The 72,089-nt window shown below is 29.3% G+C and overlaps 1 protein-coding gene across 4 annotated transcripts; it reads left to right on the top strand.

Moving 5' to 3' along the window:
- The first annotated feature begins 17,453 nt into the window (after window positions 1-17,453).
- On the top strand, window positions 17,454-62,643 carry LOC142330159 (uncharacterized). 4 transcript variants are annotated; one of them, XM_075375266.1, is made up of 5 exons: window positions 17,454-17,547; window positions 35,270-35,550; window positions 35,630-35,789; window positions 48,640-48,773; window positions 62,094-62,642. In XM_075375266.1, the coding sequence occupies exons 2-5, from the start codon at window positions 35,548-35,550 to the stop codon at window positions 62,097-62,099; spliced, it is 303 nt and encodes a 100-aa protein (XP_075231381.1). In that variant the 5' UTR covers window positions 17,454-17,547; window positions 35,270-35,547; the 3' UTR covers window positions 62,100-62,642. The 4 variants fall into 4 exon arrangements, 1 of the variants encoding a protein (XP_075231381.1); XR_012757709.1 differs by lacking the exons at window positions 35,270-35,550; window positions 35,630-35,789 and adding an exon at window positions 26,997-27,128 and having other exon boundaries at window positions 62,094-62,641; XR_012757710.1 differs by lacking the exons at window positions 35,270-35,550; window positions 35,630-35,789 and having other exon boundaries at window positions 62,094-62,643.
- The last annotated feature ends 9,446 nt before the right edge of the window (window positions 62,644-72,089 follow it).

Genomic DNA, 72,089 nt, shown 5'->3' with positions numbered 1-72,089 from the left:
TTTTTTTCTCTTATATGCATTATAAAATTTCTAAAATTACAAATAATTAAGAAATACGAAAACTCGTTTAAATTTTATAGATTTACACTCAAATAAACACGCAATATAGAAATTATGTTTTGACCGCCATTTTGGCTAACTTCCTAGTGAGGTTCAAAAAATTATATACTACTTCTCTCCGATGGTTCAATCGAATTTGAGATCAAAAAAATTTCAAAAATAAATGCATGGATAAAAATAACAATAATTCTAGTAACGAACTGAAAAACTCTGAATATAATCAATTGTAAGTTCTAATAAAATCAGATAATCCATCTTTACACAAAAAAAAACCTAACATTTTTGGGAATTTTTACTAATCATTATTACTTCCTTGTACGAAATAAAGGAAGTACTGTGTTCACGAAAAATTTCGGTTTTCAGATTTCAACGGAAATATTCATTTTCACCATCCCTGACTAGTTTTTCATTTTGACTAGTTTTGGCGTGACTTCTGTACGTATATATCTCGCATAACTCAAAAACAATTAGTACAAAATCCAAAGAATTTGGATTTTCTACTTTTTCTTTACTGCAGTAATAAGCCCTCATTGAGAGCTTTTCAACAATTTACCATAAGTGGTGCTTATTTTCATTGGTTCCAGAGTTACAGCCATTTGAAATATTTTGATCTTACGAGGGGAAGATCTTACGGTTCGAATCCAACTTTACATACATACTTTTTTTTTTAACTTACTTTTTTTTAATTTAAATATATTGGTTTATTAATAATTTATTAATCTCCGATTGTAAAAAAATTTCACAATAAATAATTCAATAATAATAAAAAAAAAATATGAAAAATTTAATAGTGAAATAAACATTCATAATACTTTTCATTTTAATTCAAAAGTTTTTTTACAAAAATTTATAATTACTAATAAATCAATATATTTAAATTAAAAAATATATATGTATATATGAAGTCGGATTCGAACCGATGTGTCCATGGTTACGGATCGAACAAGTTCTCATATACACCACATAACTACTTGGACGGCATGAAATAATATTAATATACAAACTAATATAAAATGCTGATACGGACACCACAAAAAAAATGTGATGCAATGTGGTGTCCACCACAATGCAATTGTGTAACTGTCCACTTCATTAAAGAATTGGAGGATTGTATCTCACTTTCAAATGAAAAATGTATATATGTAATTTAACAGGCGTACAAGGGAGTTATGTGGTGTCCACATCAATTTTTTTATTTACAGATGGAATTAATTTTCAAATCTTTTTCCGCTCAGAAGAATACGAGTTTACGTTATTGGTGAATTTTCTTCGAGTTCTGTTCACTGAAAAATTTATTTCGCCTGAACAGAGAAAGTCTATAAGAGTTATTATGTAATATAAGTCTATTAGCGTACACTATAATTATGTAATATCGATGTAAATATCATTTATAATCACGTAAACTATTTAGACTCGAAAAATGTACAAATATGTACGTAGAATTTATTATCTATATTTTATTGTATACCGTAATTTGTGCTCTTTGTACGTTGTGTAGATAACAGCACACAAAGTAGGACAGGATCTAATTATTCTTAGACACAAACGGGTCCACAGATCGAAAACTTAGTAGTGTGCTCTAAGTATTATGCAACTTAATATACTTTTAATCCGGATATGAGATCGATACTTCTGAGCTACTTATATTATGGATTGCGAATTAATATCTTTAAAAACCAAAAGCGTACTCACGTGATTTACATCACATATAGTATATTCGAAAGCAAGTTATCTTATTTACATTATAAAATTATTTATTTCTTAATGAAAAATTTTATAAATTTTATTCTGGTCACAGATAAAGAACATGATAAAATTTGAAAATTTGGAATATTTATACAGAAATGTTCTTTGTTTTCTTTATTATATATATATGTATATATATATATATACATACATAATTTAAAAACTTCGTGTAGTAAAAAGAGAAATTGTTCAAATAGATCGAATAAATATGTAGTACAAGTAACTTCACAAGTAAAATAATATAAGGAAAAAGAGTGTGAAACGAATAAAAATATTTCTGAAACTTCCATGAAACGTGAGATGAAAGAGAAAAAGTCTTCGATCAAAGTGATAGAACACCGTCGATAATGTATTCCACTTAATTTTATCAAAACAAAACCCATTTTTTTCTATCACGTTTTTATTTTATTTTTTAGAACACTTTATAAAGATAAATAAAAATATACACTTTTAAGGAATTACCGAACCGTTAATGGAATCGAACTATTGTATAAACGTTAAAATACCATTTGCAAAAGTAAATATACAAAATAAATAATAATCAAAACGCGTATTTCGATTGCTAATGATTCCAGATTCTCGGAGGAAATAACTACAAAGCATAGTAGGTAAAGTTAGAGTGATAATTCAAAATGGATTGGTCTCTCTTGGTTAATTTTAGATTCTATTTTGAGACTAAACACCCCGAATAGAGGGGTACCAAGACTTAATAGTATATTTATTAGCTACTTCAGACTCCTTTTACGACGACATTCGTGCCTCTGTACGCCTGACGACATGAACGAAATTTTTAACTTTCAACCGTTATGTGCAAATGTTACCAGGAAAATTTACTGCCCTATTCTGAAAAAGTGATGTCATGTTTTAGAAAATATCGGATGCCTGACGTCTTGTATGTACATTACACTATACGAAAAACGTATCATACCGTTTATGCAGACATAGCGGTTTGTGTCACCAGTTAAAAAAAAATAGTATTCAGTCTGCCAATCACCGACCGTTCAGGTTCTCCATTGCTCACTCCAACATCTCAGATGGGATGCCACGAATTTCGTCTTGAATTGCTTGTTTCAATTCAGCCAGTGTCTTTGACAGACTCGTACAGCTAATTGTATATCAATTTATATTCTCCATTCGTAATTATTCGTGTAAAATCATAGTATTCTTTTTAGTTGAATGTTAGTGCACATGTAAATGTAGATCATTCTTATGGATTTTAAATGATAAATTTACATATTTTTTATTTGTCAAGTTTCTCTCGTGTGTGTGTATTGAACGTTATTTTTGTTGGTTCCTTTATTGTTTAATGTTTTTCTACTACTATTTATTCAATTGATCATTGAGAACATAAAAGGGAAAATATGTATGTAAAAATATTTTATATATATATTTATTTATTATTATTATTATTATTCCTAATGTATACGTTGCAATCTATTTAACTAGTGAATAATAAACAATCCCTCCCATGGCCTATTGAGATGAGAATGATATGTAAATGACATGTAAATGAGTTATGTTGACAGACTCAGGCGTTGTTTTGTCATTCATACCCCACCGGGCTGATCTAGTGGTTAACTCGTCATCGAAAATCAGTTGATTTCGAAGTCGAGAATTTTATGGTTCATATCCTAGTTACTTTTGTACGAGTTTGATTACTAGATCGGTGGATACTGGTGTTCTTTGTTGTTTGGGTTCAAATTAATCGCACATCTTAGGAATGGTCGACCTGAGACTTGTACAAAACTACACTTCATTTAGTATATCATCATCATTCATCCTCTGAACTGATGCCTTACGGTGGTTCCAGAAACTAAACAGAAAAAAAAGAGAGAGGCCGACCATTCCTGAGACGTGTAGTTAATTGAATTCCAATCACCATAATACACCGGTGTCCACTGTCTAGTATTCAAATCAGTATAAAAAGCAAATAACCTTTACTAAGATTTAAATCTCAGAACCTTTGACTTCGAAAATCAACTGTTAAATAACTGATCTGCGATGATCAGTCACAATAACAGCCGGGCTGATATTGTGATATATATATATATATATATATATATATATATATATATATAAATCTAAAAAAAACATCTTCTGTTGGATATCTTTAAATTTAATTTCTTTTTTTTTAATAAAATAATCATTTTTAATTATGGAGAGAATGATTGATACTCATTGTATCGTCGCTGCTTTTTTGATTGATTAACCCTTCAGTGGGCCCGGTTGATTCTCTTTTTTTTATTAAAATAATTAACAATAGTTTTATTCCAAAATATTTTAATATAAGAGCGTTAACAGCCAATTCATCACACTAATGAAGGATAGTCATGCAACCCAGTTATAAAATTTAAAAGTAGAAAAACAACTGATAATATAATATATTAAATTTTTCTATTTGTCTATTGAATCGCATAATAAAATCTTTAGATTAAAAGTTTCATTTGTGTGCGAGTACTTCTTAAATGAAAAAGTAAGATTAATTTAAATTTATGAAGAAATGATAATATTGAAATTAAAATAAAGGAAAGTTAAAAAAATAATACAGTATAAATCATTTGTGGCTGGCTCTATACACGAGACAGAATTCCGTTACAAAACACAGCGACATAAAATAACGGGAACCAGTTAAAAGTTATATATAAAAATATAAAATTATTAAAATACCTAACATCAGTTTTTGAAAATTATCTCAGGTAGATGGCATCCTCTTTTATTACGTATTCAATCTGCCGTTGAGGTTCTCCATTGCTCACTGCAACATCTCGGATGGGATACCACGAATTTCGTCTTGAATTGTTTGTTTCAGTTCATTCAGTTTCACTCAGTTCATTCAGGTTTCGAAGGTTTCACCGACTCTTACAGACTACACTCTTAAGGTATCTCCACAAGAAAACATCACAAAAATGACAAATCCGGGGATCTTGGTGCGACAGAAAATGTCAGTGAATCTTGAGATGGCACGATTACCGAATAATTCTTGATTGCCTTGCAATGTGTGACGTCGCACCAACCTGTTGAAATCAGGCTTTGTGCTGGTGTGTGAAATTGTTCAACGCATGTGTAAAAAAAGATTGCAGCAGCATTTTAACATACCGATCCAAAGTGACAGTCGTCCTGATCCGCTTTCATTTTCGAAAAATTTTGGTCCGACGATCCCATGTGACGAGACTGCACGCCATACCGTACCTTGCTGCTGTGTAAAGGGCGTTCGTGAACTTCATTGGGATTACTGTCTGCCCAATAACGATAGTTCTGTTTGTAACCTGTGAGATGGAAATGTGCCCAATCTGTCATATACAGCTTGCCCAGAAATCCGTTGTCCTCGTTAATGTTTGCTACAATGTTTTGACAAATCAAAGCGAAAACTGGTGATCGTTCTCCTTCAGTTCTTGCGCGATCTGAAAATTGTAAAGATGAAATTTTAAGTCGAAATGAAGAATTCGGCAAATACTCTCTCGGAACTACCCGACCACAACGCAATTTACGAATTGAACGCCGTGGGATTTGCACGACTGAAACGCCTACAGCCTCAGTACTATATGGCGTACGAGCACTTCTTCGTCGTCCTGTCGGTTTCTTTTTCAGAGCCGATTCAGTCTCTTCAGAGTTTTTAGTCCCCGTTTTTAACGGGTTTTTTGTTGGAACAAGCCCTAAAGTACTGTCGGAACTTCCTCTCTGCATCTTCCAAACTATCATTGGTTTTGTAAAACACTTTTATGGCGAAAGCACGCTGCTGACCGTTCCACTGCCCCATGATGACTGAGTGGCAGGGTTGCCTTTATATAAAGCAGTGTTGCCAACTGTATATGGCTGCATTACACATTTCAAAAGTTCCCGTTTTTTTTTTGTGTCACTTGTATATATATATATATATATATATATATATATATAAAAACACAGATAATGCATGGATCCATCATAAATGAGAGAATGCTTTCAACTGGCAACAATAGACCTCTCAAACAAACGTAGCAACAGTCTTCAGAACGTCCCAATGGTTTTTTTTTATTACGTGGCGTTGTTTTCATGTTATTGCGTATAGTGACACGAATTCTGTCTATAAAAGGAGTCTTAACTTTGGTTAGGGTTGGTCGATGGGACGAGGAATAAAGTCATCGTGTTTTCCGTATGTAAAAATTTTACTCTGAAGGTAAAATTATTATTTTTTTTTTTTACATAAGAATTATGTAAAAATATACGTAGTTTAATTTTCATCCTAAATAGTATTTTTCAAGGGCAAAGCACTCTGAAACCAGAATTTTCAGCTTTTTTTATAAATATAATTCGTTGGAAACCATATAACTTACTTTACAGAAAGTAATTTAATCAGCGAGATAAAATATTGCTACACGTAAATAACGTTGAAAATTACGAAACATTTCAGGTTTACTGCTCATCAAATTATAAAGTTAAGTGGATAAATTTACGCTTAAAATCATCCTTTTAGTTCAGTCTGTAGTAAAAATATCATTTAAATCGGCCAAACCATTTTTAAATTTTAAGCGAGTATCAGTGCGTAAATAAATCCTGATTTACATTTATATAAATTAGAAAATATAATTTCACTGATTTACGACATTAAAATCTATTTTATTGATATAAAATAAACAAATTTACAATTTACTTTTACTTTGTTGAAAAATATAAACAGTGCTTTTTGTTTGTCTTTTTTTTTTCTTAGTACTCACTGTATTAAATTTATTTAGTTAGGTTATATCTGAAATAATATAACAAAACAAAATACAGTGCAGTAGTAGATGGGATTACTATTTCACACCACACCAAAAACAATATATTTAATTAACTTAGTACATGTACACATTTATAGAGCTCAAAGTGACAGATCGCCCCTTCCGGCAATATAATCAGTCACTGGCATTGTTAGAACAAGAACAACAAAACGGAATTTTCGTTATAAACAACATACCTGTATATTAAAGTACAGCAATTTGTCAAGTACTGTACTAACTACCCTACAGTTATTATGTGGTTATTACATAATTTTTAACAACCGTAAACTAATTTTTTTCTCGAATCAAAAAACTGTTAAAAACGTTTTCCTCTTTACTCATGTATATAAATCTTAGAAAATTAGTTAAAAGAATTAACAAGATAAAAAAAAGAAAACTTACGCAATTCAGCGCAAGAAGACCGACTTTCCGTTTCTGACGTCCTTCAGTCAAAAACGCACTGATTTTCATAGTACATCGCACTACGTATTAACGAATAGACCTTATATACGAGCATCACTTCTCAACTCACTCACCACTGTGACTCACTGCAAAAGAGCGTATGAAAGATGTAACAATACACAGTCAACAGTTGTCTGTTGTCGACATTAAATTGAACGTATCTTAAGAATGACTCAACCAATCTTCATAAAATTTTCACATGCACAATTTTACATAAACTACTTCAGAATATCTAAATTTCAATGAAATTGATTCAGTTTCTAATTTTTGGAACAATTGATCGTAACTCAAGAACAGTTCAGACTACTTTTATTAAATTCTCGAATACACAACTTCAGATAAATTACTACAGCATATCTAAATTTCAATTGATCTCTAGTATTTTTAGAGACTTTCGAGCCACAAACGATTATACATGAATTGTATTTTCATAATCTTCATACCTCAAAACGTAAAGAAAACTCATTCTCAATCTCACGATGTGACCAAAAAGAATACCTCAATTGAGGTTTTATCTGTTGTCGACCATAAAATGAGCGTAGCTCAGAAATGACTCAACCAATCTTCATCAAATTTTCATGCACAACTTCAGATATACTCGTAAAAATACCTAAATTGATCGAGTAGTTGTGGAGATTTTTGAGCCACAAATTTTATAATATTTTATAATAACCTATATATATATATATATATATATATATATATACATATATAAGGAAATTATATCTTGTTTGAATAGTATTTTCGTACTCCTTATGCGTCAAAAAGTAAAGAAAATTCAATTTGACTCCCCAGCCCCACCATGCAACCAAAAGTAATATCGAACGATCTATTACGAAATAGGTATATGAGAAATTGCGATATGAGAAATAAGTTCGTTAACTGGAATACATGGACATATATTTCACTATCAAAACTTAATAATTTTTTTTCAATTTTTAAAGCTTAAAAGAAATAATATTTTATATGTTCGTTTTCTACGTTCTGAACTGTTCAGCCTAGTTTATCTTTATCATTTACAGAAGATGAAAAGTAAAGAATAATTTTCAGATTCCACTTCGTAAACATTATTTCTATATACAACATTTTGTAAAGGCCATCCCATGATTAAGCTATAACTTGGGTGGGTGTGTGGGTGTGTGTGTGTGGATGTGTGTGTGTGTGTGTGTGTGTGTGTGTGTGTGTGGATGTGTGTGTGTGTGTGTGTGTGTGTGTGTGTGTGTGTGTGTGTGTGTGTGTGTGTGTGTGTGTGTGTGTGTGTGTGTGTGTGTGTGTGTGTGTGAAAGCCTATGTACCAGCATTTTGCAAGCACTAGCCTCTGTTACAAGCAAACTAAAAACATTGTCATATTCTGTCTTTTATGGTATGATAATATATAAAAAAACAAGTATCATAAACTTGCTGTAACGTATGTAATTGTTGAGTTTTATTTTAAATTATGTACAGATTTAGACCTACTTCCTGTTGTATAGCAACTAATAATAGTAGTATCATACATGACAATGTGCTATTTATAAATTGTAAACACATACGGAATTCTAAAAATTTCAGTTTCTTATTCTTAATCTATTCTAATCATTGCACTGTGAAGAATCATATGCATACTGTACATCGCTTGTAATTATGTTCCAGAAGTGGTATTATAGTAACATTTATTTCGGTGTATATTTTACATAATGAAGTGAATAGCTGTTAGTGATTTATTTATGCTATCTATTGTGTTGTTTCTATTAATGGTTTGTCGTAAATTCAGTCATTAAAAGTTTTAATATTTCAATACAGTTATTTTATTTTAAAATTCCCAAGTTAGGAGGAAAACGTACTGTAGTTCAGAGTCAGGCAAGGAAAATTGTATTCAATGTTTACAATTTCTTTTTACAAAACAATGCCGGAACCGGAATAGTGAGGTAAACTGAAGTGCTGAATACGGTTATTCAAGCGACAAAAGTATCAAAACGAACGGTCCAAAAACTTATAAGAGAAGGGAAATGAAATGAAACTAAGAAGCCATCCGTGTTCGTTTCGCCGAGAAAACGTGTAAATCGACCCGGTACTGTGTGCAATTTGGATTCGTTTGACACGGATGCTTTGAGGAGTTTAATAAATAAATTTTATGTAACCGAAATATGCGTTCCTACTATAAAGAGAATTACGCAAAAAGCCCGCGAAGATCTTTAAGGAGACTATTACGTATAAGGGATTTAGATGGGAAAAAACAGAAGACAACCAGAAAGTACTGATAGAACGGCATGACATTAAAACGCAAAGAATGAAATTTCTACGACAAATTTCCCTGTTTCGCGAAGAAGACTGTATACACAGATACAATATTCACATTAGTCATGCGACACCAAAATCGTGGGTAGACACAACAAACCTTCATTTAAGGACTGAAAACACCAGTATCCAAGGTCTGTCTATTAATAATTGTTTATGCCGGCTGTAACAAAGGATTCATAAACAATGTTGTACTTATGTATGAGTCAAATACGAAAGGAGGTTATCATAAATCAATGGATTATAAAAAGTACACGAAATGGAATGGAATGCAAAGTTGGCAGGAGTTTATTACTCCCTACTTTATCGCAGAACCTGGACAGAGTCCCTTGCTGCTGGATCATTCTAATCGGGCTTGTTTTTTTTTTTAAAGGGTTAACTTTTAATAGCGGGTCTAATTTTTTCAAGTTTTGTTTATTATTATTTAGTATTTTAAGGACGGATTTAATTGCATTCCAATCCGTTGTTAAACCAGCGTTATCGAACCCATTTTATGGGCCGACCGCGGAAGGCTAGGCTTATAAAGCCTGTCCTCCCGACGTAATTCCCCTTCAGACCGTCCACTGAAGTCCTTCCGGTGCTAACTCTTTAATAGGCTAGCGAGAATACGCCACAACGGGGCATTACCTGTAAGGAGGGAGCAATGCGTCCCCTTTTCCGGAGGAGTCGCAATTGCTGGGTTATTTTATCTTACTGTAAGTTTTGAAAAGGAGAGGTTGTGTAGAAGCTCTTCATCCGCTTCTGGTATGGCTGCCCTTCAGGACGCATCTCTGCTGGGCTCTGTTCCGGACTCCAGTCCGTGATGTTGAGGCGAGTGGTTGGTCTTCCTTCTTCTTCTCCCTCTTCTTCTTCCGAAGACCTCTTCGTTCTTCTTTGGCCTGCACTTTCCAAGAATTGGTAGTAACCGAAGTTACATACCATTAACCTTGGAATTCCCGAAGCCCCGAAGGGCTGAACGGGGGAAAGTGCAGGTTTCTTCGTTCTTCTGTGCTGTCAGTGGCTGCTGGGCAGGTGACTGCTGGGCTGATGGCTGCTGGGCTCGTTCCCTCTTTCTTCTTTCTTGAAAGGAAAGGAAGGTAATAGGGAACTTACAAATGGTGATACCTATTCGCGATCGCGGTTTTGGGGCGGCGATTTTCTTAGAAGAAGTAAGCAGAAATTATTCACTCCACGTAATTATTAATCTTCAGACACACGTGTGTCTGAGAAGGGGTTGGGGGGACCGCGTGGCCGCAGTGAAGAAACCATTTGTTTTTGTGGTGGCTGTTGGTATCTGCAACAAAAGAAGCAGAACACACACACGAAGAAGAAAAAAAAAATTTTTGACCGCGTTTTTGTTTTATGCGCGACTTAACACGAAATGGTTACGGGAGAAATGTATTCTCAACTTGCCACCTCGGTCGGTCATTGTACTAGATAACGCATCGTATCACAACGTTCTACTACAAAGCAGCCAAATTTTAATTTTTAAAAAGTGATACGATAAAATGGTTGGACGAAAAACGAATTAACTGTTTTCCTGCTATGACGAAAACTGAATTATATGATATTACAAAATTATACAAAGAAAATCAGAAGAAATTTCTAATACATGAAATTTTCTAAAATCATGAGCACACTGGTCTACGGTTGCCACCTATCACCCTGACTTAAACGCCGTTGAAATGATTTGGAGTCAAGTGAAAGGGCAAAGAGCTTAAAGAAATAACCTTTAACATATCGGACGTTATTAAGTTAGGTGAAGAGGAATTTCAGCCGAGTAGAGCAATGTCTGCGAGCATGTTGTCAATGTTAAAAAAAAATACATTGAAGATGAACATTTATATGATGTGTACATTGATAATTTTGTGATAAATGTGAATTCAGAATCGGACACGAGCTCTTTAGAATCAACCGACGACAGCAACTTCGGAATTTACGAGCTACAGCAATGAATTGAGTAGAAAAAATAATAATTTAAAGTACTCTAAAATAATAATATTAATTAGGATACTAAACTAGTTTTAATTAAATAGCATCCTATGTATTTTTAGTTATAAATAGAATGTACATTAAACTGACAATGTTTTCATTCGGCCTAGTACCGTGCCAAATTTTTGCTGATGCTAGTAGTTTTTTGTTTCAACCTACTTACGTGCCGATAGTTCTATCAGTTATCATAAAATCATAAATATTTTGTTATTACAGAAAATAAAATCTGCAAATTGCAAGTTCATTTATCGTTGAGGTCGTGTAGCGATAAATATCCATTTAGTGTAAACGGCATAATTTAAAATCCATACGCCGAATAAACAGGAAAATTTTATTTCCTTAATTCGTATAGTGTAATCCGCGTTTCCTGAAAATTAATTTACAAATACTCTCCGAGGTTTAAATAGAAGAAATAGAAATACCAAACAAAGGCGACATAATTAAATCTGCATTCCTTTTACTTTTCCAACTAGAAGACTATAAATAAAAATCAAACTTCTTTTACGTTAACGTCCATCAGCTACAATAAATTACATTTTTGTTATTACATCAACCTAGCTCAATTTTATAAAATTATGAATTACACAATTTTTTTTAAACAAAAAACCTGATTCTTCTTTTTGAGTTTCATAATAAAAAAAATAGTAATTATAGAATATTAGCTGAATTTAGATTTTTTGCTAACTCATTTGTTAAGAAGAATTATTCCATTGGTGAGAAATTAAAAAAAAAAAATTTTGTATCCCAATTAAACCTGAAATGCCTAATTTGTACAGGAGTTAAATAACACTTTTTTTTACTTTTAACATTTAAAAAAGATACATACCTGGTTAAATAAAGAGATCAAGAGTTTTTATTTCTTTGTACGAAGTAAAGTAAGTTATTGTGATCGCGAAAAATTTCGGTTTCCAGATTTCAACAGAAATATCCATTTTGACCATTCCTGAAACCATTTTGATCAGTTTCTATGTAACGTCTATACGTACTTATGTACGTATGTATCTCGAATAACTACAAAATTATTAGCTGTAAGATTTTGAAATTTAGGAACATCTAATTGTGCACCTCCCCTTTTGATTGCAATCGACTGGATCAAAAGTGTCCAAAAAAGCCTAAAATTAAAAAAAAAAAATTTTGAACTGTTTCTTAACTGCAGTAATAAGCCCTCATTGACATCTTTTCAACGATATATCATAAGTGGTACTTATTTTCATTGGTTCCAGAGTTATAGCCAAATAGAATTTTAATTAATGAAATGTTTGTTCTAACAAGGGGAAGGCACATCGGTTCGAATTCGACTTCATCTCCTATTTTTACTTTTTTTTTTTGTATTTAAATATATTGATTTATTAATAATTATTAACCTCTGATAGTAAAAAAAAAGTGTATATGTAATTTAATAGGTGAACAAGGAAGTCATGTATGTGATGTCCATATCAGATTTTTACCTTTATTATGAAGCGAATTATTAAGCATCAGAAACATAAGTAAAGATATAATATGATTATCTACAGTCATTATTCAGTAAAAATGTATAACCCTATAGCAGAAATAATAAAAATACGTACAAATATAAAGATAAACAAAGGATCAGTTAAAAACTCTGAATAAACTTTTCTTTAAATGTATCGTTTATCAATCAAGATAAACCAAACATTAAAGAATTTGATTACAAGGAAAATTATAATTAAATTTTCAATTAAAATTAAGAAAGCAGCGAAATAATTTGTTGCACGGAAAAGATTCCGTTCCATCCAGGATACATTAAAGCTGATTTAGTTCGAAGTCTAAAAAAATAAACAATAGAAAAAAAGTTTGATTTTGTTAGTAAACAGCTGAAAAATTAAGAATATGGTTTTTGGAATCCGAATCGCTAATTGATTGATACGGCTGTGACATTACTGCACTAAATAGTGATTTTTTTTTTATTTTAGAAGAAAGGAATTCAGTTTGAAAAATAATGTACAATTTAAGGGAAAATCACCACTTAATTTTATCGATCTGTGAGCACAAAAATACCTGTAATACAAGCAATTTTCCAAGGATGTTCCAACTATTCATTTAAAAAAAATTCATTTAAATATTAATGAAATTCTGAATAATGTTAGATATGAAAAAAAGTAAAACAATTTCACGAGATTTATACAGTTCACACAACAAATTCTAGATATATTATTTTTAATAAAAAGCAAGTAACTCTGACGAGCTACTGAGTGTTATTGGCGAATAGAATGATATGCAAATTATTACATGAATATTGTATGTTATTCAAAGTCACTCAATCTCTAACATGCTCTTGTCCCGTATTCACTCACTCTTTCATTCCGCCTTTGTCACTCCTCTGAGAATTTTCAATAACAGCGGCAACATGATCTTCAAAGAAACTCCTTCAAGATGTATCATCTGTACTCGATTTCAATAATCCTGATTTATTTGTAATTCAATATGATACGAAATAAAATAAAATAAAATATAAAAATATAGAGAATATGAAGAGAAACATCTTTTTAAAAAAAATATTCCTCCTAACTATCAAAGAAAATAAATTACTTCTTTTGAATTTGATAAAAAATTAATTCCCAATTTATTGTGAACTAATTGACACAATGAATAAGCACACAATTAATTGTGTCCCTATACCGCTTGTTTCCATGAATTGTCAAAAAAAGAAAATTATTCATATTTGTGAATACTATACACTATAAGATTTGTATAATTATACACTATATAGATCACATAATAAATCCGCGGATCAAGAAAACGAGATTCCTTCAAAATTCACCTGAAGAAATTAAAAGAAAAAAAATGATTAAACTTTGAACAGTATCACAAAATATCATAATTTTTTAATTTCCCGACTGTATAGGGAAAATACGGTAATCGGGTAGATGTTTCATGACGCCCCTCTAAATATATATATATATATATTATTATTATTATTTATATATATATATATATATATAAATTCAATATGATACGAAATAAAATAAAATAAAATATAAAAATATAGAGAATATGAAGAGAAACATCTTTTTAAAAAAAATATTCCTCCTAACTATCAAAGAAAATAAATTACTTCTTTTGAATTTGATAAAAAATTAATTCCCAATTTATTGTGAACTAATTGACACAATGAATAAGCACACAATTAATTGTGTCTTATTTTTATATATATATATATATATATATATATATATATATATATATATATATATATATAAATAATATTTTAGCGTTGAAAAATTCCTAAGAATACGTACGTATATGTGTCAACCTGTTTTTTCACATGATAGCTACAAACTGGATGAACCGATTTGAATGAATTTTGACCCTAAATGATTTCTGTATATGGACATTGTCTTTTAATCTTGGTCCCAATTTGTCTAGGAGAGAAGAAAATACGGACGAATGGACTTACGATATAAAAATTTTACTTAAAGAGAAAGTAAATTTCATAAAAATTAATGCCTTTTCAAAATTTTAATGCCATTAAAATTAATAGCTTTATTTTCTAATGATGTTTGGTCTTATTATTACGCCCTTTTTACTTTCTTATACGAACTATTGTGATCGCGAAAAAATTCGGTTTTCAGATTTTAACGGAAATATCCATTTTGACCACCCCTGAATTTATTTTGATTGGTTTCGACGTGATAAATATTATCTCGCATAACTCAGAAACGATTAGCCGTAGAATGTTGAAATTTTGGATATAGAACTGTTCTAAGATCTAGTTGTGCACCTCCCATTTTGATTACAATCAACTGGACTAAAAGTGTCCAAAAAAGCCCAAAATTCAGAAACAAATTTGGATTTTGGAATTTTTCTTAACTGCAGTAATCATCTCTGATTGAGGGCTTTTCAACAATATATCATAAGTGCTACTTATTTTCATTGGTTCCAGAGTTATAGCCAAATAAAATTATGAATTATTTGGATCTTATAAAAGAAAGGCACATAGGTTCGAATGTGACTTCATTTCCTTTTTTTTAATTTAAATATATTGATTTATTAATAATAAATCAACATATTAACCTCTGACTACAAAAAAATCTTTACAAAAATTATAATTCAATAACAACAATAAAAAAAAAATATGAAAAAAATCAGAAGTTATTAATGAAATAAAAATGTTTGTACTTTAAAAATGTGTATATGAAATTTAATAGGTGTACATGGAAGTCATGTGGTGTCCACATTAGATTTGGTAAAACATCTTATTATTTGTTAATCTAGTAGGACGACTGCGTAACCGTCTTCATGAAATCGTTATCCAGAAAAAAAATGAAAATTTTATTTGGTAATGCTGACTGTATTTAGGTATTTACATACGTTAAACTTTTCGTGAATTTAATTAATGAAATAATTAATAAATTGACCGATTCTGTGCAAGAGAAGTAATTAAATAAACAAACCTAAGTAGGTAAGTACCTAGGAATTATTGTTGATAATCAACTAACCTGTAAAAATTACATTATCAAAAAAAATTAGATAAAAATGAATAGCTTTATTCGGAAATAATACTTTTTACGTATTACTTCAGAGGATGAGATGAATGACAATTTTGTAGCGCGTGAAAATACCATACCTGACCGGGATTCGAACCCGGGACCTCCGGATGAAAGGCAGAAACGCTACCACGCGTGTTACTGAGGCCGACAAGTTATATGATATTTACGTTTTTTAAAAATATTAGATTTACTTATATTTATAAACAGAGAATTTTTATTCATAATTCTAAGTTATAGATGTACCAGGAAGAAGTTTTAAAAGAAAATTGTTTTCCTCTCGAAAAGGCAATTTTTAAATAACATGTAAATGCTAAGTTATTCAAAAAACATTTTATGTACTGGAAGTAAAAGACCAATCTTACAAGTATTCTAGGAAAGACAGAGCTACGTGTCAAATTATTTTCAAAAAATGAACCAGTAAGTGTTGTTTTTTCTTTCAGTTTTATAATAGTTTTATTTTTGTTGTAACCAGTTGTTACTAACTAGTTGTTATAACTAACGGTTATAACAAAAATTCAACTCTGATTCTACTTCATTTTTAAAAAGGATTTATATTTGAAAGAAATACACAATTTATTTTGCTGTATTTAGGAGAAAAAATTACAAGTTCTATATTATTGTATCATTATAATTATTGTATACATTATTGTATTTTATTGTATCATTAAGTTCAAAATAAATTTTATTAAATTAATAGTGTTTATTAAAGTTTTTATTTCCTTGTACGAAGTAAAGGAAGTAGCATTGTGATCGCGAAAAAATTCGGTTTTCAGATTTTATCGGAAATATCCATTTTGACCACCCCTGAATTCATATATATATATATACACGGTAGGTAAATTATATATTGTGAAATTTATTTTCTTACATGTGAAATACATTACAATAATTTATTCTCTCTTTCTGTAAGAGAAATCAAATGTTTAAAAATAACTATGAGAATGTTGACAGTTTTCTCGAGGGTAGCGATTGATGACGGAAGTAGGCTAAGAAAAATTCGTTCTGTCGTTTGCTTCTAATCTAATATCTCTAGGCAGTATTCCTTTGCTTGATCAGTGATCGTAAGAGAACTGAAATTGTCCACAATTAGAATACGTTGATCGAAGTTAAGTTGTAATATAACACGATCTTAATATAATTGTTTATTTTGTGTTTTTTGACGATATTATGCATCAACAAATTACATGAAAATATAGTAAAAGTTTGAAAGTATACATAAGCAAATAATAAACCTAATTAAAAAATAATATCCTTTCTTAATTTAATTATAACAATATTATTATCATTATTATTATTTTTAATTACAAACTAAACAAGGCTATTTCATCAACTATATTAATATATTACATTACCTAATACATATTAACCTAAGATAAAGGACGTACGTTTACGCCCATTTAATCCCTTACAGTTTACAATATAGTACGGTTTCAACTGTATATCATTTATAACACGAAAATTAATTTTAAAAATTACATAAAATACCTTAATCAAGCGAAGTAGTTGATTAACTTATAATGTTGGATACATTAGCTTACTTCAGTAAATTTTCACAAAAATTTTTTGTAATTGCTTAACTGTGTGTACATTACGATAAAAAGTTAATAGGTTACAAAAATAAATCATAGATGGCAGAGGCGTATTTTTTTTCCTGTCGCTGCATGCATTGTCGTATGATTGCGTTGTAAATAGATCTACGTGATCGCGTGGTTCCTACTAATTGCAACAGTAGTAATTTGTTTGGTTATGAAGATTAGGCTGTCGTCAGATAAATTCAATTAATAGCGGTATGTTTTAAATAGTTCTTATATATTATTTATTTCTAACTTAGTTACTTTTGTGAATTATTTAATTAGGTGATAAACCTATTTATCTAATTTTATTTGTAGATGGAAATCATTGTGTGTGAATACAGTTACTTTAATTATCAAAAACGTTTTCCATGTAACATTTACTTAACTTATATTAATATTTACGTTTGCTCTGTGCCTGTTTATTATTTTTTGTTAGCAATTTAAATACAAAAGTTACATTGAAATATATTATTAGTTACAGTTGCATTAAATCTGGGCACTTTTGAGTTGGTTATGTTCTGACGTCGTGACCAGTGAACTTTTTTCTTTTGCTCGATGTTCAAATTAATTGTGGGGCATATTTAGAGGATGATAATTCTAAAAATTGAAAATTTATGTGAGGTTGAGTGGTTTAAGGTATTGTAGATGAAAGTGTCCGTATTTGATTTCCTGTAATTTTTGTTGGTTCTAGATACTAAAATTCCTTATCTAAATTCTTAGTTAATTAGGTCAAGAAGACTTATTTATTGTGTCCATATTTGCCCTTTAATGTTCACATTGTCTTCTGTATGTCAATTATATATTATATTAACTGCATTCTTAATTTGATAATCCTGCCGAATTCTAATCAATAAAATTTCTTTATGTTTATAGAATAAATTGTAATAAAGTTTTAACTGATAACTTTTGATGTAAAGAACAGAACATTTTTGAATATATTAGTTAGAAATAGTCTTCTGTTCTTCTTTAATATAGTTTTGTAATGGATCATTATCGCAAGAGATTTCAGCAAAAATAATCAGACATGTTATATTTTAAGATGAATTATTGTGTTAGTTGATGCATGCAAAATATATTGCCTTTAATAGAAGGTTATCTTGTAAATATATGAAACATGACCAAAAATAAAAAAATTGTCAAGCTTTCCTACTAAATATTTTGTACTGTAAAATATGCATATAGCAGTGTATTGACTCGGGTGAAGAATTCATAGAAGAGGAGTAAATGTTAAAAGATCAGATTATTTTACATTAATATATTTGATAGGCCCACTCTTGAAATTTTATATCCTGAATTTATGTAAAAATAAATTGACTTTTTGCTGTAATTTTAAAAGAACACTTTTTGTTTTTATACTTCTGGGTTATGCTTCAGCTATATTGTGCTAATCATGTTCAGTTTATATCATTTACTAGATGTTTGAACAACACAATTATAATTTTTGCATTAATAATAAATAGCCTAGTAAAATAAAAAAAGAAAACAGATTTAATTTTAAGCAATTAAAAGAAAACTACTTTTATTAAACGAAAAACAACATATATAAAAGATTTGAATACTCAGAATGTGATTGAATTTATATGAAAAGAACATGATAAAAAAAGAATGAATCTTTCACTTCCATCTAATATATCTGAAATAAAAAAAGCCCGTATGTAAAAAAATGTTACAGACCTATATCCCACTCAACAGGCAAATTTTTAATAGTCTCTTATTAAGCTGAAATGTTTATTTAGTCTCAATTTGGTTCCCCTTACTATAGGATTGGAATTCATTAAATTTTACAGCTATGTATTGTAATTTTAAACAAATTTATTGTATTTCAGTTAGTTAAAGTAATTAAATCCCCAGCTATGTTGCCATGTACTATAATACTATGTATATATATATATATATATAATTAGTATCCCATATACTAATATGGGATGCTTCCTATTTTTAGAGATGGCTATATTATGTTTGGGTGTGACTTTTGACTTTGACTCTGTAACCATTATGGTTGCGGCAGTTAACACACAAAAGACATTTGTGAATCGCCCAATGGCCGTTACATGTATGGAATTTTTCCTGATGTTAGAAAATATGGAGGTTGTTAATGGATTTTCCCCAATTGGTGTATTAGTTTCTTTGCGGACATGGTGCTTTTCAAGATATGTTGGCCAGATTTGGTTTGATTAATTCAGAATTGTGTCTGGAATGTAGGGCCACTGATGATGTTCACCATGTCTTAATGTCTGCTCCAGGTATTAAGCTGAATGTACCAAAGTAACTGGAGAGCTTGGAGGATCAATTGTGGTTTTCATCTGAAAGTTAATTGGAAAACCAAAAGGGAATGGAACATAGTTGCTGGCTTCTGTAGATTAATAGTCCTGCAGGGGATGGCTGAGGGGGAGTGATGCTGATATAAATGTGTAGATAGAATAGCAACTTGGGCAGGTAGGGGCCTGGGTACTTACTTCACCAGAAAGGTGTTTTTAAATTGGATTATAGAAAAAGTTTTCATTGTTGGATCAACAATTGTTTTGTTGGTATGAGGATAGTACTTTTTGGTATTTAAATACTCAATCAAATAATGATCTGAGTGTATAGTCTAATTGAAGTTAGATACAGGAAGAGTTTTGTGTCAAATCTTTAGTGTTAGAGGAAGGCGTGGGGATTGCGTTTATGCGAATCAATAAATTTGATAGTTGAGAGTTGTAAGTTATGGTAGCTCGTGGTTGGAAGAGGCTATATCAAGGCGATAATAGGTTGTATAAATACACTGATGGAAATATCTGTCTAGGCGTATTGAAGGCTTCCTGACAGAGGCCAGACTTAGGTTTGGAGGGTTTAAAAGATGATGTCCGTTAAAACTCATTAGGGGTAGGAGTGGAGGGTGAGCACAAGGCGGGTTCTTCTTCTATGGGGATCATGATGTTAATTTTACTTTTAAGTATCATTAAAGAAAAATTAGCGTCAGTATTTGTCATCACTTTGTCATGACAAAGTCCTGATTGAAATTCTTATCTTTATTTTAATAAAAGTATACATTTATTCCATGTGGTAAGATCAAGATTATTTTGTAGCAAATAAAAATTATAGTAATTTATATACATGCTTGCAGCCCTGACACAGCTTCACACCCGCTCTATATCGTTACTTGAATTTCTCGTCATGTCCTAGTCAAGTAACTGCAGGCTGGTGCAGCTAGTTGCAGCGCACATACAGATACAGTAACAGTGGCAACGGCTATGTTGGTTGAGCTGCTGCACTGTACACCATCATGCTCTTGAAAAAATTGAAATGGTTTTCAAATGATTTTTTGAAAAAATTTAAAAAACAAAAATGGTTTTTAGTTAAGTTACCTGAAGATTATTTGGAAGCCTGAATTTACTGAAAGTCTCATTCAGTGTAGTCAGAATGTAATCATTTTAAAAATGTTTTAATCTTTCTTCACCTCTTTCAAGTTTCAAGCAGCCTCTAAAATTAAACTTACAGGGATTTTTTTTCAATTAAAACTTATTGTGACAAATATATTCTACATCTCTAAGTTTTCAAGTTATGTTGTTGAAAGTGATTAAGGTTTTAAATCTATAATTACCTTAAAGTAATACTCTATTATAATAATACTAAAACCATTAGAAATGTGTGTTATTTTCAAACTAACTTCATAAAAGAAGAAGGCTCTCGATTTTAATCTTATGTATTATGCAAAAGACAATGCAGTTGTACTTTCATTGTAAATTTTTCTATGATTTAAATTGACATTCTTTTTAAACTAAAATTTCTTTCATTAGTTAATGTAGATCAGTGGGTGCCAACCATATTTTTTTTGCCTTACCCAACCTAAACATTTCTAAAATTCTTATCTCCCTGACAGAATTCATATTCAAAAAGTGAACTCCTATTCATGTGGAGAATCCCTAAAAAGCCTTTAATTTGGTTATAACAAGCTTTCAAAGAACATTTCATCCATGAAAGAGAAAAATGAAAGAACAAAAGACAGTTGAAGTACTGAGGAAGAAATCACTAAGAAATTGTTAAAAAAAAAAGTAATAATATGAAGTGATATGAAAAAAACAGCAACAAAGTTTAAGGCAGTGAAAAAATATAATAGAAACTTGAATACTTAAGTGTAAGATTATTTTTATTGAAGCTTTTTTTATATTTTCATCATTTCTGTACAAAAAAATAAAGGATATAATAAGTTCCAAAATATAATTTAAACTCACCACAAAAGTATATTACAGTTAGTGAGATCCTTATGCTTCATACCTACTTCAGAGAAATTTTATATTATGTACCAATTTAGTCAGCTTCAATCACAAATTTTGTTTAATGATATCCAGTCAATTTACTTACATCAGATGAAAATCATTTACTGCACTAAAAGCATATTTAGCCAAGGGAACATTTCCCTCCAAAGCTGGTTAAATTTGGGTATTGAGTTTGTCTCATCACAAAGCCATGCCATTACTTCTTTTATATAATACAGTTTTAACCTGACTCATCATTTACATTTCTGAGAGTTCTTCTTGGTACTGCACTGTAACATATTGGATCAGACAGATCCACAGCACTGACTGCATCCTCCATGTTGGAAAATCAATTTGTTTTAAATGAGAAAGGTTTTCTTTCAAATCAGTGACCAATAATTTCAGATGATCCAAAGTGACATGTTCAGTATCAATCATCTCGTTTTATATTAGCTGATGAAACAGGTCAAAGTTTTTGTCAGAAATATGTTTTTGATGTAACTATGAATGTAATGAAGCCAAATAAAGTCACCTTTTCATCAATAAAAGTTTTATTTGTTTCTTGAAGTTGTTTATTCAACATATCTAGTTTTTCAAAGACATTTGCTAAATAACTCACAAATGCTTTACCATTAGTGGTTGTGTTTCATTTTAAGCTTGTCACTTAAAAAGTTACAAAGGACATCAGATAGCTTCGTGAATGTTTTCACAATTACTCTTTGAGAGCCACCTTACCTCAGTCTGAAGTAAAAAATTTTAACTCAGCCTCTCATATGGTCTACACTTTTATCTTCACATAATTGGTTGAAAAGACATTCAGATTTGGTATTTCTATGAATACACAGTCCACAACATTGTTTCTGGATTCTCATCTTCCATCAATTTTTTAAGAAACTATTTTTCTTGCCATCATAACAGAAGCACCATTTGCAGCACTTTTAGCGTATTAGATCTATTTACCAATGATGGTAATTACGCTCTTCTAATGATTTTCAGAATAACATTGCTTCACCAAATTCACGTTTATCAATATATTTTACACAGGTTAACAATATGGCCTCACAGACTCTCAGAGTTGATTCATTTATTTGTGCTGATAATTTTCTTAATTTTAGCCTTTTCTTTTGCTAAAAGTATTGTTACATGACTTTAACATCTTTGTTATCTTTTTCCAAAACTGTCTTAATTACATGGTTTAATTAAATCCTCCTCTACAGTATGATTTTTTACAGATTTAACAGTGAGTAAAGAAATTTCATAACTAGCCTCAAGGGTACAACTGACAGTAAATTTTGTACAGTGAACAGAGATTTTATCGTTGATTTTTTTTTAACTTCTTTAAAAATTTGACATAATGTGAATTTATGTATGCACTATGTTTTGCCTTTAAATATACCTCAAGACAGCCTCATTTCATTGATTTGTTGGTCAAGAAATGTGGGCAAAATAGGCAGAAAGGTGACCAGAAGCTATGAAACCACTTTTTAAATATTCCTCTGAATCAGAGGAATACAGCAGAGAGGTAAGGAGTAAAGGAGTAAAACCTTCACCTCCCTTTCACCAACAATGGCTTAATGGGCTTCCCCTCAACATGAGTGTGATTTTAAAAAATTTGTCATGTTTTTATATGCTATATATGAGACTTGGATTAATAAGGAATGTGAAATATTCACTCATTTTAAAATAAATATTTATATAAAATGGTAATTTCATTTTCATTTAAATAAAAATTAATGAAAAATTTTGAAAATTCATTTTCATATAAATCAATATTCAAATAAAATGCAAAATATTCAATCATAAGGAACGCAAAATATAACTCATTTCTGAATTGCCCTCTGTGGTCTTGTGCCCCTGGTTTGGAACACAGATATTGTTGATCTGAATATAGTGTAAAAAGACTGGTATAGCAGACCTGAGTAATGGATTAAGTAGAAAGTAACAGAAAATATAATGGGTGGAATCTAGAAAAGGACTAAAGGGAACCCCTTTAATTACGGTAACAGGTCCGTTTAACAATGGTCCTGAGAAATACTGCCTACTGACGCACTAAACATATGTCATTCTGTGAGAAGAGTTACCAGACCAAGGTTTGGAATTTCATGAGAAAATGAAAGGGCAGTCAATCATTCACTTCAAGTTTGGTCCAGTTCACACTTCAAGTTTGGTCCAGTTCGGCAGGAAAAAAAGATAGGAATATAAATATTCCGGGGAAGACCAGTTAAAAGTCACTTTCGTGAGAGGAGTACTGCGAATTGAGTCTACACAAGACATTGTGATATCATCCGCAAGGAGAGTCTGCGATGTTAGTCTGTGAGATGTGTATTCTGCGAGGAGGTCAATGAAGAAGCTAATTTCGACTGCAGGTTCGATGCAACTAAGGTGACATCACAAGTAATTTCGGTACATTAAAACAAGAAATTGTTCGGTGAGTTAGTGTAAGACTATAAGTGAAAACGATAATGTACTAAATTTCATTCATAAACTGTTAGGGTAGTTTTATTTGTGAAAAGCAAAGGTATTTGCAGTAAAAGAATTTTATACTTGTCTCATCTATTGTTGTTAATACATGACTAGTGGTTAAAAGAGTTAAGACTAGCGGTCATGCTAATGTCTTTTGTCAATGGGACTGAATTCTGCTTTTCCATTCTATTTATCTACATGTGAATAAATTCAGATCGGTACTTAAAATTCTGTTTTGTATGTAATCTTTGCAATTATATAAACACTTTCAGTTGTCAATCTCTCAATATTCTGATCAAGCCACAAACACGCGACAATATCTTCAAATTCAAGAAATTCTGGACAGCCTAAAATTCAAGAAAATTATTTGAAAAACCTGGATAAAAAATAATTCCATAGAGCTTTAATTCACACTTGGTTGCAGTCTCTTGATGTCATTTTTTATACATTCATTTTTATATTATTTTGAAGATGCAGATTTCTTTTGTTTACATTTTTATTGATTGTTTTCTGATGGGAGATTTTTAAGCACATTCACAACAGTTTTATTTATTTTAAATGGAAATAAAACTAGTAAATATAAAATAATTAAAAAAAAAAAATCCTTATATTTCTTTTTATTTGTAAGCATTTTTTTTTTTTTTGCTATTTAGTTGTTTGTTTCATTTGTTTTTAGTTTTGAAGAAAATTGTTTATTTATTTCTATTGTTTTTTAGATGAGAAGGCAATTTTTTTAAGCAAACATTTTTGTTACCATACTTTATTTTTTTTTTGTTAACCCATCTTTTCAAAAATATTAATTTAAAGAAGTCAAGATGTTAAAGTAAAAAAAATAAAATAAATTTTATTATTTACATCTAATTCATTCATCTAATTTTGAAACATTAAATGGCTGTGAGAATGCTGAAACCAATTAATACAAGAGAAAATCAAACTTTGTATTCATTCGAGCTCTGATCCTCTACACCACTGCAAATGAAGAATGCATTTCCTAAACAAATGTTGCAGACTTGCTTTGTTTTTAAGTATCTGGCATGTTGCAAAACTGTCCACTTATAATTGACCTAATGTTTCCTAGAACAGATACATCTATCTCTATAACAAGTCAATATAAAATCGTTCTCTTTCGTCCAAAGTCAGAGCACTGAATATTTTACAGCGAATAATCATACATACTGTTTCAAGATTTATTTTCATTCAAATTTGATCAGGAATTTTAATGATATAAAGGTTGTAAAGACGACAGTTAGAATTCCAGTCCATATAGACTAGCCATTTCTAAAAGATCACAAATTAGATCTAAACCTAAACCTTTACCTGAATATACATCTGTGATCTAGCTAGTTAACACAGCTATGGGTAGTAGAAGCTACAGTTAAAATTTCAGTTGTATTGGTAAAACCATTTCTGAGATATTGCTGTGACATACATATAAACATCCAGCAAAAATTATAGAAAATTTTTAATAAAAAAAATAATTTCAGATGGAAATACTAATTTTGGTACAAATATGAACAGGACACTGAAGCTGCAATTAGTCCTGAATTAAGGAAGTTGTACATGATATTGTAAGAGGTTTCTGAAAATATATTAATCATTTTATTAGACTATGAATAATAATTCTGTAATTATATTTAATGAACATCAATATTTATTTATTTCGTGTAATATGAATTAAATTATGTACTACCTACCCGGTTTTATGTATTAAGTAAAAACAATTAAAACTATACACATTACATTCTTTAAGAGAATTCAAAAGTAAAAAATTTGATGGATGTATGATTTCTTTTTTTATAATATACACACTGTTTTATTTTTCATCAAATTTGAATAATTAATTTTTACTTCACTGGCATCATGCCTCTAAAGTTATACTGCAAGAAGCAAAGTATGGTAATTAGTCAAAAAATGGGTTATTGGGTAATGTTTGTGCATATATGTACCTGTATTAGCATGTTTGAAGCTTAATAAATTTTGATTGGATAAATTGATTTTGATGAAATTTTGTACAGAGAGTGTATGTGGGGCAACTTGTTGGTAAAATTTGGGGGTCAGTATCCTCAGAGATGGTGGGGTAGATAGTGTTTTGGGGTCAATTTTTTCAAAATTTTGCCAACTTAGCTACACTACTATTTATATTAAGTTAAGTACATGTGCGCATGTTTAACTTACCATTTTTAAACAAATTTTGCCCCAAAATTATACTCCCCTTCCCCATAACAGCTATCTTTTTTTATATTTTTCAACTGATTTTTTTTTTGTCTTCCTAGGCATAGTAGTAATAATACAAGTGATCCTAGAAAAATACTTTGGGGTTAGAGGAGTCGATAATAGTTTAAAAATAACATTTTTTTTCAATCTATTAAAACTTTTTTTTCATTTATTCTCATCATTATTTTTCCACTATAAAAAAATAAATATCTGTAAAGTACTACAACTTGGTTGTTAACTTTTTATTTCTATTGGAGGTTATTCTGTGGTTCCACAATATTTCATTGCAAGTTTTTTCTAAATAATATAAGTAGATGATTTTCTAAATAAAAAGTATGTTTATCTATATGGATAATTTAAAGATTTTATAATCATTGTTTGTTATAATGTATTATATAGTTTGTCTAAACTCTGACTTCATTGGTCATCTCAAATATGCATATTAAATATATACTATTGTGATATGATATTTATGCGTAAGCTACACCCCTACAAACTTGCATTTCACTGTGAATGATGAATAAATAAAACATTTAACTACATGCACTACATCACCCACAATAGAAAACAAGCACAGCTTTAAAAGGAGGCCGATTGGAATTATTTATGTCTATATATATATATATATATATATATATATATATATAGTGTGTAGTGTGTATAGTATATGTAGTGTTATATATGTATATATATATATACACACTACAACAATCCTAATTTTTACTATATATAATGGAGGATTTGTTTCAGAATTTTCAAAAAAAAAACAACGCTGGAACAAGGATTACAACTTGGTCTACCTTAGTGAAATGTGGCCATAACTCTCTGCCACTTGATGCATAGTAGAAAAAGTACTTTTTTAATAGATAAAGAGTGTGTAAGGTATTATTACAGAATATATATACATTTTCCGTTTTTTTTTCTACACTCTAACCAGGAATTAACTTTTGGTATAGCAGGAGATAAGACAGATTTTGGTATAGGAGGAGTAAGATTAAAATCTATAATCTATTTTTATAAAAATCATTTTTAAAGTCAAAATATGTTTTACCAAAGTACGTTTATTATTAAAAAGAAATTATATATACCTTAGTTAAACAACTAAGATATATTATTTTGATTGTAATTAAATCCAAATATATTCAGAAAAATTTCATTTAAATTATTTTCTAAAATAATTGATCAGTTGATTAAAAAATTCATATTTCGTGAATGATATTAAATAACATATTTATACAACAGATTATATGTTTAAAAAATCAAACGTTAGAAATTATTTATTATCCTTACCTTTGTAAGTTATATATTTTCTTTTTTTATGCCAATGAAAATTATTTTTTGTACATAAATTTTAAACAGAGTGTATTTTTTACATAATACTTCAGTTTAAACGTTCATAATGTAAAGTTCACTTATTAGGAATGGTAGTGTGTGTTAAGAAAAAAATTCAATTTCTTGAGCGCATTAAATTAAGTTTAAATGACATATAATCTTTAAGCATCATCTCTCTCCTCATGAAGATGTTGTGGGGCAGCATTTACCATTAAGAGTCTCTTGATTTAGTGTGTTAATCACACAAAATATTCTTACTGGCTAAAGATAATGGTATTTCTTAAGAAGAAGAATTTTTGTATTTAAATATAAATAATCTTTTTATCACAAATCTCACTGGTTTAATTTTGATAAGTGTGTTGAATACATAATATCACTGCAATTTAATTACATTATATTGTTATTTTCTCGTCATTTTTTTTTTTTTTTTTTTAGATTCTTACTAATATTAGCTCTCTTCATAATATATAATTTCACTGATATTCTGCAGTTTCAAATATGGAAGTGCAGATTCATTATAACGCAGTGCATCTTCCATGTCTTCGTTTAAAAGCTCTTTTATGTATGGGAGATCTATTTTAGCAAGTTTTTTGCACACCATTTTTTTAATAAGTAACTTATCTACAGTTTTAAGCTTTTTGACACTTTTAAAAGTTATGTCAGTTATAGAAAAGTCTCTATAATATTTAATCGGGTACAAAATTGGCTTGTATGAAGTAGCTGATAAGAATTCGCTTACAAATGTAATATTTAAATAAAATCCTGGTATGTTAATAAAAACTATTCCAACATATTCTAACTTGTTATTGAGAGGTTCTTTAAATAAAATATCTGAGCTAATTCGCATATTGTAAATATAATTACGAAAATTTAAATGTTGTTTAGTTACTCTTCCGTGATCTGTTCTAATTCTACCCCAGTAGTAATTAAAATTTGCTCTATAAAAGCCATTAAAATTTAAATCAGATATATTGTAAGCTACTGAATTGTTAAATATAGTCATCTTTTGGAAATAATTAGGTAAAGATACATCATTGTGACCTTTATTTCTTATGTAAGAAGACCAAATTTCAGTTAAATTTGTAATAATTGAATTAAAATGAGCTACATTTTCATTAGTTGCTCCATCCTTTGGATTGATATGTATATATGAAGTCGTGGAACAAGTAATAATTTTTATCACTGAACTTAAGGTCACAAAATTTAATATTAAAAACGTCACATTTTCACTAAGTTTTAAAAACATTTTTTTTAATGAAAAGAATATAAAAAAAAACAATGGTTCACTTAACTAACAATTAACTGGTATTCATATTTATTATTTCAATATATTATGTTTGTTATATAAATTGATATTCAAATGAAATAGGATTAATTAAACCATTGAAAAGATGTCTAAATAAGATAACTTATCAGATAATGATAACATTTTTTTTTTTAATCATGGAAGAATGTAAATAAAACATTTTCTGAAATCTGTTCTATTAAAAAGTATTTAATAAGTACTTTTATATTTATTATTTTGTATTAAAAATAATTAAAAACAATGAATTAAAAAAAAAATACTATATTTTTACTTATTACAAGAGGTTATCTCTAATGTAAATAAAGACCGTTTCATGGTAAAAAACTTATTTTGAAAATATTTTTTATTTCTCTTAAACCACATACCTTATTACTACTTCTCTGTAATCGGCACATGAATTAACATATTTATCGCAAGGGTACACCAACTTCAATATACCCTCGTCGTATTCTTCTGCCGCCACTCCATTTAGCCACTGATTTACAGCTTAAGTTCATCGTCACTTGCGAGAATTGCTCACCGCTCAAAACTTCTTTCAATTTCCCAAACAAATGGTAATCAGAAAGAACTCAGTCCAGGCTGTATGGTGGGTGATCGTAAATTTCCTATCCAAATGTTCTCAGTAAATAACGTGTCGGACCCGCAACATGTGGACGTGCATTATCGCGCAGCAGGACGATGCCGTCGGTCAGCTGTCCACGTCCCCGATTTTGATGGCGCTCTGTAACCTACTTAGAGTTTCGCAGTAGGCTTCTGTATTTATAGTCATTCCACGTGGCATGAAATCAATCAGCAGTATGCCAAACCTATTCCAAAAGAATGTGGCCATCAGTTTGCGTCTAAATGGCTGTCTGTGGATTGGCTTTTGTTAGCCTGGTTGGTGACTGAGGATGACGCCATTCACTCGACTGCTTTCTCTCTGGCGTGTAGTAGAAATCCATGTTTCATCGCCGGTAACAAATGAATTAAAGAACTAACTCATCGCCATTTTCTGTGTAGCGCATCAAAAATTCCAAAGCAGATCCCCATTCGGATTTTTTGTGAAGTTCCATTAAGACGTGTGGCACCCAACGTGCACAACATTTTCTGAATCCTAAACGGTCATGAACAGTGCGACCGATAACAGCTCTCGAAACATCAGGAAAAAGAAGAGCTAGATTGGAAATGGTGAGCGACGATCGTTTTTGATTTCATAATCGACTCGTTTCAACAAGTTCTCGGTGATTATCGACGGCCTCCCCGAACGTTCTTCATCACGCATATTAATTCTGTTATTTTTAATCTTTCACACCATTTTTCGGACGTTTATTTTATTCATTACATTATCATCGTACACAGCAACCAACTATTTATGAATTTTAGTCGACTTAACGTTTTGATGGTTTAAAAAACGTATGACTCCACGTACTCACAGTCGGCGGCAAAATTGATTTTCCTGTTCATTTTATAACGTAATAACTCACACGTAATCAAAGATACTACAACGCGACAACTTACAGACAGCAAACAGTGTGTACACTACAAGCGTGGCCATGAACGACACGGGTTCGGCAACTTTAAGGAGAGAAATTTCCCAGCGATCTTTACCTTAGAAGATATCCCTCCCATATTTTAATTAACTAAAATGAAATTTTGCTTTATAATAAAAAAATACTTATTATTGAGATTGCTTAAGATTTTATATTAAAACAAATTGGTAATCTAATTTTTTTTGTAATGTATGGAAAGACTAGTGGTTTTTTGTTAGTATTTTAAAAAAATGTTTCTGAGAGATTTCTTCTTTCATTTTTTAAAAAATTGATCTGTCACTCAAATTTAAGCCACTGGTAGTTGTGTTGTAAATAAGATGGATGAGATACATAAATGTATGTTTTGTACGTAAATTTCACATGTTTCACGAATGTTTTAAATAAAAATTAACAAGGGAATCTTATTTTAACAACTTGTAAACTCTGGATTTCTGAGAGTTAATCCTGGTTTTAAAATGTGGAAGTGTTATTAAAGTTCATGAAAATTTTACTATTTTCTTAAAGAAAATGTTGAAAAGTGCAATTTATATTCTGCAGTTAAGTCCTTGTTTTAAGAGATTCCAAGAAAGAGACAGACAGACAAAAAGAGATTATTACTAGACAGCCAAAATCTATAATATATCACCACCACAATGCTAAAATAACGAATGTGAAAAATCATATTTTTCAGATTCGTCACTTTACGACTAATCTGAACATCCTGCATTTTGTGGTAAATTATCCAATGCGTATCTTTCACTCATTTAGCGAGACCAGTTTAAACCTGTTCACTTTTATGAATATGTCTATTTGGTGCCATTAATAATGTATGACTAATGAATAAACAAAAATCCCATCGACGCAATCACCCTGCATTTTAACAAATAACTTACATTCATGAATTTACACTACTTATTTTATATTTATCTTGTACATTATTATTTGTAGAGTCACAAACGTATCACATTCATTTTTTTCACAGGTATGTGTTGTGGTTTGTTTTAAATGTACAACTATAATATTTCAATAGTTCAAACAAAATATAACAATATTAATAAATATTTCTCTTTTCACAAGTCTCCATCTGATCCTATTCCAGAAGAATTGAGGCAAGAAATATACAGTTCCACTCATTAGAGACAGTACAGACCCAGCGTTAATTTTTCATTAGTTATATTGAAATAGAAAAGCCAAGAAAAAATAATTGAAAAAATACTCCTTTCTATATTAAAATAAAAAACAAACCGAATTCTTGTTGAACACATGAGGATCAGTGAAGCAGTAATAAGAGGGGCATTTTAAACAGTAGTCTCATACAGGAGTTGTAGAACCGGAGAAAAAGGCACACAAACCTTCCTTGTGTAGTGATATACGTTTTATTAAAGATTATATAAATTGTATTAAAGAGTACATTCTTTCTTTTAGAGCCCCAGAATCTCTAATGTTGACTAAAAAGTGAATTTATATATTTAGATGCATAGCTTAATATAAGATTGATGTATAATATGTATACAGATAAATGTAAGGAAAAAGAGAGAAAGAGTTTGTCGTTTGAAACTTACCGTAAATGTTTCAGTATTTACAAAGTTAAATTAAATCAGCCTAAAAAAGGCTTATGCAAAACATGCTTAAAATTCAATGAGAGCAGTTCATTGAACACTAAAACCTAAGAGAAGCATATAAACAGAAAAGAAGCTGCCAGGAAGTGAAGTGATGAAGACAAGGCAGTGGTAGGAGAAAAAAACAGTAACGTTCTGGCATTCAATTTTGACCTTCAGGCTGTCTTGTACAAACCAAAAGGTGCTGCTGGGCCATTCTTTTATGTTCAAAAGCTGGCAGTTTACAGTTTACAATTTAGGAAACGCGAACTTCCACTGTTAACACTTGGGATGCAACCAAAGGGAATCGAGGCAGTAATGAAATTTTTTCTTTTGTTTTCTAATATATAATGTCGAAATTTGTTATTGTCCATGTTAGAATGATGCCTGACAGTTGTGGTAGTCAACATAAGAATTACAATTTTACATGCAATGTGTTTACATGCTGTAAACACCCATAAAAAACTACAAATTATAGATCATGTTTATTTTGAACCTGGACACATTCAAATGGAGTATGACTCAGCCCACCCTAAAACAGAATTAATATCAAAGCATATACCCATTTATATTCCCGAACATTGGATACAGAAAATGAGATTAGCTCGAGCCATGCCTCGTCTGTTTGCTGTTACCAGATTATTACGTGATGATTTCTTAAATTTGAATGCTACAAATTTTTGAATAACCAATGAACAAAAAAGGTGAAGACAGGTAAAAAAAAATTTACAAGAAATCAGAGAATGAAGCAACCTCTGAATTTGAAGCTTGATTTACTTTTAATAATTGTTTGGTTTCAGTATTGAAAATCAGTTCAGAATAAAATTTTGGTAAAATCAAGTTATGATGAGTCTAATTTGAAATCTGAATTCTAATTTTGAAACCTAAAAGATGACAAAATCAAACCTGTTGTTGCATATAAAAAAGGCTTGCTATTTCTGTTGAAAAAAAAAGATTTTTTGCACCTATGCGAACAATATTCAATTTCCAGGTCATACCATGAGTTTTATGAAAACCTGCCATCGTTGCTTCTGACAATAAAAAAGACAGGTTACCTGAACCAGATGATTATGAGAAAGAAGAAAAAAACAGAAGAAAAACAATGGTTTTTATAAACAAATGTTTTAACTGCCATTTTTAATTATGTTATCTTTTACTTTTTATTATTTTTTTATATATATTTTTTATTATTTTTTTTCTTTTTTACTTAACCCTATTTTTTAATAAATTTATCAATACTTACATAAACTATATTAAAAAAGGAAAAATGGAAAATATATTCAAACTTCATTGTCACAAATGGAAAAGTAGTTACCCTATACGGTATCAGTTTTTTTTAAATGAAATTGTGTAACTAATTTTTTACAATTTTATTTTTTCTGACATATTTTTATAACCTTTTGGATATTTTAGTATGTCAGTTTACTTATAATTATTATGCTGCTGTAATGTTTTGTACCTTTATTTAAGTTTTCATATATTTTCAAATATTGTAATAAACTTAAACTTAACTTCAAATTATGATTCCTGCAATCATTTGCCAGTACTCCTAGCTAAACAGAATAAACTTAGCTGCAAAAATGCAGTTGTTTACGAAGTAAATTGACGGATATGGTATATTTGATAATTTAGATTTTCCGTTCTTTATAAAATAAAGATGATACCAGAAGGTATATAATGAGACAAAGAAAAGAGAGGCTGCTCACAATGTTTAAAATTCACTTATAATGATAAAATGTTATCTTTTATTCAGTAATTATAGAGAAAACAAAGTAAATTGTATTAAAAAGTCATAAAAATAACTTTTTCCACTGATTTAATAAGAACCTAGAGAATTTGATTTATTATACATTTGCGTGTTAACAAAATTATTCTGAAGTGCCTCATAAATGTTATTCAAACAAACCACGCTCTCAACTTGAAAAAGTTGAGACCGTGGTTTGTTTGAATGCTTTTGATCTTTTCAAAAGAATTCTGGCAAGTGAGTATTGTTTTTTAATTCCTTGGCTCTATCTAAATCAGTTACATTTGATATTGTAAAGATGTAAAAAAAGATTTTTTTTTTACTTAATTGAAATACTGTGTTATGTAGATGTCTAAAATTCTGTTCAATATAATTATATTATTCATGTATTAGTATTTTTTATTGATGTCTAATTCTTTTCAGTTATGTAATATTCTACAATACTGCACTACAGAAATAATATTGTATGTATTTAATTTTAATTTAATTTCTGTGTTTTCAAATTTGTATTCTTGTTATAATTATATTCTTGTATAATTTATTTTTTAAGTTTTTCTTTTTAAATTTTGATGCAAATTGTTGAGCTACTATTAAAAAAAAAATGTTAATTTAAATGTTTGTATTAAATTAATGGATATTTAAACTGAAGCATAATAGTTAATAGCTTAACATTAATTTGGTCTACACATAATAAACAAAGTAGACATAGTGTTTTATTTCAACGCTAAGATATATCCCATTTTGATTTCAAGATTCTTTTGAAATCATGTTAACTACCATGTTTTAGCCAGATAAATTTCAGGAAACGAATTGAGATAACAGTTTATTTTATCCTGGATTTTATAAAGAGTTTTTAAACTTAACCAGTAATCTCAAAACTTAAGAAATCGTATTACCTGACCAGTGTTTCTGTCTGCTGTCTGAGCCTCTTAAATAATATTAACAACACATATTCATATATCAGCACATATTCAAATTAATACTCCTTATTTATGTCAATTTAATTTTATAAAATATTTAATTTCTTACCAGTGAAAATTTGTATCTTCAATTTGGTTCAGGCATATTAATGTTATTAGTAAAGGTATATTAATTATAAATCTCCAAATATCCAAGGTTGAAGTTGAATTACAATTTTTTTTTCTAAAAGTTCAGTTACAATTTTTTTCACTAAATTAGAGTTCATCAAATCTGAAAGTTGAGAGTAATTATTATTATATACTATTAACAAAAAACTATCTACGCATATTCAAATTACTACACTTATGTACATCAATATAATTTTATGAATTATTTAATATCTTACTGATCAAAATTAATGATCTTCAGTTTGGTTCAGGCATATCAGTGTTATTAGTAAAGATAATTATAAATCTCTAAACTGATGATTATGGGTGCTATTATAACCTGTTCCTGGGTCCAGACCTCTGTGGCCTGATCTACCAAGTACCTGTGCTTTGACAGTTTTTTGGCATGTTTCTTCTGGATGTTGGTATCATCATGTCAATGATCCAGGTGTTTTCCTGTTTTTTTAGTCAACACAATACCTGGATGATTGTGGGCCACTGGCTTATTCGTGAGGACCATATGATCATAATAAATCCTACAGCAGTCATTCAACACAGGTAGAGGAACATACTTGTAGTAAGGGACGGACACAATCAAGAAGTCCCAGGTTCATGGCCAGCCATTGATGGAGGATGCGAGCCACGTTATTGTAACAGGACATGTACTCTTTTGGGGCTAGGATCTGATCACCGCTAATCGTGTGTTCCAAGGACTCACTTGTACTCCCACACAGTTATCCACAAGCATGGTAGGATCCTTGACTGTTTGCTTCTGGTAATTGAGCATACTGATTACTGTATCATGAATTTTGAACGGAAATCTTTCAGTTTCAGCAAACAATCTGGAGTCCTTTAGCCATGCAAAGGATGCAGCAAAGTCTACTCCATCATCCAACATGGAGACAGCAAATCTCCCATGAAGCTTGCTCGCACACCATCTTCATTGGAGATCCATCTTCATCTCCCAGCCAGATGCACTCAGAGCCTGGTAAATTCACTCCTAAGAAGTTGATTAAGGCTCTCAAGCTGCGTTTCTGTCTTGTAATAATATTAAATTTTTTTTACAGGCATCAACTGCTAAGGTCATTAGCCCTCATCACATTCTTAAAAAGAGGTTAGTATCACCATCAGGGTTGACATATGTAAGGGTGTAAAGGACTCTTACATTTTATTTAAAAACACAAAATAAGTATACAAAAAATATAACCACAAAACACTAAAACACTTTTGGAGTGTAAAGAGCCTGTTGAATCTTGGTTTAGTCTGTTTATATTTTTAGGTTATGATAGTGTAATACATAACGTTCTTTGTCAGAAGTATTGTCAACAGTCTCTTTACTAGACATTGCTTCTTCAGTCTTACATATGGTGATAGCATTTTGTCTATGGTAATTTCTGTTCAGAGACCAGAGGGTAGTCTTTGTGATGGATGGTTAGATAAATGTTCAGAGCACTGTAGGTTTACTTCCAAAATATTACCTTTTACCTCATCATCATCATCAATCTATGCAATGTCGAGGACATTAATTTCTGCTTCATTCAATCATTGAACACTACTTTGAGGATAAATTCTAATATGTTTGTCCATACAAGTTGTATTACAATCATAATATTGAATCCATTTACTGGGATGGGTGCTATTTTATTGTCAGAAATCTGGAGGTTATTTGCTTTGACATATCTATTGGAAATCATTGCGGCTCCTGCAACTTTTTTCATGAATAAGTTTATGTCGCTATCCATTAGAAGTTCTAATCTGTTTCATATATTTTAATATTGTGTTCAAAGTAAGAGGAAGTGGGTTAAGTAGAAATGGCATGGTTGTTGATTGTTTTTTCCTTGTACAGTGCAGTCATTCAGTTAAATACTATATCCTTATCAACACAGTCTTTAGCATGACTGTTGACAATGTTATCGAGGGATGATTAAAATTTAGATAGAGTCCAGGAACCACAAAGCGACTGAAATCGCTCAGATGTCTTTTTAAACACTGGATTTTAATATTTTAATGTCATTCCTTAGAGTTGTTTGAAACATTAATAAATAATATGATTACTTACTGATGGGATTTGGAGAGCTTTATTGATGTGTTAGCGGTCCTCCTGCACTATAAGTAAACCACGCTAAACCAATTGAAAGGGGAGGCTACACACTTTGACGGTAACATTAAATAATGGGTGCATAAATCTATTAAATAATAGTAATTTAATCTTTCAGTTGACTTTCTAGAGTATTTTTTAAGCATTGTAGTTATGATACTGGAACGTGCTAGACACGCCTTTATTTGTTTGTACATATTATTGGATAGATGTATTCTTCTCTTTCACAGTAAATAAATTTCAAACTTATAAAGTAATAATTTTTCGCTTTCATAAGTACATAACTGTCAACGTGGAGATGAAGAATACAGTACAGATGGAAGAGGTGAAAGAGGTCAAAGTCTGCAACCTCAATCTACATAGGAAAACCAAAATTGTTATAAATGAAATTGTTGTTCATGGCATTAACGACCGTACTGATGGTCGGAGTCTGTAGAAAAAATTGACAATACTCTATCAGAATTGACCCCAAAATGGGGAAGTGGATGGGCACTGAGCAAAGTCATCCACCTAGATAATATCTACTATGAATAGCGTGAATATTTCAAGAAAGTGACGAGAGTCATGAAGAAAGATCACGGACTCTTCTGGTTACAGTGCTACAAAAATATCATTTTCAGTGAGTTCGTTTCCAAGTATTACATATATCCTAAAAACAAAATTTAAAGGAGGAGAATATTGGTTAATATTTTTCCTCTATGACCTTTAGTATTTGATATAAACTGATGAGATTTGGAGCAATTTTTTCAGCAAGAAGTACCCAAGTTTAAAGAATAGAAATCTATGAGTAAAGTGGTCTATGACCAAATGAATTTTATTAATTGTTTTAACTTTTTTTTTTTTTTGTATTGAAATAGTTCTTTTCTAATTTCTTCTTTCCTTCTATATCACTCGTGTGGATCAGATTAATTCCAGTTTTACCAGGTACTTAGCTTTCTTGGGTTCAGTCCACCCTAAGAACCGATGGTCTGTCTTTTGTTCGATGGTCCATTTTCTGGAAGCTACTTTCATAAAATTACATAGTTTGTCAACCTCCTCTCTTAAAAAGTGCGGCTTGTCATTATTTTCTATCACCTTTACACAAGACAATTTCAGAACATAGCAATGCCTGAATTTTTTTTCAATCGCCAGTTGATATCAGCATGTACTATCTGGATAATAACTCTGTCTGCAGACTTTGTATATAATTTAATCATTTTGATATATCATCATTGCTAGAATACATTGTTAAGGAATTTTTTTTTTAATTTTTCAAAAAATATGTAAAACAATATATATTTTTGGTAACAGGTTATTAGCCTTTTCTTTAATATCAATCAGTACTAAAGTTATTCCTTCATTAGAATCTGACATTATTAACAAAAGTCTAAACAGTGTAATATAGAAACTTAGTTACCTATTGATATTTTATCAATTAATGTCTGCTTGCTAACTACTAAATCACATTAAGATCAAAGTAAATTGTGATACAGATGTAGAAAAAAATATGGAAATCATGATTTAATGTTGAAGACAGTGCACAAAAGATGCTGTTTATCTATTTTATACTAGATTGAAGATTGTAACTATAAAGCTATAAATAGTGGACATGGTATGGTAAGGCAATTTATTGCTAAAAACAAAGTAGAAAACAAACACAATCTAAAAACTATACAGAAAAATTAAACAACGTAGCAATAATGTGTAATTCATTCAGATATAATTTAAAAGACTTAGTTGAATTGAACTTAAGTACATAACATGCAACATTGATGTGACTGATGGGTTATTTTGGAGCTGTTGTAACATAGATAATCGACATGAATCCTAGCACAAATAAAGTACAGTGAATTTGGCATAGTTTTGAAAATAATGCCAGATTGAACTTTTATACATCAGTCGTCTGTTGATGAAACATGGAACATTATTCAAATCCATACTATGCTTTAAATAGAATTTTCAAGTAACAAAATTCTCAATGACAAAAAAAAAATTCACTCCCATTTTCTGAAGCAATGACTATTCATAAAACTCAGGCATCAACATTCAATCAAATTTTAAGTTAAGAAAACCTTGTGGCCTATTATACACTTCCTGTTCTCAAGTGTTTACAATAAATGGCTTACATTTGGATGGTGATTTCTCTGTTATCAAAAAACTTAAATCAACAGAAAAATGATGACAAAATATTTGATGAAATAAAACATTTATAAAGTGAAGCAAAACTTACATTAGATATTGAGCCATTATCAAATGTTATGGTTAATAATTATCGTATATTTTACTATGACATATAATCAGAATCATGAACATTTGTGTTATAGTCAAAACATGTTAAAATCAGATGCATTGATGTTAGTAGAAACACTAAAATTGTCAAGTTTAATGCTATACCAATGATTGGTAAATTAAAACCTATTATTAATGTTACCTCAATTATAAACAAAAATTCAAATGTTGGGGTAGAAATTATTGTTAAAAACAATATAAACTCTACCCTTTTATATCAAAACTGAATTTTAAAAGACTTGCCATTACAAAATACTGTATGTTGAAATTTGAATTAATAAAATTTAGTTAACGATCAAATGTGATAAAATCATTGAGATTATATTTGATGAATTATTTAATGTAATTCTAAATACTATTCGTGTAATAATTGTTAGCAATTTTAATATAGATACCTCTTCATGCAGAGGTTTAAAAATATTTTTTACATGAGAAATTTAGTCTCAACTATAACAACAAATTTCAAAACCACTGTTCATTATATTTGGAGTGAAAATATTAAGGAGAAGATAATCTCATGATTTCATAACAAATGAATTCATTTCAGTTTCTCCATTGAAAACTTCAGTTGAAGAAATGTTGAGTGGAAAATCCCACAATAACACTCTGCTCTCAATGTAGCCAATAGCAGATTATTTAAAGAAGTTTAAAAGAAATCATATCAGAGAATTTCAGTGTAAAATCACAAGCAGTTGATAGATGTAATTACAAAACATTAAAGTAGATCTTTGTAAGTTAACTCAAGAAGAGGTATCTCAACATATTTGTCTTTTAAGAACAACACATCCACATCTAATTGATAATTTGCTAATAAGAGATACTACGATGTACTTATCAATAATGGGATGAAAAAATATGTCAGTCAAAATGTAATGCAGAGACAAAGTACAGACATTTTCAATAAAGATAATTAATATTGTCAATATAGAGTGTTCATTGGATATATATACATGTAGAATATAACAGTGTTATCAATTGTAATATATTTGATTCAATGCATAACCCAAAAGCTATTTAAAAGTTAGTTTTGAGTATAGCAAGTGCTATTGTAATTTGAATATTAGATCATGGATATCAGTCTTCTGGTGGTTGGGTTTCAATTAACCACACGTTTCAGGAATGGTCGATCTGAGACTACAAGACTACCCTTCTTTTACATTCATACATATCATCCTCTGAAGTAATACTTCACGGTGGTTCTGGAGGCTAAATAGAAAAAGAAAGTGCTATTGTAAGAAAATTAGATCCAGAACGACACATTAAATAATTATTATTAATGAGCAATAATATAATGCAGATCAAAGTAATAATATAACCTAATTTAGATGATTGTAGTGCTTATGCATTGCTTAATATATCTCTTTTACTAATGAAAATTTCAGTACTTTAAGACAGTAAAGGAAATATTCACAGATTTTTAATTCAGTGGCTTGAAACTGGAATTCTCTTTATTAACTTATGAAAAAGTTGATGTGAAACTATGTATATATTCATATTACATTTGCAGTTGTAAAAATAAACAAATGTCAAATATATATATATATATATTTTTTTTTTTTATTGTTTTCAATATTTTAATAAAAAATGTCAAATATTTTAAAAACAAAATATTGAATTATTTGTTAATTTTGTGAAGAGAACATTTTACATATTAAAATAAATTAATTATTATAAATATAAAATTATAATAACAATCATATTTTGGCTTAAATACATTTTATAATCATAATTGTATATTACACATACACTTTTCATTATTCGCTTTTAATTTGTAAATATGTATCATTTTCATTGTAAATATCGTGTAACACTGCAGCTCTATACTACAGTCACTCTTAAGAGTCAAATTCAGCAATGATGGGAGTGTGGCCAATGATTACGAATAACCGGCAAACGACTCTTTACAGATAAATATACAAAGTACAATTTTACTTAATGAAAAAATAGAAGATCTTTCTAAAAAATGTAAACATTTTAATAAAAGTTTAATATTTTATCATGTGTAATTTCTAACTTATTATAGTGTTAAATAAAACAATACTCAAATATACTATACATACATGTAAAATCTGTAGAGTGTCTGCGCTAAAGGTATCCAAAAGTATTAAACATATTTAGGAAACCAGTCGTAGTAATCTCTTAAAAAACAGACTGGTTTAAGCTCAATCGGCAGGAAATATCTCCAAAATTTGTTCTTGTATTCTCAAGGCCAATGGAATACGCATGCCCAGGCAACCCACTCACAATGCAATTGTAGTAAGTCAAAATGTGAACCCCCACAACAAAAGTTTCAATGTGTATGCTTTGGTTAATGCAGTTTTAGTCAGTTGTGTTCAATGGAGTACATGAACTGAATGAAATATTGATCATCCTAGTCTGTTTGTCAGTGGGATACAATTTAAAGAGAAATTGGAAATCCCCAGAAGTTTCAGTTAGTGATGAGAAAGTGGATTTAACACTGGTAAGAGTTAACACTGCCAGTCCTGGAATTTCAATTAGGCAGGCTAGTTTCTAATTGCAAATTCCTCGTTCCACTGTTCATGACATTGTTCATAAGTGCCTCCTTTTGAAGTTACAACTTCATCACATTTGTTTAGACTCATGTATCATTTCCTCCTCAATATTTTATAATTAAAGAAATTAACTGCCTTCTTATTCATTAAAGTAGATAACTTGTTACTATCCAGTAGGCCTAAGTGACCAGCTGACATTTTATTAATATTAATATCAGAAAATTACCCATATATTCAACAATGTAGTACATAAATTAAGCATATTACATATAGTCTGAGACACAAAATCTTTATATCTTTCATTTAGAAGATTACAACATTAAAGGATTCCTACATAATACAAGTGAACATTGTGTATATTTATTTAGTGTCTGAACCAGCACTGTTTATTATTCATTGATTATACATATTTTTTGGTCATCTGACTGCACATATTGAAGGTTATACAATTCAATACTTTAATTTGAGATTCATACATTATTCATTATTGGAATTGGGTTTGCAACAATTATATCATTTTAATTTATTCATATTTATCTTTATTAATGCTATCAAAAAGCAATTTCTATACAAAGAGTACTTCATTAACTTTACTTGTGAAATAATTTAATAAATGATACTGTAAAACTTCATTATTTCAATTTACAAAAGTGTTTTTCAGGTACTGTAGAAATATTAATCATCTAGTTTATAACAATACATGACCAGTGATACCATCAAAGGGATAAATTAACTAAACTTTCTACAGTAGTAATTCATGCCTTTGCAATTATTTCAGACATTGTAAAAACAAATATTTCTTCAGGAGCAAATGTTGTAAGCACAGTAATTAATGACTTAAACAAACTGAAAGAGCTCGCATTAAAATCAAACCAGGAATTCAGAATATTATTTGCAAACAATTTTCTTCAGACAAGTTCACATCCTTCAAATATTCTGTACCGTAAGCCTACACCTATTCAGAATTAAAAACAAGATACAAACATATTTTAATGAAGATAGAAAAAATCAATTTGAGAAGATACCCAAAAATTTTAATGTTATTCATTGATTTATATATATAAATCCCATTAGTTTAAAGAAAAACTATTATGGAGATTTTAAATGTCATTAACAATTTTAAATAAATTAGATTTAACATTAACATAAAAATAAATGAGATTTTGCTTTTGAAAACACAAAACAAAAATCTATTATTAAATTTTTATGATTTACCAAAATCATAAATTTTTATGGTTTTTATTGAATTTACAATTTTGTTTGAATCCATTTCATTTTCAATTATGAAGGACGATAAAGAAAACATTCTTTGGAGATTCAGTATGGCCAAAGGAAAACAGTTACAATGAATTAACAAATGTCAATTAATTAATTTATCATTAAGGCTAGAAATGGGAGAGATCATTTCACTTAGATCATTATTGAGTGAAAGCTATCATTTATACACTGGTTGTTTGGTTTGCTTGGCATTTCTCCTGCCACAACCCATTTAGTCCCCGTAAAGCATAAGACCAAATGTCTGCCACAAACAGCTACAGTAGGCCGTAGGAGTCTTTTGCCTCAGATAAACTACTGATGTCTGTTGAACAAAGCAACCACATCAAGGAACACCCACATTGTCCGACAATGCGGCTCTTGCCACATTGACTCGCTGCTTGTAAGGGGCCAATTTTCCCCTTGACCTAAGTTCCAGGGTGGCCAGAGTCCTGGCCCTCCCAAGAGCTGGGCAATCGTAACATCATGTCTTCGTTCGATTGGACCTCTCCGCAGATGCACAGCTAATCAGCTGCCAGGTGGAACCAAAACAAATATTGGTTTAAATTTACATGGCTGGAGAGCACCTGGGCTCCTGTTACCCTTGAAAATGAAGGCAAGGCATACCATCCCCCAGATCCAGTATAAATTTATACAAGGATCTTCCCTTCTTACCGTAGCGTACCATTCTTGCTGCCATGCTTCCATTGCGAGGCTGTTAAGCCTTCTCCACAGGTGGGAGATGAGCAACTGTTCAAAATTTAGAACAGGTGCACTGAGATCAGTTTCTTTCTGGTACAGGCCTGACTTGAAACCGCATCCCAAATACCTCGGCCTCCTTGCCTCTTCACAATTTCCACATGACCGCCCGAACTTTCACCACTAAATCGATTGGGAGAGAGCCTTTTCCAATACATAGTAGCCTCATAGGAGGTTGTTTTAACAACACCAGTGCATACAATTAAGGCTCTGCGCTGGACAGATTTCTTTCCAATCTATGCGCCCAAACGGATGCTCTGTAAGAAGTCATACTTTTGAAGACACTTCTGTACACCATGTTCAAATGACGGCCCTACAGTCTGTAATCCTTTTGAGCAATCCTCCTAGGCTTTTGCATCACAGAGACTGTTTCTGGCCACTACTTGCCTAATGTGGTTGCTAAACAGTAACTTCTCATCAAACAAAACACCTAGGTACTGATGAACTCGAACTTGAGTGATTACACTATCCTTAATACTTAATATATGGGGGTTAAGACTGTATGATAATTTGTCTGTCCCCTTGAGAAGCATAAACTTACGTCTTTGGCACAAAAATCCTTAAATTTTGAATGTCCATCCAGCCCTCTATGGTTGACAAAGCCGCCTGCGCTCTGTCTTCTGGTTGCGGTTGTGAATTACCACGAACTAACTGGGGACAACCATCAGCAAAAGCCGGCCATGACCCCTTCCGGGAATGTCAGTCCCAAAAATCCATCGAATACCAGGTTCCACAGAAAGGGACAGAGAACGGAGCCCTACGGGCTTCCCCTGTGGCTATTCCACAACTAGGTTAGCATCCTTAAAAAAGAGCCGTGCGATCCGACAAGTAGTCACGTACTATGGCCTGCAGGACTACAGGACACAAGGAAGAAAATGCTGCCTCTGTGTCAATAAAAATTACACTGGTTACATTTGTTTAAAAACTGAATTATTCATTCATTATATAGATCAATGATCTAACAACAAATATACTTAATGCATACTACAAGATTTTGCCAGGTTATTCAATAAAGATGAGTTTTATTGAAAGTCTCTCAAATGAATATGAAATTGTAAAGATGTTCACATCAATGCGTTATTCAAACACAGCTTGAATTTTTAGTTTAATGATTTTTCAGGAAAAGCATTGTTAATAAAGCAGTTCTAAAACCAATGTTATCGTTTTAAAACGATAGCAAATTAGATGAAAATGAAGTTAAAACAAGGCAGTTGTTAATAATACCAATATAAAGATTTAAGTTTAAAGAATATTTGTCCATCGTATTAAGCAGTGTAAAATTAATAATACCTTTTAAGAAATTTAGAATAATAGATTTTGAAATACTCATCAATAACATAAGCAGGATAAACAAACCTCAACAATAAACGAACTGTAATTTTTATTCAATCAATTTAAACTACTTGGACTAGATATAATAGAATTAATTACTGAAGATGTCCAGTTGCAGTAACATAAACAATTTCTTAATGCTACAAATCATTTGCTGTCAACTATATGACACTTAGAAACAAGAATGATTTTATATTAGCTTGATTGATGGTAAACAATAATAATGATTGATGGTAATTGATTTATTTAAATAATTGTTTTAGAACAATTTATTGATCAACAATCTTTAATAGTGTACAGATGCTAATTTTAATGTGTAAAATTAAAAGTATATTTATTTTACATTTTTTTATCAATATAATATATGAAATAGTGATCAGAAATCAGTGACAATGTATAAGTAAGAATGATAATCGTAATGCTCATAGTTTCATTAATATTTATAATGACAATCATTTATCATTTTATTTTAGGATTTCTTTAATTGTTCGTGACATAAGAGATCTGGTGAATGGTCCGAATAACCATGGTGCCATTGCACATTTAGTGTTTGTTGTATGTGCCTGTGTAATATTTATGTACTTGTAATGATGTAGTATAACTATCTGTAGAGTAGCATTAGAAGAGCGTATCTTTATATTAATGACATATTATATTAAATTTTTGTACATGTTACCTGAAGGAATAAAATAACACCTTTTATCTTATTTAAATATAACTGAATCGAAATAAAACTAAAATGATTTTCTTAATTTAAAGAAGTTTTATTTATATTTCATAAATAGGAGTTGAGATCCAATCCATCAATTGACTAATATTGCTTTTTTTCTACTTTTTCCCCCATTTTCCCTTTTCTAGACCAAGCATACACGTGTTTTTTCCCCAAAAATGTGAAATAAGTCCTTTGTTTTTTATTATTAAATAACATTGCTATTATTTCTTTGTGCCTCTTAAAAACTTTGATTCCAGTCAAAAACCATCACCAATATTTTGGTTTTCCAACTTTTTAATTGTCGTGTTTTTCTATGTAAATCTATAAATAATAGTAATAATAACCTCAATCAATGGATTACTTTCACCATAACTACTCTATTTTTAAGGTTAGTAATTTCATCATAAATATTATTCTTTTCAGTTAAGGCCTCAAATGATATTATTTTGGAGAGATACAGTTCAAGTCTGATTTCATTTAGTGACTCATTCTCTTGAAACAAATTGTATATATTTTGGTGAGTTTAATTTTGCCTGTAATGATCATCATTCATTTGTTCAAAGACTTTTTTTTGTGATTCCTAAAATGTTTTTACATTTTCAAGCTAGTTTTTAAGATGTTAGGTTTCTCTATCTTTCCTTTGTTGTCCTACGATAGTATTTTTTATAATAGTAAAGATTCTTTCTAGTGTTAATAGTAGACTATTATAAATTAAAATAATTATGTTGCTGAAATCTGTAAATTAATAAAAAAAGCAAATAAAAATTCATAAATAATGCCCTGTACAAAATCCAATCCCACTTCCATGCAGTTAATAACATGTCCGGAGTGGTACTCAGATATTTTCACTTAGTACTGAAGTACTGTGCCTATAATACTATTTCCCCTCTACACTGACTTAGTTCTTTTGCAGACCAATTTGATAATGATATGCCATTTATCAAGAAATCTAATGTTTTGATGTTCTCAAGAAAGTCATGGGCTAAATATACATATTAGATAGAGGTCACACACAGTCAATAGTATTTGTGATTTAGATGTCAAGTAACCAACCAACTTTGATTCTAAATTTTGTTTTCAGCTGATGTTGATAAAAACACCTCTACAGCTAGAAGAAACTTAGGGTTGGTGCCCTGGGTTGGCCATTATTTTCATCAGGTTAACATCCTTCTGCAACTATAGCAAGCGTCTGTTATAGAATATTCTAATAGTGGTGTAACAGATCTTCAGATTGAGATGAACACCGTGACACTACATGATTTCCCACCATAATCCTTATGTATAAAGTAGTGCGGGCAGTTAGGGTTGCAGATTTTTAAAAGCATAGGTTTACTTTTATTTTTTATCTTAGTGAGTCACCATTAGACCAACCTGGTGGGTTAAAGTACTGTTCAGTTTCATATCCTGAAACTGTTCATATCCTGAACAGTTTCAGGATAGAAACTCTTCAGTTAAGAAGATATATTATCTTAAATATGTTGTATATTTTGTCTTAATAATTTTATTTTTGTCTAACAAAATTAGTATTGTATTAATTAGTATTGTTAGTGTAAATCATACAGTAAAAGATGTAACTTAAAATGTGAAACTAAATATGAATACATTAATTATAATACTCACATAAATATTGTACAAGTTACTAATATAACAAGGACTGATCTGGTCCTCCGGACTGGATATAGGAACGATATCAATTTATGGTTAATTATAAGAGTTGGTTGCTAATTATTCAATGAAATACAGCCTACAAATTATAACAAGAATTGGTGAGATCAAATATATTTGTTCAGATCGTGTACAGGTTGAAAATTTTTGCGGTTTTGAATGTTATAGAAATTAATGTAACAGCAACTAAGTAAACACAACTTTCATGACTGGCAACATTATTATAGCTTATTTAGCGATTTAGTATGTAATTGTAACCATTAGTAATTTGAGAGTCAATTATTTACATAGCTCTTTGAAGGACAAAGCATTATAGCTATTATAAAAAAATAAAATTTGTAAAAATTTACAAATTACACATGAAAATTATAAAATTGCACTAGATTTATTAAAAAGCAGTTTTGACAATAAATTTTAATCGAATCTTGTATTCTTGTAAAATATAATCTTGCAGATTGTGTATTTTAAAACTAAATTCCATAAAAGGAGAACCTTGGATAATTTATGCAAATGCATCAACACATTATGGTAGGAGAAACTTTCAACTCTACAGTTTCCCACCTTAGTGGCTATAAAAAGCTCTTTATAAGCTTTACTCAGTGTTTTAGATTTCTGCCCACCATGATGATTTATAATTGGGCCACTAATCTACTGTGCAAGAAGAGAACGTTCAGGAAGGAATCACTAACACGCGGTACAAGTTGTTGTTCGCGTTTTTGCGTCAAACCTAAAGCAAGTTAAACACTTGTGAATGACAAAATTATTCTTTTTGTATTTATTGTAATTATGCGTTATCATCAAGCACCGAACAAACACCAATGGTGATCGTAAATATATAATATAATCAAATTGAGTGTTTATGAAAACTTGATAATTTTGAGTTAAACTCACTTACCGCTAAATTAAACCGGAAAAATTTATCCGTTAAAGTAAACAAAAATGTTTATGTGGACAACACATGAAGAAACTCATGAGTTGTCCACAAGGGGAAGGCACATCAGTTCAGATTTTATATCTCCTATTTTTTTTTAATTTAAATATATTGATTTGTTAATAATTACTGACCTCTGATTGTAAAAAAAATTTACGATTAGTAATAATTCAATAATAATTAAAAATGAAATAATGAAAAAATATCAGAAGTTATTAATGAAATAACTTATGATAACTTATAACTTATGTGTTATGTACTTTTCATGTCCACGCTAATTTTTTTAAATTAATTTTTTTTTTCCAGTAAACTTTACATTTAAACAAGCACATCCGAAATACTACACATACAACAGGACAAGAATACAACTTAATGTAGACTCAAAAATTAAACAGACTAAATTATCCGATGGAAACACAAACATACAAGGTTCGCTGGACGTAAGTATTTCTTTTTTTTTACCTTTTTCTTGCATCACGTACTTTTTTCTTGCTAGTCTTGCATCACGTAGAAACTAGCATACATAATCGGCATAGATTCGGTTTATGTTGATAAAACACAACGTTTTCAAATATATGAAATCCATTAAAACATGTTTTAAATTTATTATCTATTATTCTTTATCTTTTCAAGAAACCTTTTTATATAACCTTTTCGTAAAATTGAATTCATCAATAGATCGATACATGCTTTTATTAAATTTCAAGTGCGGTTTTAGGAGTAAATTTATCCAGATTTATACTATTATAATTTCATGTTTTTATGTATTTATTTTTTTAAATTACTGATTTTACATTACGTAAAAAATAAAAAAATCATGGGTGATTGGGAGGGAATTAATGAAGAGTTCAATATTAAACAGAGATATATACAATTTCAGAAATGGAAAGTCAATTTCGTGGTAAAAGGATTCGTGAAATAAAGTCGACTAGAAATAGAATTTTTTAATTTTATCAAAAATTAAAAAAATCAAAATTTAAAATCAGGAGAAAAATCTTGGAAATATTTATGTAGATTGTAATATTTATAATAATGAAACAGGAAATAATGAGATCTTTATTAAAGGTGGATATAGAAAATGAAATGACGCAATCGTCCTCATATTCGCTCAACGTAATGTAAATGAAGAATCATGCCAATATCATATGATTAAATTACCCATCAATGTCACCAACTAATTCTATGAAAATGAATAAGCTGAAGAGTAAATAACATGCTGGACGGGTTTACTTGGCATAATAAAAATTGAAATTGAAATTGTCTCCGATTGGTTTTTGTTTTAGATTAACGAGAATCACTGAAATATACTTAATATTTAGCTGTACAAATAAAACTTGACTCTGTTGATCAGAAAAACCTAGTTTAATGAACCAGTAGAATTAATTCTCTACAAGTTTTATTAAAAATAATTTTTATGTATTATTACCCACCCGTTTTAAGTTATTTTACGCCAAACATACTACAGTGTTTTTCGACACCAGCCTTTTGATTTTTATCCCATATTTCTTGAAAAGTGCTGAAATTAAAATTTTGGAAGCTGTTTCAGTAACTATCCATTTATGAACCTCTGTTTATAGCAACTTTCTTCTTTGTCCTGAAAGTTTGTTACATTCTTTACGAATGATACCATATATAGTGTTTTATATATATCAAATGTATTTTAACAGAAGCCAAGAAAACATCCTACAGTTACAAAATTATATGTAACAACAGTACCACCATCGGAAGAAACAATTTTACCACCACCACAATCACCAACATCACCACCACCACCACCACAATCACCAACATCACCACCACCACCACCACAATCACCAACACCACCACCACAATCACCAACACCACCACCACAATCACCAACACCACCACCACAATCACCAACATAACCACCACCACAATCACCAACATAACCACCACCACAATCACCAACATAACCACCACCACAATCACCAACATAACCACCACCACAATCACCAACATAACCTGCAAAAGCCAATCCAACTGTACCGTGGATGGTCAATTGTTCCAACGATTTGTGATAGCATTTAGTGTTATAGCAACATTGCTAACCAAAAAGAGAAATTGGCTGCATGTTACTGAACGCAGCGACTTACGGCTGTGAGTGTAATTTTAATTGAAAACTTTGTTTTAATTATTGTGTTGTTATATTGAATATGCTATCACTACTGTAGTTATATAACTATGTAGACACAATTGTAATTTTTTTGAAAGTAATTTTAATAAAAATACTTCCAAGTATGGTTAAATGTGTTTTAATTGCTCTCATTTAAAATCTAAGTTTCAACTCAAAAATAGGATATGCTATGTTTAAAAACAATAATTGCAATTGCTGTTAAACAGAGACATCTTAAAAACAGCAATTGCAATTATTATCTTTAACAGATGGCAAACCTAAAAATCTTGGGGTGCTAGAAAATTTTTGATTGCCAATATGGGGGCGGTGAGCAAAAACGTTTGAGAATCAATGCTCTAAATGATGAAAACATGCATAACTAAAAGTTACATTTTTAATCAGTACAATTTTCATTTCAATACAGTTACTTTACATTAAAATACTATTAATGCTCATAGCATTTAGAATAGTCAGTGTTAACACATTTTTTTTTAATCATCATCATCTTCTATAGTTACAGTAAAATCTATAATATGAAAACAGATATTTATACAAAAAATTAAAATTTATATATTTCAACTTGACACATATCTTCTTTTGGTAGTGAATTTTTACAGCACATTGTAATGTGAAATAACATAAATGTAAAGTTGCATTTATATTTATAACATTTTTCTGTTTTTTAGTTGTGAAAGAAAGAGAAATACATCCATAAATCTGTGGATATGTTTTCATTGTGTTTAAACTTTCATTTAGTTAAAAATTAAGAAATCATTTTACACAAATTATTGTGAAAATAAATAATTCCCAAATCCCTGAAACACCTTTAATTACTTGCAAGCTGATATCTGACGCCTCATATCAGATATTTAAGAGAATGCGTAGAATATGTATACTGACATATGAGATCATTAGTAAAAATATAAGAATACAAAATTCTTTTAGACAGAATATAGAATGTTAGAATATGAAATTAGAGTGTAGAGTAAGATAGTAAAGTAAATATGGCTAGCCTGACTAATTTTAAATGTTATGGAATTTTCATTTCATAATTTAAGCAAATAAATATGAAAAACAGAATCGTTAACTGAAACTATTTGTTGTGTTTTTTAATTTTCATCGCAGCACAATTATTGTTACATTCTGATAAGACAAACCTCCTGTAGTTTAAGTCTTTTCTGAGTTTATCTAATTGTCAAGTGCATACATTGAACTTGACTAACCTACATTAAAACATAATAAATTGCTATTTATTAAAAAAATCATTATTAAATTATATTAACTGGCACTATTAATATAAGCTATAAACTTTGGATACCTTTAACCACACTATATTTTTTTTTTACATTTATAAATCAGTAATATATTTACCTGTAGTTTTATTGCACACATGATTTTCTGGATTAATATTAAATCATTTAAATTAAATAATAAAATTCCATCTTTTTTTTTATAATTGAATTTATTTTACAATACAAATCTTACATTTTTCTTAATTAGTAACTTTTTCATATTTGCAAAAGTCGATTTTTGTTAATACATCTTGTAGATCAATTTTAATTGCATCTGTAATAATACTTAATATTTTTTTATGGAAATGAGATTTCATAGATGTCATAATTGTAGTAACTGTAGAATTATTATAATCGATCCCACTTACATGTATTTGTAAAACCTGATCCTTTGTTCTATATCGTTTAATGTTTTCTAATTTTATGATGCAAGTACTGTTTTTATATTTTTCTAATTTAAGTTGTCCTTCAAGTGCTAATTTATGATACTTACAATGTATTATTTCATTTGCTATAACTTTACCGATTACGTATTTGTTAAATGTATAATTTAATGCTGGAATTAATAAATTTATTGTATATAATTTACTTTCATCATTAAGAATTTTTGATTCAAATATTTTATTATGACTTTCAGAAAATTCAATACCTTCTAATTTACCAATTGATGTCCAAAATTCGTCAGAATAATATGCTGGTAACTCTAATTTATCATGACTGTTTGCTATAATTGCTGAATTTAATAATCTTATTAAATAAATGTTGCTGTCTTTTGAAATTATCATTCTTAATGTGAATGTATCCTGGTTTGAATAAATTTGGTTTTTACATATTACTACACCACCAATTATGATGCTTGCTATACAAGATATACTTATTACCAATAAATTAATTTTTGTCATTTTTACATAGAAGCGTAGTAGTTTTCCACTAAGTTTATGAGTGTACTGATACGAATTTTTTATTACACCACAAAAATTATATTATTTGGTATTATCATAAAAATTTATCTGATTATGATTTTTAAATTAAGTTTACAATTTGTTATCTCATCTTCAGATTAAGTTTTTTTTAAATCCTATTATAAAATCTTTATATATATTTAAATAAAATCTTTATATTTGCTTATGTTTATATTTCATATATGCTTATACAAATAAAGAGCTAATGTTTTACAATTATTGAAATAAATTTGAAAACAAGATTATGCTTAAAAACAGTTTAATAAAAAATGTTACTTAAAAATTAAAACCAGATGACCATTCTGAATGTTGAACAACCACCAGTGAGGAAAATGTTTGTATGTAAAAAATAAGTAAATAATTGAAAAAAAAATTAATTGATAAATAAGCAGTACTTAAAAACCCAAATGTAATCAATCCCTGTTTTTAGAAGAATAAAAACAAATTGTCATTTTTTTAGGCAGAGTTAGTAAACATAATTTAAAACCGAATCGCTTAAATCCCCAAATCAGATTTTTTTTTTCTTTTATTGCCATTCAGGTTTGGAAAATTAAAATAAAATAAAATTAAAAGTGTTCTCATATGTTTGAAGAAGGCCCTTTTCCTTTATCCTGGCCATATATCCTTTTAGGTGTTTGGTGTCTTTTATCCTGAGAAACCTTTAAATTCTTAATTTTCTTTCTGAAGTTGTTTCCATAAAATATTAAGTCTTGTTTAACTATTTCTTCTAAAGTAACTCTTCGTTTCCTAATTTCATCTGTTATTTTTGAACAATAGTTGAATAGTTCAGAGTTTCATATAATATCATAATTCCCATCTTTAATGATTGGACTTTTATTTAATTTATTTACTTACATGATAATTGTTTAATTATTGAAATAGCCATGTATTTTTTGTGTAAAAACACACAAAAAAAAAAACACTAATCTTCAGGTGTAATAAATTATATAAAGTGAATAAATTTTAACTTATCCTGAAAAAGTCTTATTAGTGAATTTATGTGCATGAATAATGTACAGAGAGTCCTAGGAGGTGTTGATCAAACTTAAGGAACTGATTAAAGTCATCAAAATAAACAAAAAGGTTCATGTGGACAAATGCAATATCTGACTTCATTTTCCCTTTTTCCACCACTTTGTGTTGGAAACTGGCCCACCATCCTAGAAATTATTGACCCTGCCAAAATCTAAAATTTAAATCTCATACCATTAAAAAACATATTTAACATCACAAAAATTTTAACCTACAAATCCAGAAACAAATTATTCATTGAATAATCTTTAATCCACTGCCCACCCTCTGCAGGGCGCCTTTATCTGCCTTTACTGTGGCCACCCTGGGATTAAAGCTGATAAAAGCCCTGCCCCAAGCTGCTGACCATCAGAGTCCACAGAATCATGCAAATAATTATCTAACCAGGACACAATTGCTGAGGCACCTATCTTGACTGAAAGAGAACCCAAGCCACTTTTATAATTTGTTTTATAGAAAACATTGTTGAATAAATATAAACCAAATTTCATTAAATATTCAGTCCATTTTTAAGATATAAATTTTTATTCAAAAAACACAAAATGGCAGATAGAGAGAAAATGAAGCGAGATAGGACATTCTATGCAAGATAGGACATTGTATGCAAGTTAGCCAGCATCTCCCAGGACAATTTATGTATACTTTTTAATTTTTAAAAATTAAAAAAGATTCAGACTGTTAATCAGAATCTTGAGATTCTGATTAAATATTGGTTGAGATAAACAAGAGAAATAGAAATGTTTTGTTCTTAACATTGTTCTTTAGCTGAAACGAAAAGTATGTTGGAAGAAATTCCATATTGCATAGATTCACTATCAGGAGAAATATTGATTTTTGAATTGAAGTTTTCTTATTAAAAAAAATTGTATTGTTTTGTTAAGATAGAAATTTTAATTTGGGACAACTCAGTTCACAGTTAAAGTCAACTAAAATTTATTGCAATATTTTTTGTTGTGAAGTTTTACAGTGCAGCCATTTTTGCAGTCCCATCAGCCATGATTTGATTAATCCTTCTCTTTTCAGTGGCTAAGGACATCCTTTGTTTCTATCTAACTCTGGATCTCCCGCATTATCTATGCTCTATAGTTTCCAAATCATATGGGTTTTACAGAAGCCGGTTTTCACTCATCCTAATCAATAGCCAAACTAGATAAATTTTCAATTATCATTGTGTGTACTTATCCAGTTCTAAAATACTTCATTACATACCCTATCTAATTGTATCATCTTACAACTTTGTTTCTAATTATTTATCTGTATAGCTTTACAAATGAATAATTGGCATTTTACTCAAATTCAGCGTTCATAAGTTCACAAATTTTACTATATTTCTTTTTTTCTTTCTTTTTGTTTAGCTTCTGGAACCACTGTAAGGTATTACTTCAGAAGATGAATGAGGATTATATGTATGAATGTAAATGAAGTAGTCTTTTACAATCTCGGGTTGACCGTCCCTAAGAAGTGTTGTTAATTGAAACCCAGCAATCAAAGATTTTACTCTTACCAATTTTACTCTGTGTTCATAAGTCAGCTGTGTAGATTACATAATAATGACTTTAATTTTTTAAATATAATTTTATAAAAACAATGAGTAAATGAGTAGAAGTAATGTTGGTTTCTTTTTTTTCTACTTATTCTTTTGTGTTAAATATCCAAGCGGTATAATATGTTGTAGCACAATTTTACTATTGGGAGAAAAATTGATTTTAAATAAGAGTAAAAAAAAAATTGAAATATGGCAAAAAGGAGGAAAATGAGAAATTAAATATTAAGATTTGGGATTATAGTATTCAGAGAATTTTATTATATTTGGAGTAAATAAAATTGAAAAGAATAGATAAAATGAAGAGTAGATCAAAAGAATAGTTTATAAGAATTTAAAAGTTTTTTTAAAAATGTTTATGGAGTGTAGCATTGTCTTCTATCAAAACATGGATAGCAGGAAAAGAGAAAAGGCCATTAAAATGTGGTAGTTAGAGGAGGATCTTGAAAATTAGGTGAGCCAAAATATTACAAAATTAAGAGCTTTCAGATTAAAAGAAAAAAAAACTTTTGTGGACTAGGTAAGTGGGACATGTTAAAACATCCAGGTGTAATATCATGATAGAAAGGGTTAGCAAATGAAAAAATTGTGATAATTACCCTGAGATTAAAATATAAAAAAAAAAAAAAAAATGAAAAACAAATTATATAGTATTTATAAAAAAAATTAAAAGATGGCTTGGTAGTAGAAAAAGACCTAAAAAAAGGCTAGATTTCATCAGAGTTAAGTAAAAAGTTTCATCATCTGCTATTTGAGCCAATAAAAATTAAATTGAAGGAAATTATGATGTTAATGACTAAATCTGCATAAAATTATTGTTAAGATAATTTCTACTATTATCTTTTCTCCTAAAATGTCTGTAGTTTCTATGTTGACTTCTGCTTACCTTTCTTAGCTTCATCCTTTTATTACTTGTTGATGCTTTTCAGAACCACTCCATTGTCAAAGCTTATTATAGTATGAGTATAATAAGTTTTAACAATGGAGTGGTTTTGAAACACGTTACAAATTAAAAGAATGATGCTAAGAAAGGTAAGCAGTACTCATCATAGAAATTAAATCTGCATGTTAGGTAATATATAGTGAATACTAATTTCTACCACTATTAAATATCTGTTTTTACAAATGTCTTCAATATTTTTATAACTAAGATAGAATTCACTGAAATTATTCCTCTGGATGGGCATTTCATGAATCTTAATAAGCTGAATATTCTGGTTAAATTTTTTTTTTTACTTTTAAATCAACATGTCTTTGTAGTCAACATGTTATGTATCTAGCATGTTGTACAATAAAATTTTACAATTTTATATGAAGGTAATTTTGGAAGAAAAGATCATAAAAGTTTTTTACTGTTTATAAAAAGTATATTGTAATCTGTTTTTATTTCTCTGAATTACTGATGCGGAATTAAAGAAATTAAGAAAATGATTTCTTGATGCAGAAGTGATCTAACTTCTTTGATTTCTTTATTAGTTGAAGTTTTTGCAGAATACTCTAAAAAAAAAATTATCCTTTCAGAATATGGAGAATCCCATCAGTGGAAAGTAATGTTATGGATAGTTCCATATAAATATTCTTACAGCCTCATTGGTTCTTGGGTGAGGTTCACAAACAGAAAGTGTAGCATCAGCTAAAATATTTATGGTTAAAAAAAATATTACAATAAAAAATATAGCTGTTTTTTTTACATAAATAGTGCAGACTTAAGGTGCTAATTCAGAACACCAAAATAAACAAAAACGTTCATGAGGACAAATTCTCTCTATTTCACTTCATTTTCCCTCTCACTGCCATTTTGTTTTTTCAGTAAAAATATGTATCAAAAACCATCTCAATCCATTATGTGTCTAATATCTTCTGTAAAATAAATAAGCTTTAAAATTTTATCTTTGAAAATTCTTAAATGAGTGCATTTTAAATGTAATCATTAATAGCAATATAATATTAGTTTTATCAAATTATATTTTATTAGATATTAAAGTCTTTTATTATGAACAAGATAAGATGACATCTATTTGTTCAAATTGGTTTATAAACATCTGAGATTTTTGCATCTGTTTTCACAAACCAGTGTGCAATTGCCTGTTTGAAGGCTGCTGGATTGGAAGAAGAGAACCTATAAGCTGTACTGCCCAATCATTCTACTATATTAGACTTCTTTCTTGGGAATGTTTGAAAAATAGAATGTTTCTGGTTTTTCAGGAAAAATTAAAGGATAGAGTCTATGCGGGATTCAATTATTTAATACAGGAGATGGAGTACATCGATTGGCAAGAATCTATGTAAAAACATTTTCAGACATGTATCTAGGCAAATAAATTTTTTTGAATATAATTTTTTGAGAATATAATTTAAATAATTGTTGGCATACATGTTAAACTCCAAGTGTAAGTTATTGTGTAAGTTATCTAAGTCCGTAATTGTAAACTAATAAATTTCATTATTACACTGATTTCTAAAACATTTACTTTTTTGTTTATTAATGGTTTTGTGCCAAGACTAATGTTTATTTTCTTCGAAATGTTAATAAAATAAATTATTAATCTTTAATTTAGTAGGTAAAGGAAGTAAAAACGGGTACAAAATTGCAATAGCATAAAATTTTACAATCCATTTTAAAATTTTCACCCATATTTCAGCTATTTATCAACTGATTTGAATGATAAATAAGGTGTCATTTTATTTAAAAAATTCCTTAGCATTATATCTAATAAAAATTATTCAATAAAACTTATATTTACAGAGCTATTAAATATTATAAAATTTTAATTTCTACCACTTTGGAATTTTCAAAGATAAAATTTTAAAATTATTTATTTTGTAGGAGATAGTTGGACATATCATGCAACAAATTTTGTTAGAATGTATTTTAAACTTTTATTAAGGCGTAAATTTTAATTGAAAAACACAAAATGAAAGACAAACAAAAAATGAAGCGAGGTAGGTCATTTGTCCAATGAATGATTTTGTTTATTTTGATGTCCTGAATCAGTCCTTTCAATTTATCCATCAATCCCAGGACACCCTGAATGTATATAATTTTTATGAATATTTATACAGGCAGATTCCTGTGCATGTAGTGTTTATATGTGTTATTATATCTCTTAGTGATTGTAAACCAGTCTGTCCAATGTAATTCATAATGAAGTTATTGTAGTGGCTTTTTCAGAGATTATGATTTATTACTTTGACAAAATTTTTCATCAAACCAAGTTTTATGTGGAATGGTGAGACACATTATTCAGATTCATAAGAGCTTGACAAATAACATTTTTATGCCCTGCTATCAGTGCTTCTCTCTTTAGCCAGCCTTTTTTAATGTAGTGGTTTTTTTCTGTGTACTGTCCCACTTGCATAAGGAACAACAATACTTTCCACAACTGAGCTGTAGCCATAATAAATTAGTTACCACCTTTAGGTATGTATGCCAAGAATACTTTTCATTCTATATCATTGTCCATAAAAATCTGAAATTGTCATATGTTTCCTTTATCTGCACTACTTAAGCAAGAGGAATTCATGGTTTCTCATTTCCAATCGGAAGGAGGGCAACTTTTAAATTCGTTTTAAAGGAATCTATAAAAATCTTCATTCTGTAGGATTGTGATGCTGCCTTAGTAAATCCAAGAAAGAAGTTATGTAATTGCAGTACACTATATTACCTTGTAAGGAGAACAAGTGCCAAAACTGTTGTTGGGGAAAAACATATTTTAGCGCTAGGAAGAGGAGCCTCCATTTTTTTAACCTTGAAGCCAACAACTCTAATTGCATTTTAGACAAACTAGATCCTTATGTAATGCTTGAGTAATTTTTTATGGTTCATCACCATGAAAATCTAGATCTTCTTAACACTTTTACCATAGCCTTTTCCATTGTCAACATTTTCTTCTAAACTTCACATTTTTGGCAGAATTGAACAGGTAACTTTTCACTGTATGGAACAGTTCTTCTAGCTGAAACAAAACTAGAATATACAACAGATTTCTTGAGTTTACTCATGATACCTTTGATTTTTGTGATACAAAAATAACGATTCTGTCTAGTATTCCCTAGGGTCTCTCCTTACCGTAGGAACAGCAAAAGGCATAAGTATGTCTTTACTTAAAGACATACAAAAGTTTAGTAAAGACACACAAGAATTAGAGTATATATTAGTGGTCTATTTCTTTTTGAGATTTAAAAGTTAATTCAACACACCTTAGAAAAAATTGTTAGAATGATTTTATACAATTTTGAGACCATTTTTACATAAATAACTAACACGCTAAAAAAACAAATTTTATGTGCCAGAAAGATTAAGAATAAAAGAAAGACAAACTTGCAATGGTATTTGCATGAAAGCCAGAATTAAAACTGATTTTTTGGTCTGGGTTATTACACAGTACAAATAATGATAGAAATGACTCAATTATGATTAATAATTGATAACGTCTATCATTAATAAAGGCTATTAATAAAATCATATTACGCTGATAAATTTAATTTTCCATGAATGAATGAATCATTTCTCTTTAACAGTTAGTATCATTGTCATTCTATGATGTAGTACCATGTTAGTGATATTACTTACTTCAAATTATACCATTCTCAGCCATTTATAAATATCTTCAGGTATTCATATTTCATTGTTAGTATAAACTAACAATAATTCTTTTAAGTACTTAGTCTTAAGTGAAAAATAGATTCTTTCAACAATTGTAGTTCTTAGCTATTACAAAGTAATTGAAACACTTGGGTTAAATGTTTGTTATATTTGGATTTGTCAAGAAATGCATAAAAATAAGCCATAATTATCTGAGGAACAAATTTCTTGTAGATCATTTAATTGTTTATAATTGATGTACAATTTTCTTTATAAGATAGAACAGCTATAAAAATTTTTTTGTTATTAGGTTTGATTTTTCAGTTATAATTTGTTATTACTTAATGTGTAATCTTAATGTATAATGATTAAGAAATTCTTCTATTTCAAATGTATTAGACATATTAATTTTGGATTCATAATGATTTGAATCAATCAGGATTATTTCATGAACAAAATTAAATTTATATTATTTAAGACAGACTTGTTAATTAAGAATCATAAAATATTAAGTTAATATTTTTTCCATAAATGAGTGGTATTAAATTAACTGTTTATGTTTTAGTGAATATCTAAAAGAGAACTGATATTGGGTATTGACCTCATGGATGACAGGAAAATTTATTTATGAAGTAAATTTATTATTCTGGTGTTGCCACTAATTATGAACAAAATTAAATTTATATTATTTAAGACAGACTCGTTAATTAAGAATCATAAAATATTAAGTTAATATTTTTTTCATAAATGAATGGTATTAAATTAACGGTTTATGTTTTAGTGAATGTCTAAAAGAGAACTGATATTGGGCATTGACCTCATGGATGATAGGAAAATTTATTTATGAAATAAATTTATTATTTTTATTTAGGATTATATTTATTTTTATTTTACTACATTATTCTTATATGGATCATGGATTTGTAGGTTGTTGATGTAGAATTTTTCATTGCTAATAGCAGAATAACTTTTTGTTGCATATATGATTTAAAATAAGTACAACAACACAGCTCTGGCTATTTTTTATGAAACAAATACAGTGTAATAGTGCTTTCAAACAAAACCAAACTTGTATAAAGAAAAACTTTATTTAGTAATTTGGCTAAACTTTATTTAGTAATTATATTATTTATTCAAATTGTTCTTGCTTTTTATTTTTATTTTGTATTATATACCAAATGCATTAAAAATTAACAGTTATTTCAAGGATGCATTTAATTGTATTTCATATAGGTTTGTTATGTTGTTATTGACATGGTTCTGGATTATAATTCTTGATAATTGTATAGCTCCATAATTATATTTGCATTGACTAAGTTGTTTTTTCTAAGTATCCTAAAATGAGTTTTTTGTAAGAAATAAATTAGTTTAAATCAGCGATTTGAAGATATTTTTTCATGTTATTGTTACTGTTTTTTTATAGAATTGTTGTAGTATATTGATGTATATAGCTTATATGTTATTCTAACATTCAAAATAAGTTTGAAAATGTTGGATAAAAAAATAATACTTATTCCCATATACCAGAGAGTTATCATTTTTGAGCATTTTTTTTTATCAAGATGCAGGATTCCCACTTTTACATTTATGACAACTTTTCTATTTGCTTTTTCATGTTTTCCTCATCAAGTATAAGCATTATTATTACAAGGATATTTATATTTTAAATAAAAATAAAACTACTAGGTGTTTGAGTAAGATTAAATAAATTTTTAATAAAATAATTTAAAAAAAAAAAAAATTTATACTTCATTGATTTATTTTAAAATTTTGTTTTCGAGTCAGCCAAATAAATAGTCAATAAGTTGATAGTAGTTGCCTTTAATTAGGTTTGACTTCCAAAATTTAAACATAAATATTAATTATAAACATATTATTTTCTTAAACATAAATAATAAAGATATTTTCTTCTCATTTTTATTGTATTTTTTAGTATTTTTCCAGATAATTTAACAGCAAAATAGATTTTGTTAATTTTTGAGTTTCAAGTCATAATTTTGATTTAATTAAAAATACATTTTTCATGGAAATTTACTTTTGGAATATTTTTGAATAAATATTATTTTGAAATTAATTTCATTAATGTTACATATTCAGTTTACTAGAAAGATATTTTACACCAAATCTATGACAGTCCTAGATTTTACTATAAATATTAGACAGGAAATTTGAATAAACCTCTGTTTAAAGCTGTGCTTATTTTCTATTTCAGATATGATTAAGTGCAGAAAGTTTAGTGTTTTGTTCACTCACCACACTCAGTTAAATTAAGTTGGTTTGTATTTTGTTAATTTAGTATATATATGAATTCTAATTATAATTTGTATCTTATAATGATATCAGTAGTATGTTATTTTCTATACATATCATATATAAACGATGACATCAGGGAAAAGATATTATATTATTTGTTTTAATATTTCAATGATGATAATATAAAATTAAAAGTATCTTCTAATTGTCTGTGTGGACAGTGTAATTTTTTGTCTAAACATCCTCTACTTATGTTATTTGGAAAAAACTTCCAACAGAAAATTATGTGGAACCAGTAGATGAATCTTCTTTACGAAGTGAAAACTAATCATCTGAATTTGTACAATAGGTAAAAAATAAAATAATATAATTTTATTCAGCATGGCCCATTGGAATATACAATATAAAAATATATAAATTACAATTACACTTATCAACCAATATAATTAATTATTATGTTGTAGTACTTTTGGAAGTTATTTTTCCATCTTCAGGAACATATGATAAACTTGTATATAAGCGTTCATTTCACATATTAATTTGATGTAGATTAAAATTAAAATAAAATAAAATTTCCATAAATTTTACAATACATTATTATGGAAATTTTATTTTATTTTTATTTTAATCTACATCAAATTAATATGTGTAGTGAATGAATACTATACAAGTTTATCAGATGTTCCTGAAGATGGAAAAATAACTTCTGAAAGTGCCAGAAAATAATAATTAATTACATTGGTTGGTAAACAAAATTATAATTTATATATTTTTATAAAATATAAAACTCAGGTGTATATAAAAAAATACATGGATCAAATTACATTTTTTTTAAAGTTTCTCACACAGATTATGTGTTTGGAAAAGTATTAATTTGTTTGTGCAATAAAGTTTGTTAGAAGTATGTAATATAAATAATGTTAATATGTAATATAGATAATAATTGGACTTAAAATTTCTTACGAAAAGACTAAAATAATGGCTATAGATTCTTTAGTTATTAATTCTGTGAATATTAATGGAAACAAAGTAGAACTTGTAGACAAATTTAAACATCTTGGAGAGATCATTACTTGTAATTGTAACGAAAAACAAAATTGGACTGAAAGACTTAATAAATTATTTAAAGTGCTACCAAAGATACTTACAACAAAAAATCGCTCTCGATTAACACTAAAATTAGACATTACAAAACTGTGTTTAAACCAGTAATTACTTACGCGAGCGAGACTTTATTTAGATTAAATCAGTAAAATAGGACTGAACCTTTGCTTAAAGTTGAACTTAGGATTCTTAGAACCTGCATAAACAAAAAATATAAACACGAAAATCAGTACAGATTATTGCCTAATAAATTTCTGTACGAAAACTTGGAATCCTTAATTGATACTATGAAAAAGAAGCGAATTTCTTTCTGATCACTGCAGGATAGGATTACTAAGAGAATTATCGATCGATTTTAGTCTTTAAAAAATCCACCATTATGGATCAAAGAAATTAAAGAAGACGTGCAAGAATTAAATTTGGCTTACGAAGATTTACTTAATAAATCCAAAAAATTAAAATTTGTTATTAAAGATCCGAATACCAACTTTAAGGTAAGAACTTTAAATTATACAAAAAGGGTTAATTCAGAAGAGGATCGGCAAAAAAGACTTGAATTATTCTGACTAAAGTGGTCCTATGCGGCCTTAAAAGTAAAAAAAAAAATGTTACAAGTACCACATCTAGGCAGTAATATAAATTAAGTGGTTGAAGTGTATTTGTGTGTATCCACACGAAGTTCCACTTTTCCATCATCTTTTAAGCTATTGAACCATATAGGCTAATACTGAAAAATGTATAACAAAAACCCAAATTAAAAGTAAGACTTATGTTGCTGTCAAGAAATGATTATTAGTTAGTTATTGGCTGTGGTTTGCAATAAATTTAAATATGATAAAATATAATTTAAAAAAAAAAAATTGTTATTTTGAGATAAGTATGTTACAATATGATCCTGTAGTATTTTTTTTTTAATTTTTGAAGATGCTATGAACGCATGCTGAAAATTGAAATGCTAGCAGATACTTAGTGTTGCTGGTCTACAATTAATAAGCTATCATTGGCTACCAATGTGTTGTGATGTCGTTAAAAAAATTACAGATTCTGTATATTTATGATAAATAATTATTGTTAATAATTCATGACTACCTACGTGTATACATGACTACCTAGTCGTATGTATGTTGAACAACCCCAATCTCATTGTAATATAGTTGCATTCACAATTATTGTTTTTTTTTTTGTGATGGGTCATGTCTTAACTCTTGTTACTTTTTCAAGTATTTTTTTTAGATTCTCAGTTAAATCTCAATTGTTAAATTGACTGAATTTGAGTCAATTTGAAGATTCAGTTGTCAAAATTGTTCTGTTACTTAAATTCATTGTAATCTATCTCACTGATATTATTCAGTTTTAGAGCTGGAAGATTAAATTTATTACTTTTTAGCGCATTATTCATATCATCTTGTAAATGGTTTCTAATGAATATTGAATAGGTATTATGAAGTGTGTTAAGTAGCATGTATTTTATAAACGGAAAATTATATTTAGTTTTATTTATACCACCAGTATTAAAATTTAAATCGCTGATGTAAGAATCTTTTTGTAATCTATTTACATACACAGATGGAGAGTAATTAATATTCGAATGTATATATTCACTTAAAAATGTAATATTTAAATATGATTGTGGTATATTAAAAATAACTCTTCCAACATATTCATATGGTTTATCCAAATGTAATTTAAATAAAACATTTGTACCTATTTGCATGTCATAAATGTACTCACGAAAGTTTAAGTATTGTCTCTTTATTTTTCCACGTACACCTTGATCCCAATTATAGGCCACTTTTACAAAATACAAGCCAAAACTTTTGAAATCAGCTATGTTGTAAGCTATTGTGTTGTTAAAAATAATCAAACTATTCATAAACGTAGGTAAAGGTAAATAATTGTGGCCTTGTTTCTTTATATGCAATGAAAATATTTCACTTAACTTACTGATATATGAATTTAAATGAGCTACATTTTCATTAGTTTCTTCATCATTCGGATTTATAGTAATGTATGATGTCGAGCAACAAATGCAAATATTTATCACTGAACTTAAAGTCACAATATTAATTAAGTATGTCACAGTTTCACTAAGTTTTAAAATCATTTTTTGAATTAAAATTTATTATTATAATTAAATGTTTAAATTATTTGTTTATAAATAAGAAAAGATTAGTAAAATAAAAATGTTCACTGAACTAATAAGTAGTTGGTCTTCATTTTTCTTATTTTAACATCTGCAATTTAAAAATGCTAATGAAATAAATAGACTTGTTGAAACATTCAAAATAAGATAACTTATCAGGTGATAATAATAATAATGATAAGAGAAATAATTTTTTATCATTTAATTTTGTAAATAAAACATATGCTGAAATCTGCTGTATAAAGATTTAATAAAGATCTTTATTTATTTGTTAGTTATGAAGAGCAATAAATAAAAAAAGACTGGGTTTTTTAATCTCATATTATTATAATCATAAATTAACTAAAATGAGAAGTTAAATTATAAATAAATATATTTAACTAAAATACTGTTAAGATTACTGTATTCAAATTGTAATTCCAATTAGGGAGGGAGAAACTGTGTTTTTACTTCCTTGTATGAAGTAAGTATTGTGATCATGAAAAATTTCGGTTTCGAGATTTCAACGGTCCATTTTGACCATTCCGGAATCCATTTTGACTAGTTTTGGCGTGACGTCTGTGCCTACGTATCTATGTACAGGAGGTCCCTTATAAAACGCAATCCATCCATGAAATTTCAAAAGTCAAGCTCACTCCCCTACTCGTTACTGAAATGGACTCGTCCAACATCTGAACATCGCGGCGACGCAGTAGAACACTACCGATAGTAACAACAATGCAATCATAACGTTCAGTGTATTGCTTGAGACAACATGGTGTTTTCGCTAGATGAACGTGTTTTCATTGAGTCGTACTTCAGTACGAAATCAGTGGTTGCAGTGCAAGATTTGTTTCACCATAAGTACCCAGATAAACCAGCTCCTAACAAAACATCAGTATTAAGGTTAGTTCCAAAATTTAGAGTGACCGGTTCTGTTAATAACGAGGAATACAAAAGATCTGCGTCAGTGTTGAATACAGATACAGTCACTGAAATCAAAGACCGATTACTCGCCTCGCCAAATAAATCGATCAGATGTTTGTCTGCTGAAATTAATTTGTCTAAATCAACTGTTAATCGGGCGACCAAACAATTACAATTACGACCTTATTGCATTCAAACGGTTCATCGACTTCTTGAGCCCGACAAAGAAAAACGGCTACAATATTGTCAACGTTTACATCGATTTCTGCGTGAGGGAATTAATGTTATGGATTCGTTATTTTGCACAGATGAAGCACGGTTTCATTTGGATGGCTACGTAAACAGCCAAAACAGTAGAATTTGGAATGCTGAAAATCCCCACGTTTATCACGAAAAACAATTACACCCGCAGAAGTTGGGCGTGTGGTGCACGATATCGCGGAAGAAAATAATCGGTCCTATTTTTTTCGAGTACACCATTAATGCAGAACGATATCAGGATATTTTATTTCAGTTCATCGCACTCTTGGAAGAGGAAGGCAGACACTGCTGGCTACAACATGACGGTGCGACATCGCACTACGGAGGTTCAACTTCTGATTTCGTCGAGGAATTCTTTGTCAATCGTGTTATCGGTCGAGGCTTGTGGCCACCAAGATCTCCAGATTTGACTGCGGCGGATTTTTTTTTCTACGGGGTTACCTCAAAGAAAAAGCCTACAGCAACAAACCACGAACAATTGAAAGTCAATATTGAACAAGCTGTATTAAATATCCAGCCACAAACTTTGAAAAAAGTTGCAAGAAACCCTGTTAAAAGAATTGAAGCTTGTATTCAAGAAGATGGCGGCCACTTCCAACATTTACTCTAAATGTAAAGTAATGTATAGTAATAATAAAATTTACATTTACACATGCCTTTTTATTATTTCAATACCTACCAATATAAGGTTGGGTTGCGTTTTATGTGGGACATTCTGTATGTACATATATTGCATAACTCGAAAACAATTAGCTGTAGTATGTTGAAATTTTGAATTTAAGACTGTTGTTATATCTAGTTGTGCACCTTTCCTTCTGATTGCAATCAACTGAACCAAAAATGTCCAAAAAGCCAAATATTTGGATTTTGGACTTTTTAACTGCAATAATAAGCCCTAATTGGGAGCTTTTCAATGATATATATATATCATTATATAATAAGTTGTACTTATTTTCATTGGTTCCACAGTTATAGCCAAATGAAATTTTAATTAATGAAGTATTTGTCTATAAGGGGAAGGCACATCAGTTCGAATCAGATTTCGTCTCTTTATTTTTTAACTTTTTTTTTTCATTTAAATATATTGATTTATTGATAATTATTAACCCATGATTGTAAAACAAAATTGCAATAATTATTGAATAATAACAATAAAAAAAAGAAAAATATCAGAAGTTATTAGTGAAATAAAATTTTATGTACTTTTAAAAATGTGCATATGCAATTTAATAGGCATTATTATTACATATGTGTGTATATTTAATAGATTTGGTGAAACATCTGATTATTTAATATTAATTGAAAATTATAATTTAGAATTGTATTATTTTTTTAATTTTCTAGTTTAATTTTACTTAATTATTCTTGAATTTCTGCCTAATTTTATCAACATTAAAGTTAACTACAGAGTGACCAAAAAATAGACCCTCACAAGAACAATATATACCCTGATACATACATGCCCAATCTTTAATAAGTTGCAAAAAATTCTTACCTTTTGTTCATTACTCCTCTGATATTGTCAGACTATATTCTTCCTCAGTCGGAGTTGATAATCATTTCATTTATTTGTATCTTGTTGCCAATCATTTAATCACTCTTTGGATTGATATAATTCTTCCCATCTTAATTTGTATACACGTTCTCAAGTTTTAAAATTTTCTCTCTTTATATTCATTATCCTCTTTTAATCTTTATATTCTTCCTTGGTCTTAATATTATCTTCCTCTTTATATTTATCATCTCTTATTTTTCCCTTGTTCTTAACATTTTCTTCCTCTTCATATTCATCTTTTTGTCGTTTTTTCGAGATATATTTCTTCATCTTTATATATTTCTTTATATCTCTATATTTCTTTCTTTTTCCTGTATGATTGTTTCTTTTTCATTTTTGATTATTCACCAAATAATCCAATAATAAAAATTGTATATTTTACATCTTAAGGTAAAAATTAACATTTGTAACCAGTATACTGGAGTTCATAAACGGAATGTTTAATTATTATTAACTTTCGTTTATATGACACACCAGAAATCTGAAACTTTTGTTAATCAGTAACTCACAAAGATATGAATAATACTGATCTAGTAATAAGAATAATAAAGGGGCTTTTACTCTATCCTAATATTTCGTATAAAATTGTTGAATTAATAATTGTATAAATATTTGATGTTAAGAAAAATTAATATTTCAGTAATTGTCTAACTTTATTAAAGAATTCGAGAATCGTATCTCACTTTCAAATGAAATAAGTTTAAATGAAGTGCAGCAAAATATGTATATATGTAATTTAATAGATGTACAAGGAAGTCATGTGATGTCCATATTAGATTATGGAAAAATATAGTTAAAATCTGTAAAATGTATAATTTTGCATAGCCATACCTGTGTTAGAATGATTTTGCTGATGCTTTTCTTTTATAAATAGCCTCAGGCACACCCCAAATTAATGTAGAGTAATCAGCCAGCATGTTAGTATTCCATTTCCCTTTTGTAGCAGCTTTCCATCACTGAAATGTCTTGGTGGAAACGTTCACCATGTTTGTCACTTACATCTCCAAGGTTGTCCGGGAAAAATCTAGATGTGAGTGGAGGAATGTATTTTCAAAGACATATTACATCCTGTAGCTCTGTATGAAGTAAGAAGTTGATTGTCAAAGTTTTGCGGTAATCGTCAAATTTTTGTTTGGCGATAACATATTTGCAAACGTCTTTAAATGAAGTCGAAGCTGCATTTTCTGCATTATTTAACATAGAGTTAAATACATCATCTTTGACCAACTCTCTTATTTGAGGACCAACAAATATTCCTTCTTTAATTTTTCCTTCACTTACTTTTGGAAATTTCTGCCTTATATACAAAAATCCGGGACTATCCTTCTTCATTGTTTTTACAAAATTTTTCATTAGCCCTAGCTTCATATGAAGAGGAGGTAAAAATATTTTTTTCGGTTGAACTAAGGACTCATGAATAATATTTTTTCCTATTTGGAGTTAACTTGTCTCGTTTTTTCCACTCTGGAAAAATATCCCATATTTATCCCTAGCTTGGCTGTCCCATTCGCAAAGAAAACACATATACTTACTGTAGCCTAACTTCATGCATAACAAAATAGCTATTACTTTCAAATCACCACGTGTTTGTTTCAAATCACAGCTATGTTTTTATAATTTATTTTTTCAAGAACGTCTTTCATCACATCATACGTCTCTTTCAAATTAATACCATAAGCGATTGGTATCAAAGGACATTTGATACCATTGTGTATTAGAACCATTTTTAGACTATACTTGGATGAATTTATGAAAGGGTGCTGCTAGTCCTCAGGTTTATGAACTTGTCCTAAGTGCAACATAAGTTCATAAATATTTGTGCGATAAACCAAATTATTTTCATCAATAAAGTACTGAGAAAGTTCTCTTTGTCAGCTTTGAAAGCCCAAAAATGTTGTATTTTTTAAAAATAAATTCCAATTTGCAGTCTTGATCCTAACATTTCAGCTTGATTTTTTGATAAATTTAAATCCCTAACAAAGACGTTTAATTCACCTGGTGATAAGATGTGGCTTATTGGAAGATAATTCAGAATCCAAATCATTATTGTCTTCAGTACTGCCTGATTCTTCATCGCTGCTTTCGAAACATACATTCACAGGTAGTTCAGGAACTGGAATAATTTCATTGTGAGGTACAGGCCTGATTGTAGATTATAATGAAGGAGATTTTACAGTATGTAAAAGTAACAATCACATGATCCTTTCCTAGAACAATACATGATCCTTTGGTTTACGCCAAACTATAGGTACACCAAATAGCAAAGCCTTCTTTGTACTTTTCAGCCATTCTCTTTAATATAAAGAACAATTAGTGCATACTATATGAGAAGCCCACATCTTATCCTGATCACTAATTTTACACTGAAAATACAAATGATATACTTTTTTAATTAAAGGTGTAATGTTTTTGTCTATTTTTGATTTTATGGTAAACTCACCACATACATAACAAAAGGCATCCACATCATTTACACAATTTCGAGGCATTATGACACTGCACTGTTAACAAACTGATGACAGCAATTAGACTGAACAAAATTAATTCATTCCTAAATCCAGTGCTTAATACAAACAACACAGCTGTGTTTTTAGCTATATGTTTTGACCTGCACAGCGTGAATAATCTTGTCCATGAAGGCCACTCTTCAGTATTATGATATGATGTCATAATATGCGACTATGATATGATTTAATTCTTTGTCAAATATTATTTATTTATAGCTTACAAATTATGTTAACAAAGTTAAACAATACAAAATGAGCTAGCAAAATATAATATAGGAGCTTAAAATGCTAACTATATGTTGAAAAATGAAAAATCCTTTAATTAAAATTTAAAAATTTTTCAAAAATGGTGGGTGATAGAAAGATTTCCGAGTTCATATTCATTTTCAGCTTCAAAAATAGATTAAATCATGTATTGCATGTTAGGAAACAAAAATTATGTTTTTCAGTGGTATTGAATTTTAAAAAATATTATTTTGTAAAGTAATAATAATAGAAATATTGTTTTGTTAACATAAAAATTTACATTTGGAATAACTCAATTAATAATTTTTTTATTAAAGTCAACTAAAATTTAATTATTATAACATTTTTTGTAGTGAAGTTTTATAGCTGCAACCATTTTTTACACTCCATAAACCATGATTTACAATCTCTCCACCTGCTTTCATTTACCCTTCTCTTTTCTCTGGCTAAAGATAACCTTTGCTTCCATCTAACTATAGGTCTCCCTCTTTTTCTATATTCTAGAGTTTCCTAATCCTACACCTTTAGTGGTAGCCTATTTTCATTGGATAGCCAAACTATTTAAGCTTTCAATTATCATTGTGTAAACGTATCCAGTTCCAAATAGGTTCATTATAAACCCCATGTAATCGTATCAATTTACAACTTCGTCTCCAATTATTCATTTGCACAGCCTATAAGTTTTAATCAAAACCTCTCAGTATTCATATTTCAACTCCATACTTTAGATACTCGTACAATAAGTAACTGATAAATAATAAGTTCATAAAACCAATGAATAAATTATTATGTTAACTTTTAATTTTCCATCTAGATAGTGCTATAACAGAGCTATAGCTCTAGAAGGGAAAGTATTGCAATCGATCCAATTTGGCCATATGCGATTTTACCAGATCTTGATGTTTTTACACCTAAGGAACCCAAAAAACCAAATGGAAATTTTCCAAATGTTAATAATCTACATGTGTTCTGTGTTAGCCTCAAAATCTTCAGGGACTGATTTTAACCAAACTTGGTCAGATTTCTTCTATATATGGGGCATTGTTGCCATTAAATTTTCAACTTAAAAGGTCAAGGGGTGAGGCTGTAGGGCAAGGTCACCAAAAAATGCTGTTGTAATTGTCTGCTATAATGTGACATCACAGGTGAGACGTAGAATACCACTCACTTAAGATTACTTTTTTACATTTAAGTGTAAAATAGTAACTCATGCTGGCTGGGTCTCGAACACGA

This window comes from Lycorma delicatula, chromosome 9 (genome assembly GCF_047948215.1).
Source record: "Lycorma delicatula isolate Av1 chromosome 9, ASM4794821v1, whole genome shotgun sequence".
NCBI classification, from domain to species: Eukaryota; Metazoa; Arthropoda; class Insecta; order Hemiptera; family Fulgoridae; genus Lycorma; species Lycorma delicatula.
The sequence above is the reverse complement of the archived record's forward strand: the minus strand, read 5'-3'. Positions and strand labels throughout refer to the sequence as shown.

Excerpts from the sequence above, each read along its gene's own strand:
- LOC142330159 (XM_075375266.1), top strand. Across the intron at positions 35,790-48,639 it reads CCAGATGCACTCAGAGCCTG|TAAACTTTACATTTAAACAA; the intron begins GTAAATTCACTC and ends TTTTTTTTCCAG.